Source organism: Peromyscus californicus, unplaced genomic scaffold, assembly GCF_007827085.1.
Source record: "Peromyscus californicus insignis strain IS unplaced genomic scaffold, ASM782708v3 Scaffold_8__1_contigs__length_139910024, whole genome shotgun sequence".
NCBI classification, from domain to species: Eukaryota; Metazoa; Chordata; class Mammalia; order Rodentia; family Cricetidae; genus Peromyscus; species Peromyscus californicus.
The window spans coordinates 40,988,714-41,049,661 of NW_026294606.1; the positions used below are offsets into that span (position 1 = coordinate 40,988,714).

General features: G+C 46.5%; 6 protein-coding genes, 6 non-coding genes and 1 pseudogene across 12 annotated transcripts; 8 read left to right on the plus strand and 5 right to left on the minus strand.

The window, feature by feature from the left end:
• Positions 1-718: 718 nt before the first annotated feature.
• On the minus strand, positions 719-1,164 carry LOC128103108 (histone H2B type 1-C/E/F/G/I). Its single transcript, XM_052727191.1, has one exon. It carries the CDS (start codon positions 1,128-1,130, stop codon positions 750-752), a length of 381 nt encoding a protein of 126 aa, XP_052583151.1. The 5' UTR covers positions 1,131-1,164; the 3' UTR covers positions 719-749.
• Positions 1,165-1,431: 267 nt separating this feature from the next.
• LOC128103105 (histone H2A type 1-B) lies at positions 1,432-1,881 on the plus strand. Its single transcript, XM_052727188.1, has one exon. The coding sequence runs from the start codon at positions 1,432-1,434 to the stop codon at positions 1,822-1,824; it is 393 nt and encodes a 130-aa protein (XP_052583148.1). The 3' UTR covers positions 1,825-1,881.
• A 1,304-nt stretch (positions 1,882-3,185) lies between these two features.
• Positions 3,186-4,141, plus strand: LOC128103119 (histone H4). Its single transcript, XM_052727201.1, has one exon. The coding sequence runs from the start codon at positions 3,319-3,321 to the stop codon at positions 3,628-3,630; it is 312 nt and encodes a 103-aa protein (XP_052583161.1). The 5' UTR covers positions 3,186-3,318; the 3' UTR covers positions 3,631-4,141.
• A 1,786-nt stretch (positions 4,142-5,927) lies between these two features.
• On the minus strand, positions 5,928-6,495 carry LOC128104514 (mitochondrial import receptor subunit TOM20 homolog; annotated as a pseudogene).
• A 3,380-nt stretch (positions 6,496-9,875) lies between these two features.
• Positions 9,876-10,273, minus strand: LOC128103544 (histone H2B type 1-H-like). Its single transcript, XM_052728028.1, has one exon. It carries the CDS (start codon positions 10,269-10,271, stop codon positions 9,891-9,893), a length of 381 nt encoding a protein of 126 aa, XP_052583988.1. The 5' UTR covers positions 10,272-10,273; the 3' UTR covers positions 9,876-9,890.
• A 308-nt stretch (positions 10,274-10,581) lies between these two features.
• On the plus strand, positions 10,582-11,090 carry LOC128103551 (histone H2A type 1-H). Its single transcript, XM_052728038.1, has one exon. It carries the CDS (start codon positions 10,582-10,584, stop codon positions 10,966-10,968), a length of 387 nt encoding a protein of 128 aa, XP_052583998.1. The 3' UTR covers positions 10,969-11,090.
• Positions 11,091-16,987: 5,897 nt separating this feature from the next.
• Trnat-agu (transfer RNA threonine (anticodon AGU)) lies at positions 16,988-17,061 on the plus strand. Its single transcript has one exon. It is a non-coding gene; the product is annotated as a tRNA-Thr (tRNA).
• An 843-nt stretch (positions 17,062-17,904) lies between these two features.
• On the minus strand, positions 17,905-17,978 carry Trnai-aau (transfer RNA isoleucine (anticodon AAU)). Its single transcript has one exon. It is a non-coding gene; the product is annotated as a tRNA-Ile (tRNA).
• A 4,299-nt stretch (positions 17,979-22,277) lies between these two features.
• Positions 22,278-22,350, minus strand: Trnav-cac (transfer RNA valine (anticodon CAC)). Its single transcript has one exon. It is a non-coding gene; the product is annotated as a tRNA-Val (tRNA).
• A 5,191-nt stretch (positions 22,351-27,541) lies between these two features.
• Trnas-cga (transfer RNA serine (anticodon CGA)) lies at positions 27,542-27,623 on the plus strand. The gene has a single exon. It is a non-coding gene; the product is annotated as a tRNA-Ser (tRNA).
• A 1,119-nt stretch (positions 27,624-28,742) lies between these two features.
• Trnar-acg (transfer RNA arginine (anticodon ACG)) lies at positions 28,743-28,815 on the plus strand. Its single transcript has one exon. It is a non-coding gene; the product is annotated as a tRNA-Arg (tRNA).
• Positions 28,816-35,043: 6,228 nt separating this feature from the next.
• Trnav-aac (transfer RNA valine (anticodon AAC)) lies at positions 35,044-35,116 on the plus strand. Its single transcript has one exon. It is a non-coding gene; the product is annotated as a tRNA-Val (tRNA).
• Positions 35,117-52,918: 17,802 nt separating this feature from the next.
• Prss16 (serine protease 16) lies at positions 52,919-60,594 on the plus strand. The gene is made up of 12 exons (XM_052729280.1): positions 52,919-52,985; positions 53,057-53,223; positions 53,995-54,094; positions 54,195-54,324; positions 55,460-55,583; positions 55,760-55,837; positions 55,914-55,961; positions 56,420-56,710; positions 57,426-57,567; positions 59,449-59,628; positions 59,706-59,851; positions 59,965-60,594. Exons 1-12 carry the CDS (start codon positions 52,919-52,921, stop codon positions 60,019-60,021), a joined length of 1,530 nt encoding a protein of 509 aa, XP_052585240.1. The 3' UTR covers positions 60,022-60,594.
• The last annotated feature ends 354 nt before the right edge of the window (positions 60,595-60,948 follow it).

The window sequence follows — 60,948 nt, forward strand, 5'->3', positions numbered from 1 at the left end:
GGGTGGGGGGAAAGGCGAATCTCAAGCTGAACTTAGAACTGAGTAACGTGTAAGCCCCACCCCCAACCCCCGCCAACCCATGCCATGCTAGTTTTGAAGGCATAAAGAAGTCCCAAAGAACTGCTAAGGGTTGGCACGGAGAGGCCATTGGCGAAGATTGAAAAGGTCAGAAGTCGAAGTTCGGCCCCTTGTGACGGAGCTAGTGTTCCCGCAGAGGTCATGGGGCCACTGGGAAGCTGCAGCCTTCGTTGCCCCAGAGGCCCCCGCACCTTGATACCTCAACACTTGAGGTGAATACAAGACAGAAGCGGGTGGGGAGTGGAGCTAGACGGAGTTTACAATACAAGCTGTGTGTTCGGGACGGCAGAGCCACAAGTACAGCTTCCGAAGCCGATCAGAACCTAGATCCTGAGTAAACCAGCTATCAGACACTGGGGCTCTACTGCTGGACGCTGAGCAGTCGAACGTGACATGGAACTCCCGACCTGGCCAACTTCACATGCACTCCCTGAAAAACAAACACCCAGCCAAACTCTCAGATGCTGATACTTACTGTCGAATTAAAAACTGAAAACGGCCAACAGTAGCTACTGTAGGGACACATTCTAAAAATCAGAAACATGTACTTACATAAAACTGTGCCATTTTGCTTCTTTGCTTAAGATGAGTTGAATTCAAGTATTACAACCGCTCTATGACAACATGGGTGGCTCTGAAAAGAGCCTTTGGGTTTCGGTGAGGTCCGCCGCTCACTTGGAGCTGGTGTACTTGGTGACGGCCTTGGTGCCCTCGGACACGGCGTGCTTGGCCAGCTCCCCGGGCAGCAGCAGGCGCACGGCCGTCTGGATCTCCCGGGACGTGATGGTCGAGCGCTTGTTGTAATGCGCCAGGCGCGACGCCTCGCCCGCGATGCGCTCGAAGATGTCGTTGACGAACGAGTTCATGATGCCCATGGCCTTGGACGAGATGCCCGTGTCGGGGTGCACCTGCTTCAGCACCTTGTACACGTACACCGAGTAGCTCTCCTTGCGGCTGCGCTTGCGCTTCTTGCCGTCCTTCTTCTGGGCCTTGGTCACGGCCTTCTTGGAGCCCTTCTTCGGGGCGGGGGCGGACTTCGCGGGCTCGGGCATCTTGAGACACCAACTACAGGAACTGTAGCACCGAGTTGGCCCGTAACTTCCCTTTTTATAAGGGCGTTATTCAAATGAGGCTGAGAAAAGAACACTTCTGATTGAGTGCTATTTTGATGATGTCATCCGGAGTACTGCCCAATCAAAGTGTGCAGGTCGGCACAAACGCTTCTCATTGGCCTAAACGAAAGGAAAAAGACAGCCAATCGCACGGGTTCTTTTTCGCGCCCAGAGAAGACTATAAGTCCCAAGCTCTTGCGGTTCTCATCACCCAGTTGGTAACTGCTACTGTGTGTTCACCATGTCTGGACGCGGCAAGCAGGGCGGCAAGGCTCGCGCCAAGGCCAAGACCCGCTCGTCCCGCGCCGGCCTGCAGTTCCCCGTGGGCCGCGTGCACCGGCTCCTCCGCAAGGGCAACTACTCGGAGCGGGTGGGCGCCGGCGCCCCGGTCTACCTGGCGGCCGTGCTGGAGTACCTGACGGCCGAGATCCTGGAGCTGGCTGGCAACGCGGCCCGCGACAACAAGAAGACGCGCATCATCCCGCGCCACCTGCAGCTGGCCATCCGCAACGACGAGGAGCTCAACAAGCTGCTGGGCCGCGTGACCATCGCGCAGGGTGGCGTCCTGCCCAACATCCAGGCGGTGCTGCTGCCCAAGAAGACCGAGAGCCACCACAAGGCCAAGGGAAAATGAGGCATTTGACCAAAGCCACTTAAAAAGCAGACCAAAGGCTCTTTTCAGGGCCACCTACATTTTCTAACAAAAAGACGTAGCATTTACCCTTGTCGGTCGAATGGAACAGACATAACACCAAAGCAAACACCACCCGCCTTTTTAGCACGCCAGGCTCAGTGACATGGTTTCTCACATTTTGAACCTTTTAAAATATCTAGTAGCCTCTTATTTCGTGGCCGAGTAATACTGGACAAATCATAGGACTAAATGTGAAGCCTGCCGCAGTCGGTCGTCCCTAGTTCCCGGGGCAGTGCGCGAAGGTTAACATCGTGGGAAATGTCTCAGGGCGCCGATTTCGCACCGCACGCCCCCGGTCCCCTCGGAATCAAGCCGGCAGGCCACGTCCTTCCACTGGCTTGAGTGGTCTACGTCTACAGACTGGGAAGTCTCGCTACGGCCAGGCCTTGGTTTCCTTACCTATCGGCGTGAGTGGAGTGCATGGCCATGTCCACGTCCGCAAGTGGAGCCGCCTCTCCCCCTAATGGTCTGTGAAGCCACCCCACGTCCCATGTGGGATGTATGCCTGGACAAGGAGACTTACTCCATAAACCCTTGTAATCCCCGCCTGTGGGAGGCAGAGGCAGGTGGACCTGAGTTCGAGGCCAGCCTGCTCTACAGAGTGAGTTCCAGGACAGCCAGAAATAGAGACGCCCTGTCTCGCGGGGGATGTGGGGTGGCGGGGAACAGGTTAAATACACTATAAAATCGAAAATCTGGTTTCTTGGAAACTTCTAGCTGGAATTCCTTCAGCATTTATATAATCTGTTACCGCAAATACAATTTCGTTTCACTCCTGTACTTATATTATTTCAAAATCTGTCTGTATTAAAGCATGTGTTGTGCTGCAAACGTTTAGCCCTAGCATTCGGGAGGCAGTCAGGCAGATCCGGGAGTTCGAGACCAGCCTGGTCTACACAACGATGAATCACGTCAGATATACTAAGAAAACTGTCTCAAAATGAGAGCGAAAAACAGTAATGACAGCAGTTTAAATGGTTCCCATACTAAAACATTTTACAGAATTTTTAGCTACGTGGCACGATTAAATAATTTTCTCATTAGTTTATTGTTTGGTTCATTAAAAGGTATTCCAAGTTAAACAGCATCGTCCTATAAAGTGCTAAAAGGGAAAACGTAAATGGGGAGCGATGACGGAATTTGTTTCCTTCCTTTCCATGTACATCCTATACTGTTAAATTATCTTTCTTGTTTAAGGAAGGTGGGGCAGGAATCACATTAAATGGTGGGACACAGACTTTGCTCTTAAATGAAGTAAAATAGAATTGAAAGCCGCTGAATTCCTGCGCCGCTGAGAGCCCCTCCCACTTCCGCAGGCACTTCCGCCTGGCGCTTCCTGCTTTCACTCCGGTCCGCAAGTTCCCTATAAGACAGAACTGCTTTCCCGGGAAGCCATCAGTTTGCTTTTCGGCAGCTGTACTGTTATCTACCATTATGTCTGGCCGCGGCAAAGGCGGGAAGGGCCTGGGCAAGGGCGGCGCCAAGCGCCACCGCAAGGTCCTGCGCGACAACATCCAGGGCATCACCAAGCCCGCCATCCGCCGCCTGGCCCGGCGTGGCGGCGTCAAGCGCATCTCCGGCCTCATCTACGAGGAGACCCGCGGGGTGCTGAAGGTGTTCCTGGAGAACGTGATCCGCGACGCCGTCACCTACACGGAGCACGCCAAGCGCAAGACCGTCACCGCCATGGACGTGGTCTACGCGCTCAAGCGCCAGGGCCGCACGCTCTACGGCTTCGGTGGTTAAGCCATGGCTGCATTTTCCTCCAGTGTCGTAAAAGGCCCTTTTCAGGGCCACCACACCTTCTACAAAGGAGCTGAACCGGTTTCCAGTGTTACGAGGCTCTTTCCTTGGCCGGTACCTACCTCTTCGAAGTTCTGTAACTTTTGGAACTGCAGCTCTACAGGAACTGGCGGTGATTGTTTGAGGAACCCCGCGGCCTCCCCACAACCACTGGGCTGCGTTTGGAAGTCCGAGGAGTTTCATAATCGGCATTTAAGTGCGCACTCAGCTACAGGCCTCGATTTGAAAACAGGTTATTTCCCCTGAGGCAGACTTCGAAAGTAGCGATCAGAATGACAATGCGTTAAGGCAGACATGACAACCCGGTGTCTCCCCTTAACAAGTAGTGCATAACTGGAATTTGAGTTCCCCAAGTTGCTGCAAGGTAAAAGAATTAAAGGTGATACCTGTGAAATGTGTAATGATTTGTGTTGAATTAAACAGCCCGTGGCATGTGCACAATTTGAAGTGGTAATTACTAGTGTACTGTGTTCTTTAATTCAGCTGGTTTAGTTTGGTTGTGGTTGGGGGGGGGGGCAGGAGAGGGCGCTGTATTTTGCAGTACTGCTTAGACCAGCAGCATTCCACGTTAAGCAAGCATTCCCTTTATGCAGCCGGGCCTAAAAGTTTTGCATCAGCTTCCAGAGTAGCTGGAACTACAAAAAATTCACCAGGCCATGGTGGCACACGCCTTTAATCCCAGCAGGCAGAGGCAGGAGGTCATGAGTTCAAGGTCAACCTGGTTTACAAAGTGAGTTATAGGACAACCGGGGCTACACCGAGAGAAACCCTGAACTCGAAAGAAAAAAATGGTTGAGATTATAGGGGCCTGACCTGAATACTGCACCACCTATGTGTCATATTAATCTCTTAATTAACAACATAAATCATCAAACAGTTGGTAGTGATAGTCCGAGAATGGAGAAAGGAACAACTGGCAATTACTGAGCCAATTGAAAATCGGTTTTGTGTTAAACCTTTCAGGGTTGTGAGTAACCTACAGAAGACATTTTTATTCACTCCTGCTCTTGGAGTGTCAAATAACACTAGGCATGTATGGCTTTTTATTGTTTGATTTTGTTTTGTTTGAGAGAGAGTCTCACTGTGTAGCCCTGGCTGTCCTGGAACTCTGTAGACCAGGCTGGTCTCAAACTTACAAAGATCCACCGGCATCTGTCTCCCAAGTACAGGAATTTTTTTTTTTTTTTTTTTTTTTTTTTGGTTTTTCGAGACAGGGTTTCTCTGTGCAGCTTTGCGCCTTTCCTGGAACTCACTCTGTAGCCCAGGCTGGCCTCGAACTCACAGAGATCCGCCTGGCTCTGCCTCCCGAGTGCTGGGATTAAAGGCGTGCGCCACCACCGCCCGGCCCCAAGTACAGGAATTTAAAGGTATGTGTCACTATGCCTGTCATGACTGGCTTTTTTTTTTTTTTTTTTTTTTTTTCCACTTAGAGGTTTAATTGAGAAATACCAAGTCAGGTAAACATGCAAATTCAGAATATAAACAAGTGCAATACCTGGTTGTTCTGAAATAATCATCAGCCATCAGCTGGAGGTGGACCTAAAGACACTCAACAGAACCAATTAAAACTGTACGCTGAACAGAGCCACCCAAGAGATGAGCAGACTGGTCCTCTCAGTCTAGAAAGAGCAGAGTGAGCAGACAGCAGGCAAGGCTCACCCAGGTCTAATCCTGGTGCTTTCCGAGGCCAGGTGCTTGAAATACTAGGGGTTAGTGCCCAGAGGACTTTAAGCCACTGACACAGACTGAAGCTTTTAGGAAACGCGGGGAGGGAATGGGACTGCCAACAGCACAACAGCACACTTCACATGTCCAAAAGTAAACAGAAAGAAACAGTCTGCAAAATTTTAATGCTCAGTTTTCACAAACACAAGTTTCTATCCAATTTGATGACTTACGGTAAAATGTACTAGCCTTTAAAAATGGGCATTATTCAACTATCCTCCGTAGTCTCTTCCAATGTTTTAAAGTTCATCACTGTGAGTTTTTACCTAAGTAATACTCTACCGTATTTACATTTGAATTGCATGTCTTAAGAATAAATGAAATCCATGATATTTTGGTTAACTCAGTATTTATAAAGTGAAAAGTTCTATCAAAATACTTTTTACTGGAAAAAATAAACAGAACAGACGATGGATCTACTCAAAGTGCACACTCACTTGGTAGACTTCAGTGCAGGACAGCTCATGACAAGCACATGTGCCCTTATTCAAGCACATGTGCCCTTATTCCCAGAGCCGACCAGCTTCCAAGCTAATGGTGAAATCATTTTTAACTGAGATTTTATCGTGTTTTATCTGGCTCATTCCACATCATCTTCAGCCAAGCTCTGAGCACTTACAATTCTCTGACTAATGGTTGGAAGCTTGGTCAGAAGCATCTGGAACACTGGTGGTGGAGGAGTTTGCTGTCACACTCGCAGCAGCTGCTGAGGCTGTCCACACACCGCGATTGCATTTGTCAGGTGGTCCACACCCTTCTCCTATTCACCTTGTGCTAGTAACTCTTCACCAAGCTGTCCTCTTCAAGGAAGAATTTCTGAACGGCTTCAGCATCTTTTAAGTCAGGTAACTTGGAAAGCCCAGCTCTCTTCCCAGCAAGCTTCTGTTTCTTCGTTCTCGAAGCCTGGTTTTGAAGTTGGGGTCACTCCATGCAGTCCCCGATGAAGAGGGCACCGCACACGCCCGCGGCGATGGCACTGTCCTGGCCCATCGTCTTCGCTCGGCTCGTGCGCTGGGCCGCGGAGGCCGCCAAGCATCGGTTAGCTCCGAGCGATCGCCGGCCGCTCGCAGCCTCCAGGGCCATAAGTGGCTTTTTAAACACCAACAACACGGCATGTAACCGAGGAAGTGAATGCTTAATTGTGTTTTGCTTTAGTTATTTTTCACTTAGAGTTGATCGATGGATTCAGTGATCAGATTAATATTAATTATGCTTAGAACCATGTAGGTATGTAATCTAATGTGAATATTCTTGGATAAGAACTCAAAACAAATCAAACAGGCTTTCACTTTCAACCCCTCAGAGGCAAGCAGATCTCAGTAAACTCAAAGGCAAGGCCATCACAAGATACACAGTGAGACCTTGTCTCAAACAATAAAAGTAAGATAATTGAAATACAGATAAAGAAATTTGATGTACTATAAAAGTATAATATAGATACTGGATCTCAAACACTTAAAAACAAGGTCTACTTAAAGTTTTACATACTGAAACCATTTTTATATAGTGTATCATATAGAACATATTAAAATTAATGTCACTTTTTTTACCTTGTTAAAAAGGTACTTAATAACTAAATGAAAACTATGCATCTCTCTTGAGCAGTAAATTTAAAATAGCACACTGGGTTTATGCTTTTAGATGAAAATATAGGAATAATTCACAGAAAATCCTGGGAGAATGAACAAATTTCATTTTTCTCCTATTATATTCCTAAAGACAGAGTAAAAAGTCTCTGTTCAATTACTATCTGAGGTTGAGGCAGGACAGGAAAATGGAAAATTATAGGGATGTGGGAACGGAAAAGAGTTCCTCACTCTGGAGTGAAACCCTTAATCAGAAAGAATTTCAATTTAGCAACTTTCACTGAAGACCTTTCTCCCATCCAAGGTATGAAATTTGCAGTTTTCTAGGAAATCTCACCAGAAACTTCATTTACAATAAAAAAAAAAAAAAAAAAAAAAGTGTGTGTGTGTGTTGGGGGGTGGGGTCCTAACTTTGTGGAACCCTGGAGTCTTCTACTTTCATTTCATTGGGTTGTAATGCCAGCTAATACACCTCCAGACCCACCCTATAACCTCATTATCTAAGAAAAGAACAGAGAGGGAAAGGTCCTTTAGAACTGTGTGCAGCAATAAAATTCCAAATAGCTTCAAACATCCTGTAGTCGGTTACCATTAGAGCATTTGAAATGAAACTTTGCACAGGATGAAGGTTGAAGCGGTGACTGGCCTGTCCAGATGTTACCTGAGGAAGCTGGAGCAGAGCCACAGTTGTCCTAAGGTATAAACTGCTCGTTACAAAATGAATTGATTTCCTCCAGAGACAGGGTTTCTCTGTGCAGCCCTGGCTGTCCTGAAACTCACTCTGTAGACCAGGCTGGCCTGGACCTCAGAGATCCACCGGCCCCTGTCTCCCAAATGCTGGGATTAAAGGCGTGCACCACCACCACCACCCAGTTTACAAAATGAATTCTTTTAGAGGAAGCTGGTGTAGGAAATTCAACTTTTTAATAATTTGATTATAAAATACAATTAAAATCTCATTTTAGCCAAAGTTAAGTGGGACTAATATATATGGCTAAAGAGGAAGGAAATATTATATACATAAAATTATATATAGTATATATATATATATACATATGCAGAATTATTTAAGGTCTGTCTGTGTAGCAGTTTTGCTGTCTATGGAAGAACATGGATCTTAACGATTCATTCCAGCTGTTATTCTGTTCTCTCCAGAGGAACAAAATGGGATCTGAATGAAAGGGAAAAGTGGTGGCCATGAAAGCTAAGACCCCACTCCACCCAGGTTTTCCATCAAGACAGTGTCTTTTCACAGCTCCAGAGAACCAAATAAACTTTGTAAAATCAAATGATATGTTTTCAAAAACTGCCTCACCAACCTAGAGTGAATAAACAGCGGCATCCCATTAAGAATTCAGAAGCTAAACGCTTAATCCAAAACTAATCAAATAAACCTGAAGGTGGAATTCATCATCACTCTAAAAAGAAGTCCTTTGTATCTGATGCTGGATGAGGTGGCACAGGTTTATAATCCAAAATCTCAAATGGCTGAGGCAGGAGCCCAGAGTTTGTTACTAAATGAATCCCAGGTCAGTCAGTGCTACATAGCAAGAATCTGCCGTAAAAAAAAAAAAAAAAAAAAAAAAAAAAAAAAATCCTGTATAGTGGAAAGCTAGAATGCCTATTGCAGAAACACAAAAGTAATTCTCTTAGGTTTCTCACTCCTTTCCATGAAACTGAAATAGGCCGTTGTCCTGAACGGTCCCACCAGCTACTTGAGATCTGCCTAAGGGTTAGAAAGACTTTGCTATCATTAAAAGTGAAGGGGCAGATAAATTTGTACTGCTTGGGAAACACCATCACCCCTTACTTGGGATAGATCTCTTCTCCAACTGCCTCTGCCTTTGCTCTTTTAATTGAAAATGATTTCCTTTATATCCTTCTAGATTGCTTCTGGCATTAAAAAAATATACATAGTAATATCTACCTCACAGATCTGTGTAAAGATTAAATGGGCTCATATACTACAAGCATATATACCTGGCATGTTGATAAGCACTCAGTAAGTGTTAAAAATCATTTGATATGTTTAAAAAACATTAACATAACAGGCAAATCTCTAGTAAAGACTTGGATGAACAGAAAACAAGTTCTGTATGTTGAAATTTTCCAGTCTGACCAGAAATCAGTTCATTCTGTACGCTCAGTAGCTGTACCCTCAAACCTTACAAAACCGAGTGGCAAAAAGTGTACACCTATTTCCATAATTAAATCATTTTTGGTTTTGTTTTCCGGACTCAGGGTTTCGCTGTGTAGTCCAGGCTGGCCTTGAACTCAGATCTACCTGCCTGAGCCTCCCGAATGCTGGGATTAAAGGCGTACACCACCAGTGACCCTTTTAAATTGTTTTCCTTTGGAAACTAGCCTCAATTTTATCACGAGACCCTCCCATGTAGGCCAGCCCGGGCAGAAATTGTAACACAGCATCACGTGACCTTGAAACGCTGATCCCACCTCCACTACCAGGACACTAACATTACAGATGTGTCCCACCCACCAGGCCAGGTTTATGCAGTGATGGGGATTAAGCCCAGGTTTTCCTGCATGTCAAGCACTCTACATCTTCAGCCTTGGCCTCTACTTCGAAATAACTAATTAGGCCAGGAAACAATACAGCTTAAAGCTCTTTAGTACTTCCTTTCGCCCAAAGTTCACATTACTTTTAACTGAGTCTTTGTGGCTTCTCAGGACACAAAACTGGGCTGCCCTAATGAGACAGGAGGTTCTTGGCATCATCCTTATGTACTTATGCACTACACCTGCTATCGGGACCTCCGTGTAGAACAGTTCAAGAGCCTTACTCTAGAACTTATGTTTGCAGCTCTAATACGGACAACTTGGTGGCTCTTAAAAGAGCCTTTGGTGGTAGATGTTAACACTCGCTTGGAAAGTTTACTTGGCGCTAGTGTATTTAGTGACGGCCTTGGTGCCCTCGGACACGGCGTGCTTGGCCAGCTCCCCGGGCAGCAGCAGGCGCACGGCCGTCTGGATCTCCCGGGACGTGATGGTCGAGCGCTTGTTGTAATGCGCCAGGCGCGACGCCTCGCCCGCGATGCGCTCGAAGATGTCGTTGACGAACGAGTTCATGATGCCCATGGCCTTGGACGAGATGCCCGTGTCGGGGTGCACCTGCTTCAGCACCTTGTACACGTACACCGAGTAGCTCTCCTTGCGGCTGCGCTTGCGCTTCTTGCCGTCCTTCTTCTGGGCCTTGGTCACGGCCTTCTTGGAGCCCTTCTTCGGGGCGGGGGCGGACTTCGCGGGATCAGGCATGATGGACAAGACGAACAAAACGCCAACGGAAAATCCGCGGCAAACCAGATGTGCGTACTCCTTATCTAGAGCTTCGTATGCAAATAGAGTGAAGTGCCCTGTGTCTTGTTAGTGGTCACTCAGAAAAGGCTGACTCTGTTGTTATCCAATAAAAATTCAAAAAATCCCCAAGCTGCGTTTCTATTGGTTAAAATGAACTCAGTCTCCTAATCAATGACGCGTCTCCTTTTTCGCGCCGTGGCTTGACTATAAAAGCCAAAGGGGCGGCTTGGTTTTGTCCCGTAACCTTCAGTTGTTTAAGGAATCCATTATGTCTGGACGCGGCAAGCAGGGCGGCAAGGCTCGCGCCAAGGCCAAGACCCGCTCGTCCCGCGCCGGCCTGCAGTTCCCCGTGGGCCGCGTGCACCGGCTCCTCCGCAAGGGCAACTACTCGGAGCGGGTGGGCGCCGGCGCCCCGGTCTACCTGGCGGCCGTGCTGGAGTACCTGACGGCCGAGATCCTGGAGCTGGCTGGCAACGCGGCCCGCGACAACAAGAAGACGCGCATCATCCCGCGCCACCTGCAGCTGGCCATCCGCAACGACGAGGAGCTCAACAAGCTGCTGGGCCGCGTGACCATCGCGCAGGGTGGCGTCCTGCCCAACATCCAGGCGGTGCTGCTGCCCAAGAAGACCGAGAGCCACCACAAGGCCAAATGAGCAGCTTTAGATAACCCTCTCCCCCAAAGGCTCTTTTCAGAGCCACACACACAGTCCGGAAAGAAGCTGGTGCATGCAAACCTAAAAGCTGACTTGAAAATGGCGGACAGCCTTTTGGTTGATCTAACTTAAGGTACAGTAATCAGGGTCTTAAGAGCTGATTCCCATTACATGATCTGCCATCCAGTGTCAACATATTTGTCTGGGTGGGACCCAAGTATTCGTTTAACGGTTTTTTGTTTTTCTAGGAGTCCCTTTGGATTTTGAAACGGTTTCCTTGGTTTTTTTTCTTTAAACAGTGCTTGGTTTTGTTTCAATGAACTCGCACTGTAGATAAGCTGCTCCACCTGCCTCTGCCTCCAGAGTGCTGAGACTAAAGGATTGTGCAACTGCGTCCTAGGCCAAAGATACTTGGGACGTCCACCATCATGCCCAGTTTTTACAACAGCCTCACACTTGACAGGTCTGGTTAACCTTCAATAAATGACAGGGTTCTTAAATTTTTCTCTTCTTCTGGAGCAGAACATAATTAGGTTCTCTTAAATGTCATCTGTTAAAAGTAGACTTTCAAGTCCTACACTGGTAAACTCGGTCCAGTGTTCACAGTACGTTTTTGAGGGTAGGCCTCGGTAATGAAACTTAGGTAATTGTCCCCCATGGAAATTGCTTCCAGGTGGTGAAACGAAAGTGCGGCATGTCAGGTGGTAGATATCCCAGGAAGAAAATGCAGAACAGATAAGTTTTAAAGAGGTTAATGGCGACTAGTATTTTAGACAGAGATATACAAAGACGACTTCATTGAAGGTGTTATTTGATCAAAAACAAATTGAAAAAAGATGGTTTATTACATGAAGTGTGCCAGGTAGATTACAAATGATAGAGAGGTTAGCTGCTTCCCAGTAGCCGTATTCACCAGTGTAAGAAATAAATTATGGTCCATTTTCAGTGTCAGAAGCACTTATCAAAATTATGCAGGAGCTAGCTGGCACAGGCTTTATCTCAGAATTCTGAGAGATGGAAAGTTACAGGCAATCTGCTGCATTACTGAGCACAGAAAAGGGAACAGTCTAAGTCCCAAATTATTCATTGCTTAAAGCTCTATGTCCTAAATCTTTAGGATGGGGAGTTTGGGAAGAGGGCAAGTCCTGAACAGGAGATTCTCCTGATAGAGGCACTTTAAAAACCAGTCTTGGCCTGGTGAGGTGGCTCAGCAGTTAAGAGTAGTGGGCTGCTCTTCCAGAGGACCTAAATTCAATACCCAGCAAATTACATGGTGGCTCACAACGATCTATAATTTTATCTGATGCCCTCTTCTGGCATGCATGTGTACATGCAGACAGAGCACTCACATAAAAAAAATAAATATTTTTTAAAAAGAAAAAGCTGAAATTTAAAAAAAAATAAAAATAAAGTCCTAGTCAGGTGGTTGATGTCAGCGGCCTTGCCTTTAATCCCAGCGCTCGGGAGGCAAAGGAAGACAGATCTCGAGGCAAAGACAGGTGGAGTTTGAGGCCAGTCTTGTCTGGAGTGAGTTCCGGATTAGACAAGGCTACACAGAGAACCGATTTTGCCTTTTCTCTATGCAGAATTGTATATTAAAAACTGCTTCATTTTCATTAGACTCTTGAACTTATTATCTAATTTCCAACAGAGTAGTCATGTTCAACCCCTCCCTTGCTTTCTCTTTTGTGTGTTCTCACTACGTGTGTGTGTGTGTGTGTGTGTGTGTGAGAGAGAGAGAGAGAGAGAGAGAGAGAGAAGTGAATGATGAAATTTAGATTAGTTCAGATTTTTTTTTTTTTTTTTTTTTTTTTTTTTTTGGTTTTTCGAGACAGGGTTTCTCTGTGTAGCTTTGCGCCTTTCCTGGAACTCACTTGGTAGCCCAGGCTGGCCTCGAACTCACAGAGATCCGCCTGGCTCTGCCTCCCGAGTGCTGGGATTAAAGGCGTGCGCCACCACCGCCCGGCAAGTTCAGATTTTTTAATTCCTCCCAATATTTGCAAATCCTACTGCTCCGAGTAGGAACTCAGGAGTAGGGATTCTTGCTCAGGGCCTGTCTGGAAGTGAGGGGGATAAAGTCCTCAGTCTGACACAATTAATAGCTTACAAAGCTAGGTGAGTGATCACCATAAAGAATACATGTGCTCTGAACAGTTTGCTGAAAAGGTAGAGCTTAAATGTTAGTGTGTTTAATAATAAATATTCTGGATTCAGTAGACTTGACCCGAAAGTCCACAAAATTGCGAGTAGTTGGTGTGACCTGGGAGTCACCAGTGGGAAAGATTTCAGGGATATCGGGTCTGGTAATAGCAGCCACTTTCATGGAGAGAAGCTGGAAAAGGAGACCCAACAGCAAGCCGGGAAACAAAGGAGATTCTGCATATTTCTGGCTTGAGAAAAGAGGACTGACTCTGTGTTTAGAGAAGGGCCTTTGAGTTAACAGGTCAGTGAAGGTGTCAGGATATAAGGCAGTAACTTAGTAAACTACATCCCACCCTTCGGTGGGGCTGTAACAAATTAGTTGATCAGCTTTAGAAAGGTGTGCTAGACAGGACAAAAGGTGTGGCTGATCCTCCACAAGGGATCTGGCATTCCGTGCGCACCATAAGACAGGGCAAAGCCTGTGCTTCGATTAGATGGGGCAGGTATGGAAATACATTCTTAGCTGGGGGGGCAGCTGTTATCTGAGAGGCTTGAGAGGCTAAGAACGTGACTGTTGGTGTTACACGCCCCTGTGCGGGTCCTGTTGGTATGTCACCATTTTCTATTGTTCGTCTAAAGACTTGCCTAGCAGGAATCAACACTGGTGCCCTCTGGGTGTTGAAGACAAGAAAACCCTCCTCTGGTGCTCTTTTTCTTTTCTTTAATATAAAAAGAACCTAAGGTACTTATCTATATGACTCAATATCCTAAAATTTAAAATCTAGACATTCTGTTTTTGAAGATAACATTTTTTTTTTAACCTCACAACAGGAAAAGATCCTTTCACATAATGTTATGGGGTAAAAACCCAAAAAACGAAAAAAATGTAAGTGAGTGCTGCAACTGGGGAGGGGTGGGAGGAGGTATCCTGACTGCTCGGGGAGTCAGGCTATACCTTGAGCGCGTCTGTATTGAGCTGGCCTGCCACTTGCCCGGAGAGAAACATGTCTCACACAGTAGCCCTGAGTGCGAATTACAGGGAATTTTTCAAGACAAAAACCAGAAAAACTACATCCTGGTTGGCAGTTGCTGAGGAAAACAAGCAGTTTAACTAGAGCCAAGACCACGTTAGCCGGGGCGTTGAGACCCTGAGTTTCTAGAACAGTGCTTTTCCACTGGACTTTTCACATTTAATGTGACAGAACCAAAGATGCCGTCAGCTCAGACAAGATGGAGAACCCTTGACCCTGTTAGAGTAACTTCAAAGGTTCAATCGTGAGAGAGAAACAGTAAATGGATCATCACAGAGCCAAGGATCTGATGTTAAGTAGATAGACTAGTAACAAGCAGGCCATATAACCAGATCTGAAATCTGCAATCCGCTCAACTAGAATGTGAAACACAACACACCCCCTGTTCGTCACCATGAAGAATGTGTCAGCCTCACAAAGAACACAGACAAACAATCAGAAAAGTTCCTGTGTAAGATGTAAGCCAGAGAGCTGGGAGTGGGGTTCAGTTGGTAGAGTTCTTGCCTTGCATGCATGGGACCCTGAGTCCAGCCCCCAGCACTACAAAAAAGAAATGCAACTCAAGCGTCTAACAAACATATAAACTGACAACCAAAATCCTTTAAATATATGTATACAGGAAGCTTTTATTGATGAGATTTATCACTCTGCATTATTTGTTTGTCACTATGTACATTATACCTCACTCTGAGCATAGATTTCAAAGCATTATACCTCACTCTGAGCATAGATTTCAAAGCAGATGTCGGGATTTAAGAGTTGACAGTAATGAACAGTACAAAGTCCTGGAGCAAATGTAAGCTGATTATCATTTCAGTGGTCAAAGCCACCACTGTCTTGTACCATCAACACCACACTGTGCTTATCAATCTTTTCTTTTTCTTCTGGATATTTTTTTAAATTAAAAAAATAAAAATGTGTTCTCTCTCTCTCTCTCTCAAAAAAAATAAAAAATAAATCTCCTAGTTATCACAGCAAAATACCCACCTAGGAGCGTAGAGGGAGCCGAGAGAGGGGAAACACCCTGTGACTTCACCGGAGACAGGTGGGAAGTAGGCACCTTCCTACTTCCCACAGACAAGTGCCCACAGGAGGGGTCTATGAAGCCATTAGCCTTTACGAACGATCTATGTGTAATGTGTAACAGGGCAACTTTGGTGGTGGGGGCAGGGGAAAACACATATTCAGGGCAGTGGTGTGTACGCCTTTAATCCCAGCACTGGAGAAGCAGAGGCAAGCAGATCTCTGTGAGTTCAAGGTCAGCCTACTCTACAACTCGAGTTCCAGGACAGCCAGGGCTGTTACACAGAGAAACCCTGTCTCAAAGAAAAAAAAAGAAAAGAAAAGTTGCTTAAGTGAGGAGAGGAACGGCAGGGTGTGTGTTCAAAGAGGATGCCATCTGGCCCATTGTAGGGCATGCTGACTGGGGCTAGACTGGAAGGAAAGAGTTGGAAAGTAACCACAGGAAAGCCGCTCTCCAGGACTCTGCATTGTGAACTCCTCGGTGGCCTCTGTCTCTCAGGGGCTGCCTTTGGGAGTGCTCTGTGAGTGCAGTTGCCCTCAGTCTCTCCAGAAGGAACAGTTCAGGTAGCATCAGGTGTAGCAAGTACTTATAATGCCAGCACTTGGGAGACTGAGACAGGATGACTGTTGCAAGTTTGAAGCCAGCCAGGGTGCCAAGCAAATCTGGGCTATCTAGAGACCCTGTCTCAAAGTGACAGAGAAAGAGGAGGGGAGAAGGGACAGAGGGAGGGAAGGAGGGAAGGAAAATGATCCCATTCTAATACCTTGCTAAGCTGCCTTCCTCTAAGTTTGCCTTTCCACACACATCAAATCGACATGGAACCCCCACTGAGGGGTCTTTTGTCTGCTCTGAGGCCCATCACCATGTCCAGGTTATAGACCCTGGCAGCATTCTGAAGAAGTTGTCACATTGCACCTCACGTCTTTATGCATGTCTCCATATCCTCCGTTTAGTTTATAATCTGGAGGACAGGGAATTAGTCTGTTTCAACCTCACGGGGCAAAGGGCCAAACAAGACTGTGAGAGCTTCCAGCAGCAGCCCCTTGAGGAGGCCAGGGTAGCTTTGAAAGACAGGGGTAGGGGCGGGGTGTCTCAGAGCAGAGTACGTGGGAGCTGGCTGCCTGGATCTCTGCCAAAGTCTTCATCGGGGCCGGCTTTCTTCCGCCTGAATAAGTAGGAAGAGCAGTCACAGTGGCCCACACCTTTAGTTCTAGGACTTGGGCAGACAGACCCCTGAGTTTGAGGTCAGCCTGATCTACGTAAGTTCCAGGCTAGTCAAGGCTACCCGTTGAGACTGTATCTCAAAAAAAGAAAGAAAGGAAAAGGAGAGAATGGGGCACGATGAGTTTTCTCGGGTACAGTAAATTGGCAGGCTAGCACATCCCATGTTTGTTTAATGGGTTTTGCTTTATTTGCTTCTGTCTACCTGGGCTTTTTAAAACTTGCCTTTTAATCTCCTTGTAAAATGCAGACTTTAGAGTGAAATAAATTTGTGTTGTTTTGTCCATTGTTTCATCTCCAATACCTGGAAAAGTAAGGACTGAAGCCCAGTGGAGAAAATGAGGCAATTGCTAAAATGTACCGAAATACCCAATATTCTCTCTAGGGGGCGCAAGTCACCATGAAATAAAATTTTCAAACATTTCGATTTGAAATCAATTTTAAACCTTACATTTTACTAAAATGCTTCTTAAATGCTGGAATTTCTCTTTTTGTCTGAAGTTTGAAACATACATATGTTTTCTTTGGTGCAAAGTGAAGTAAACACGGGTATTTCACATAAGCCTTATGTATACCTATAATTGAGGAGGGGCTCAAAGGAGGCCCTGTGGCTTAGCTGGTCAAAGCACCTGTCTAGTAAACAGGAGATCCTGGGTTCGAATCCCAGCGGGGCCTTCGTCGTGTTTTTGTACTTTCCGTAACGCACCACCTCTAACTATGTTGAAAATGCTTCATGACATTTATGGACGGTCACACTCTAGAGGGTGCATGCCTCCTGACACACAGTGGGAGGAGGGGAAGGCTTCGCTGATGTTAAAAGGGATGTGTATACACGTTCTTATGTTGCGTAGAGATTTCAAGTTCTGCTGTGGGAATTCACGTGGGCTCTCTCAGCCTGTGCCAGCCAACGTTTGCAGTCAAATGACGTGCTGTGGTTACCAGTACCAAACAAGGAATAAGTCATGCCATTTGGTTTGGAGTAGGACTCATTTTCACTTTTGAAAACAAGGAAAATAGTTATGCTGAAATTTATACCCTGACCATTCTGTTTTTTTAAGAACCTTAAGAATTTGGGGTTGGCTTTATTATTTGGTATGCCACAGGAAAACTTCCTTAACGTCATCATTCTTCCTGGTTCCTGATTCTCCTGACTTAAATTCCCCAGAGCTGGGATAACAGCTTGCCCCACCATCCACACCGAGTTTATTGTCTTCATTCTTATGAAATCACATCAGATCTTTCCTGTTTGAAATATAAATAAATACAACCATATTGTTTTTCATCTACACCGTTTTGTTTTTGGTGCTTCCTCAGAGCCTTGGCCAGTGACTTAAGGCAGTGACTACCTCAAAGTCTCACCAAAAAACACATACACGCGGTATTCTGGGCTGGCGTTTGGGTCGGGAATCACTACCAGTTTCAAGATGAAGCTATTGTGATGTATCAGGATTTACCACAGTTCGTGAGAGTTTGGATTTGGCTGAAGGCAGTGATCAATTTAAGAAAATGCTTGGTAGCTGGCCCGTACGGGGATCGAACCCGCGACCTTGGCGTTATTAGCACCACGCTCTAACCAACTGAGCTAACCGGCCGCCGCCTGAGCAGCGCTCTTTCTTAGGTATACTTAATGATACGTAATTACCGTCCTGGGTCTTTTCAGAGAATGGGCGTTTCGTGTTGCTGTTCCTTAAAAAGAAAGAGAAGCGGAAACGACAAGCCGCCACCCTTGGTGCCTGCACAAACACAGCTCTGCTTCTCCGAGGGAAACAGACTCTCTCCAACTGCGGGTTCTGACCTGGAAAACCTCCGAGAGTCTGGCTCCTCGGAGCCTGGGGGTCGCGCGCTTCCCAGCCCGTCTCGGGGTCTCGAGGCCCGGCGCTGCACCTCCGCCACCGTCCCCGGGACCTGCGACCCGGCCGGCGGAAATCAGCCTCTAGCTGCAGTACCGCACGACGACGCCCGGTGGCGCCCGCCACTGTTTGCCCAAACAAAGCGTGCCCGTAGCAACGCAAGATCGCCAACAACCCCGGGCACCGGTTACCGACAACGGCGGCGTCTCTGTTTTGACTTTGTCTTCCGTAGGATGAGCTCGGGAAAGAGCACAACACGGAGACATGCCTCAGATCCACGGCAACTTTGGTGACGCATCGACCGGCACTTTTCAGCTAGGTTCTGCGACTTTATTGTCAGCTGGTACGTTTCCGAACTTGTGTAAATATAAACATTTCATTTGTTGCCTTATTCACAGCAAACAAAGGTAGTTTTAACGAATTAACTCGAGATCCTGAGCGACCGGTCTCAAGGAAGTTTTGTTTACTCACCAGTTTAAAATGAAACTTGTGAACTCTGGTTTTATTTGTTTGGTTAGTTTGGAGTTTTTGTTGTTTGGGGTTTTTGTTTGCTTTGTGTTTTTAGTTTCTTTGTTCTGGTTTGTGTTTTGATTTGTTTTGAAAGTCTCCTGTGTCCTAGGCTGGCCTTGAACTTGCTATGTGGCCTGCCTCCTGAGTGCTGGGATCACAAACCTGGTTATCACAAATGAAAGACAGCATGCTGCTGACATGGCCGAGACTCTCTGTGTGTTTTTAAGGAGCCGAATACTTTAAAGTAATAGTGGTTCGATTAGAGTTCTCCAGAGAAACAGAACAATGGGATGTGCACATACACGGAAAGACATTTGTTTTAAGGAACTGGCTCACGTGCTTGTGGAGATTAGCAAAGATTCTTTGGCCACACTGCAATCAAACTCCTGAACCTTCTCCAGGCCCATTTCTGTACTTCCTTGTAAAATTCACTTCCAATAAAAAAGTCTACAAAGTCAGTTCATTGAGAGAGTGCCAGTGTCCTCAAACTGTTACGGTCAGTATCTGCTGGAGTTCCTTATCTTCCTCTCTCCCCTGCAGAACGCTGGCTCTCCCTCTTCTCTCACCAGCAAGAAGCATATGAAGTCCGTTTAGCGAGAAAAATCTTTACTATGGTGTTTGTCCACTAACTCCACACTATCCACTAGCCCCATTAACCTCATACTGCTCCTCACCACATTCCCACTGACCTATGCTATATACAGAGTTGAACACACTCTCCCACACAGCAAGACCCTCTTTCAATGGTCCATGTACATGTCCTGCTCATCGTAGTGCCGTGCCTGCACAGCAATTGGGCCCAAAACCTGGCGAGGGAAGTCGGGATGAACACAGCACACACCAGTCAAGTTGCAAGCATCAGGACTCGCTTTATTCTTTCTTCCCCATCTTATACACCCTCTCAGGAGGAACAAACAAAATTGTTTATCAAGCACCCAGGGTCAAGGAATGGTCAGCATGCCCCAGGCTTCAAGCCACAGCTGCCAAACCACGAGATAAACCAAACAGCAAAACATCCGCAGAACAGCCTGACCTCAGCGCACTCAGAACAGGGGAGGAGGGGGCGATCTTAGGGGGGTCAGAGCCATTCTGATCCCAACATCGTAGTTTTAAAACTGTCATTCAGTGATATTTTAAACAAGATTTGGCAAATCCAAATTCTGATGAAGGATGCTGGCAGGCTACAGACTCAGCTAACAGTTGCATTTAGTCCAAAGAAAATTGCTGGAAGGATGCGATTGCCCAGAATCCAGCCACCCTGATGCTCATCCCTGCCATTGATTTTGTGATGCCCACACACATATTCTTTACTAAAAGTCCACCAATTTAAATGTGCCCCATCCAAAACTCACCCCAGCAGAAACATCTAGAATGATTCTTTACTAAGTATCTGAACACCACAACCCCGTTAAGGTGATACATAAAATTAACAAGCACAGCTGGCACATGATTTTGTTCTACAGACAGTTTCTAGGCAAGGTCAAGGACACTTAGGACCTCCCATAGTTTCATCACACTAAATGGTTATCATGAGTCGGGATGATACAGGCTTGTGTACTGACTGGCTAGTTTTGTGTGTCAACTTGACACAGCTAGAGTCATTAGAGAGAAGGAGCCTCAGTTGAGGAAATGCCTCCTTGAGATCCAGCTCAAAGGCATTTTCTCAATTAGTGATCAGTGGGGGAGGGCCCAGCCCATGGTGGGTGGTGCCATCCCTAGGCTGGTGGTCCTGGGTTCTATAAGAAAGCAGGCTGAGCAAGCCATGGGATGTAAGCCAATAAGCAGCACCCCTCCAGGGCCTCTGCATCAGCTTCTGCTTCCAGGTTCCAGCCCTGCTTGAGTTCCTGTTCTGACTTCCTGCAATGGTGGACTGTGATCTGGAAGTCTAAGCCAAATAAACCCTCTCCTCCCAGCTTGCTCTTTGGTCACGGTGTTCTGTTGCAGCAATGGAAACCCTAAGACGGCATGGTAAGGGCAGAGCTGATTGTGTTTGCCACGACATTTAGGAGGCTGAGGATATGTCTCCCAAGAAGGCTGTTTCCCTAATATGAGGGAGGCTGTGGTTTTGATTCCCCTGAACCATAAAAGGAGGGAACATTGTCTTAATTCCTGTGTGCAATTTGAGGGAAATTATTATGGGAAAAGAAACAGCTAGTTCAAAATAAATGTTTTTACTGCATCATGAGACAAATGTCAGTGTTATTTTTATTAAATGCAGTAGTCAGGTTATTGTTCTGTTGTATTTGTTAGCATTTTTTAAAAAATTGTGCATTGTGTATCTTAAGAATAATATAATCTACAAAATTTAATAAAATTAAAATAATTTCTTGGCGGGGCATAGTGATCACACCTTGAATCCCAGTAATCAGAAGGCTGAAGCAGGAGGATCCTTTTGTATTTGGGGATAGACGGAACTACTTAGGAAGTTCCATGTCATCCTGAGCTACAGTGTGAAATTTGTCTGAAAAACAAAAACGATGATGGTGTGCCAGAGGCCTTGAACCAGACCAATGACTCATTGCAGCGAACACTTTGTGAGTGGTCTAATTGGACAAGTGTTTATACTGCATGACACACCACAGCACCCAATGTCACTAGGGTGAACGAAGAGGTGTTGGAATCGGAGGAACAAGGTGGGATTTTTGTTTGTTTGTTTGGTTGGTTTGGTTTGGTTTGGTTTTTTCCGGGGGGGGCGGGGGGGGGGGGGGGGGGATACTGCAGGGGTGAGGGGTAGATATGAGGAATTAGGAGGTGGGAGGGATTGGGGTGCTTGATGTGAAATTCCCAAAGAATCAATAAAGAATAATGTTATTAAAAAAGAAAGAGAAAAGAAAAGAAAAGCAAAAAACCTGGGCATGATGGTACACGCCTTTAATCCCAATACTCCAGAGGCAGATGGGTGCCTGGTCTGCACAGTGAGTTCCAGGACATCCAAGGCCACATAGTGAGCCCCTGTTTCAAAACAAACAAACAAACAAAAAACCTTAGAGGAAGACAGAAAAATTGAAAATTTTCTGTATTCTCCTATGTTCAATTAGTTTTACATTAATTACTATGTCATTTTTATACGAGTAGTCCTGTTTGTGTTGAACAATAGCATTTATGTAACTGGACAGCAAATAGAATAATTTCAAACACCTTTTTTTCTTCCTTTCATGTTGAAAAACTAGTGCCTGTTAAGATTCTGTGTTCTGTATTTGGTGCTGTGTGATCACGTTTGTTAGTTTGGGCCTGGTATCCCGTCCCACCATCACTGCAGGACCTCCTGTCCAGCTCCCACTCACAGACTCGGCCCACAGTGCTCCTCCCTGTGAGGAGCAAAACCCGGGGCCCAGAGAATCCTATGTGGAAGTGTGGCCTTCCACCTTAGTCCGCCGCCCAGCTGCAGAGGGCACCCCCGAGCCGGCTGGAGAGCATCTCTCGGAGAGCTGAGCACTCAGCACAGCAGACCCAACTCCTTGGAGGATCTATTTTCAAACAAATGGTTGGGGCAGAGGGGGGGAGGGGGAGAGAGACAAAACCAAAAACAACTGTTTCCGCCCGGTTTCGAACCGGGGACCTTTCGCGTGTGAGGCGAACGTGATAACCACTACACTACGGAAACAACACGTTACCACTTCTTTCTTGTGCCACACCCATGTGTAACGGACACAGTTTCTATCCCAGGCTTGGGCATTCGCTATGGACACTATCAGAAATGATCACTTTTAAGAGGCCGTCGGATTCTTTCCCTCTCTCATATTTATAAATTATAAATAATAACGCATAAAACTCTTCCAACTTTTCAGACTTCGAGCGAAAGAGCAAAGCTAAGGACACATTCTGCAAAAGAGAATGTCCAGACTATGAACGCTGTCTACACAGCTTAATTCCCTACGTTCAACGCATCTGGACACTCATTCTTGGAGACAGAAAATGACTTGGGGAATCTGAAGTTCGCACTCTGATCCCAGGAGAGGGGCAGAGGCCATCAGCCCTGCGTGCAACTCTAAGTGATATTTCCTTTGCAGGTAATCCACTTGACGTACCCACTTGTACCAGTTTTCTGGAAAATTCGGAGAAACAAGCGAAACCCTGAAAGAACGACACCATCTACAACAGAATGCAGGCACGGAAAGGCATGATTTTTGCCCTCAAGGAAACAAGTGTCTTCTTATGGTGCCTTCGTAAAATCACGATGTCAACGTGTCAGGTTTATATTGTTTTATCGTCCAAATCAAAGAATGCAAGAACACAGAAAATAATCTGTACAGACCTTGATAAGTGCCCACCCCAGTTTATCATCATCAGATCATACATTTTTATCTAATCATAGTTCTTATGGTCATTCCTCTAATTACCCTGTCTTCATTAAGCCTAAAGTGATAGGTTTGCCTGTTTCTTTGGGACTGTCAGTCCTTAAAATGTTGTTTATTTATTTACTTCCTTACTTATTTTAGTGATGGTATTACAAATGTGTACCCCTAATCCAGTCCATTAAATCTTGGTGGGGTTTTTTTTAGTTGGTTGGGTTTTGGTTTCTCTGTGTAGCCCTGACTACCCTGGAACTCTCTCTGGAGATCAGGCAGGCCTGGAAATCAGAGACCTATCTGCCAGACTTTGCCTCCCAAGTGCTGGGATTAAAGGTGTGCACCACCACTGCCTGCTTTAAATCTTGTTTTAATACTAATAATATTTCTATTGTCTATCTCCCTTTTACAGGCCTGAGTCATGAGTTTAGTGGTAAGTGAGTAAAGATATTTCTTCTCCCCTACAAGGCATGGATAGGAGTAAGACATGAAAACCAGGGAATTTCAGTAGATAAGGGATGCTTGTCTGGGTTGAAGTTTTGAAGAGATTTAGGAATTTTTTATTTGTATTAAAGTAAGGCTGAAAGGTGGGAACTATGACCTTCCTGAACCAAGTTCACTGAAATTATTCTCTAGTTCCAGCTTTGAGTTCAGTGATAGCTGATAGAAGCTGTTCTGCCCAGCCTAAGAATGTTAGTGTCTCTTACAGAGAGACAGGGCAATGTCCCGTCTGTGAGAGCTGTCCTTTGAGACTCTCCTGGTACTCCTCAGGATGTGTCACTGACCCTTGAGGGCAAAACCAAAGTGTGACCTTTGAGGAGGTGTGATACATACCAGAAGAATGGTGTGATTTTCTTCATCATTCATTCATTCATTCATTCACTGGAGACAAGGCCTCACATTGCAGCCCAGGCTGGTCTCCAACTTGTGCCAATCCTCTTCCCCTTCCCTCAGCCTCCTGGCTACTGAGATTACAGGTCACCATGCCAGGTTAAATTTGACGATGTGTACTGATGGAACTCTGACAAACGTGAAAGAGAATGAATTTTAAAGGTGTGGGACCAAGGGAAAAGGGTTGTAAATGTTGCATCTGATCAAACTCATTCACTTGCTAGGCAGAGACTCCCAATCCAGTGCTTCAGATCAAGGGCATGGGGATGGTTCTAAGTCAGAACAAATCAACAAAATGAAACTGAAATATCAGCTCTTCCTTGATACACTGCAGAGCAAAATGCTGCATGCTGGGGAGATTAAATGCTAAAATGAGATTTATATAAGATATAGGCCCTCCTTGAGAATGGTCGGCTTCACCAGAGGACCATTCACCAGGGCTGTGAGAAACATGCTTGAATACAGCTCTGGTGCCCTCATGCTCTGTGGTGACATCATAGTGAGCCCTACAACCATTGAGACAAGTAGAAATCAGAGTGATAGGACCAGATGTGGGCACTAGGCCACTAAAGGCAAGCTGGACCTCGCTGTGGGCTGACTGCATCTTCCTGGAGATTCGTTCCTTTGAAGCCCGAATTCATTCCAGTGTGATAGCATTGAGAGATGGAAATTTTAGAGGATAATTGAAGTCACATGAGGTCGCAACACGGGGCTGTAATCCAGTGCAACCTGTGTCCTTATGGGACCAAGGAAAAGACATCGGAGATCTCCCTCTCTGTATGCACAGAGGAAAGATCTCACTAGAACATGGAAAGAAAGCGGGAAGAGATGTCTTACCAGAAACTGACCCTAGCAACTCTTTGATCTTGAACTTCTAGGCTCCCAAATTCTAGGAATACACATTTTTGCTATGTGCCTGTGCCCATGTCAGAGGAGCAGCAGGTGGCAATTGACTTCAGGAGATTGGCCCATCAGCATGCAAGGGTGATGTGTGAATCTCCGATAGGCAAGGTCCTGAGGGCTCTGGCTCCAGAATGTCTCTTGCTACTGCTGTGCCTTTACATGTCTGCTGCTGCCATTTTGCTCTGGTATCTGGCATGGTGTGAATGGGTGTGGGGGCATCCCACTGCCTTTAATGTAGTGTGATTATCTCATGGAAATATCTCGTTCTACTGGACATTTTTATCTGTGATTATTATAAAGATGATTTCCTCTTAATCTGTACTGTTTAAAGTGTTGCCCCACCCCTGATAAAGCAGAGGCTGCAGAGGATAGAAAATAAGATCAAGGAAGTGTCACACAGCTAGGACCTAGGAGTTTCTCTTGAGGAGATGTATAGACTATGGCTTAGCTTAATGATTACGAAAAACAATTGAGTCCCAGGAGTTAGCTCAAGTACTTTCTGATGTTGGGAAATGTGTTCATGGGTTTGGGTGTGCATCATAGCTAAAACAAAGTTTTTTTGTTTTGTTTTTGTTTTCATGTAACTAGAAAACAAAGAACTAGATGGTAAGTTAAGATAATAGGACAGGAGTTTAGAATATGAAAAGTGAAACTAGTAACCTGTTTTTCTGGAGATTATAAAAACTACTGCCTATGTAAATGGTTATGACTAAAAGGCTCCTGATCTGTGAGAAGTCTAAAAGATAACTGTTTAACTGTATGTGGGTTCTTGGTGATAATTCGTTTTTCACCCAATATACATTAAATGTTTAATCATGTAAGGGATATGGAAAACATGTTGTTTTTTTACTTGTATTCATTGTAATCATTCACTTAAAAGATAGAATGTAACCACATTGTAATTTCCATATGCTTAAAAGATTCTGCTGGGTTATATATGATATAAGGGAAAAAAATGAAGACATGGGCGGAGGAAATATCAGGAAAGATGTGGAAGGAAGACATCAGGAAGTAGCTAGAAGGAAGGAAGACATCAGGAGAGACAGAAGGGAAACATTAGGGCAGAAGAACAGAACAGAAAAGGAATAGAGCAGAACAAGCAACAGAAACAAGAATAAAACAGAAGAGAAACTTTTGTCCCTCAGGAAAAAGAGATCTGTGTATTTTTTTCTCGTCACCTCTGCATCTCATGCCCAGTGTCTCTGATGGGCAGAAGGCTGCACCCCTGCAGCCATGCAAGCCTCCCAACTTGTGACATCCTGCTAGACATCTCAAGCTGATTATACCGAAATAACTGAACAACTCCTCCCAGTGAGGATTCACCTCGAGCTCTCAGAGCTTAAGAAAGGAGAGACTTTTTAATAACAATAACATGCAGCCTGTCCTAACTAATGCTCAGGGGGGACTGACCTCGAGTAGAAAGTTGTATAGGGTAAGCTTTACCATTTTAATCTTACACATGCTTCTGTCTGCAGATGGATCTTTAGGTTCCCACCCCAAGTTACACTTTGAGCAAGTAAGCAGGTGAAACAGAATCTGAAACTGTCAGTTCAATCTAAAAAAATCTTCAAAGGCATTGAAGGCCATCTAATGTCTGCTGTTTGTTAATTAAATATTCTTGTAGAGATTTTTTTTCCAGACAGAATTTCTCTGTATACCCCTGGCTGTTCTGGAACTCACTCTGTAGACCAGACTTTCCTAAAACTCAGAGATCCACTTGCCTCAGCCCCCCAAGTACTGGGATTAAAGGGGTGAGCCACCATGCCCAGCTCTTGGAGTAATAGTTTGTAAAAATACATGTATAATCTAACACTAATGTGCCTCCCATGGTAGTACTCTATACACTTTGATCCCAACTTGGATTATACATTAAAGGCCTCAAACTTACTACATAGTAGAGGACTGCCTGAATTTTATGCTCCTCCTGCCTCCGTCTATCAAGAACTAGAATTACAAGTGTGTAACCACAGCCAGCTCTTAAATATACAGAATACTTCACTATGCTTTTGTGTGGGAGAGTGTTGTCATAAAGTACCGGCTTAAATTATTCTGAATTGTTTAACATTAACAAGATAATTATTTTAGAAGACTCATATTGCTAATGTTTTTCCCAATCCTGTAGTTCTAGATAATACAGAAGAGAATGAGCTTGACTGCAGCAAAGCCTGTGGAGTGTGCAAATATATCTTGTACACTTTTAGATTCAGGAGGCACATGAATTTTGAGTATGGCTAGATCTTGCCCAACTGTTCCCCTAGGGAACAGTGCTTCCCAAATTGTATAGGGAGAGCATGACTGAATAAGATTGTAAGCATATATACAACTAACTCAAACTTTATTCCCTACAACATCTATGAAGAAAAAGTCGATAATCTGTGAAAACTGGGAGTGGGGAAGGAGAAGGGTGAGACTATGGTATGCTACAATATTGCTCTCCTTTAAAACCTATAATTTAGGACCTAAAAGCCTGTAGGGATCGGGTCAAATTGAGTACGGCCAGGGGAAAAGATCTGATTAGGGTTTGACCAAGTGACTCCCTTCTGAGTATTATTGCTGAAAGGAAACTGCCCAAAAAACGGGAATGTGTGGCTTTGATAGAATTACAGTGCTCAATGCCCCCAGAGTATGTGTTTTGCCTTCAGAATCTTTTTTTTTTTTTTTAATTATTTATGTAGTATGTAAGTGAAATTACCAGGAAGCTGTAACTAATGAGCTGTGATGGCCGAGTGGTTAAGGCGTTGGACTCGAAATCCAATGGGTTCTTCCCGCGCAGGTTCAAATCCTGCTCACAGCGTATGAGGGCTTTACGGTGTAGCTTTTCATCCAATATAGTCGGGGCAACCCAGTTTACGCCTGGGACAAACTCTAAAATGTGGGCTTAAAGGTAGGTTGTTTTCTTGTTGCTTTTAAATTGGGATACAACTGCCTGCGCACACATTAGAAATGCTAGGATCTACAGAGAGAGTTCCAAGAGCAAGAAAAGAAATGCCAATGGTTATTTTAACAGTTCTCTGGTATTAAAAAAAATAAAAAGAAAAAGAAAAAAAAAACAAAAAAAAAAAAACGCTGTTGGGAACCTAAATGGACTAGAATTAAGGAACACATTTCATCTGCCAGGCAAATGAGTTAAAGGGACGACGCACTAAGAGGCTTGGATGCTACACAGCAAGCAACAATGCCCAGAACTCAACGTACAGGCTGACCCCTAGCTGCACCAGGAAACGTTCATCCACCCCTTCTTACAAATGCATTAAGTGTTTTCGCTCACATTGAATACTTAAAGAATATTCAGCCAAACTCTGTTTTGTATTTTTAAGATAACTCCTTAGCTAAATCTGAAATGCTGGGATTTAAAGGTCTGTGTCACCATGTCTGGCTCAGCTTAATTTTCAATTGAACTCTGAGCTTCTAAATTGCTGAGTGAATTGAGATTGTAAAATTTAAGATACTTAATTTTGTGATGTACACCTGTAACCCCAGAACTCCAGGAGGCTGAGATAGGAGAATTGCCAGTTTGAGGCCAGAATGATACTGCTTCAAAACATCTGAAAGTAAGAGGAGAAGAGGAGGAAGGGGAGAAAAGAGAGGGTTTCCTTTCACTTTTTCATTCAATCAAACAGGCTGGAGGGGAGGGGTTGTTTAATATCAGGGGAACCAATTGACTAAGTTAATGGAAACCAGGAGGCGCGCAAGAATGGAAAAACGAACCGGAATAACGCAAGGGGTGTCCAGGGCAGGAAATTCCTTTAAAAATGTAAAGCATTTTAAGGGTTATAAATTATGCAAATCAAACATTTGTTGAATTTACACGACTTGACACTGGGTATCATTAATTTAATGCTACAGCTAATAATAAATGGTGGAAGTTAATGCTACAGCTAATAATAAATGGTGGAAGTCCCCAGGTCACGACGGGCCAGTGGCGCAATGGATAACGCGTCTGACTACGGATCAGAAGATTCTAGGTTCGACTCCTGGCTGGCTCGTCCGATACTTTTTAACGAGAAGTTCTTGTTTTTAATTCAAACGAGAAATTCCCTGTTCAATTGTTCAAATCCATAACAGAAACAGATTAAATCTTGTAATGCCCTGATCTGGCTTTTACTAGATTTTCGTCTTGCCCTACACTACCCGACAATATGATGTTTATAAAAAACAGAAGGGACTGTAGTTCTGAAACATCACCAAATGGGTGAAACAGGAAAGCACCGTGTTGAGAAAAAGAAGCCAGCACAGACGTCACATACTACATGTTGCTATTGAAATGAAATGTCCAGACCGCCAGATCTAGAGTTAAGACGTATCACACCGGTTGCCAGGGGCTGGAGAATGAAAGAATTTGAAGTCAGGTAGCAATGACTGTTACAATTCAGTACACGAATTATCACTGAATTGAACACTTTAAAAGGTTGAGCTTTATTGCGCATGAATTACATCTTAATTTTTGAAAATCACAGGAGCAGGGGAAAAAAAACTAAAAATTGACCAATGTTTTATTGGTTCATCACACCACCCCACCACTCCCGCCCTGCCCTGGGCGGGCTCCGTCGCTGGCTAAACTTGTTCGGTCCCTGAGCACCTCGGAGACGCGAGAGAAGGGGCAGATACTGAATCAAGAAAGCGGTCTGAGAAACTGTTCACATTTGAAAGCGATCCCAGACAAAATTAAGAGCCAGGGGGTGTAGGAAGACTCAGAAGTGCAGCTTTAGGGCAGTGTCTGGACAGGTGGATCTGCCTTCTAAAGTTTTCCTGGACGTGAGGCTTGGGACATGCAACAGGGAGGGGGTGCTTGTAAAGGACCTCAAGGCGAAACCCTGAAAGAACACAGACTAGTTAAATTAAATTTAAATTGAGGTATGCACCATATTCTCCTCCCGAAAGCTTATCCATATCGCATAGTTTGAATTTCAGCCTGTGCTAGAATTAAAAGAATGAAGTTACATGACGCCCAGACTGTGCTTAATCCATGCTCAATTAAGATGGACGACTTGAGAGCGCCTCTGATTTTCTCTTGTTGGAGAACCGCCGCTCACCCACAGATTCCACAGGGAGGGTACTTTGTGTGTAGCGTCGCTTCGTGTAGTCACTCTGGTCTCCCTCAAGACACTTTGGATATTTCATGGTAATTCTCTAATCGCCTCCTCCTGTGTGTCCATTTTCTTCAGGCTAAACTGCCTGTAAATCCAGCAAAATTACCAGACTGACTGACCATGAAGCCAGTCACACAGTTTTCACTATCCAGCGCAGGGCTGTGTTGAAACCTGGAGCGTGCCCCTCCTGGGTTAAAGAGTGCAGATAACTGAGAGATACATAATTTTCACTTCTTGAACCATATATGAGCTGAGGTCTCCTGGTAATCAAAACAGTCTGAAATCCAAGGAAAAGCATCCGGGCAGAAATGGGACCCAGCTTTCACCCATACTCATAAAATAAAGATGAGCTCCCCAGGCGAGGGGAGGGGCAGCTTCCCAAGGAGACACAACTCTATTTTATAATGAGTTGCTGAATCTAAGTGAGGAGAAGAAAGAAATTATAGAGTTCACAGTATTACCTACTCAGAGAAGTTTTCACATTCTTGCTGAAAATAGAAGAAAAACCTCTGACATGGATTAGCACGACTCTCAAAAAACATGACGAATTAGGCCCTCTATGAAAAACAAACAGGTATGGTCTACAGTTAGAAGAGGAGTTTGCAAAGCACGTGTCTGATCAATGAGATGCTTGGAGAATATATACAGATCTCTCCAAGCTCAGTAATAAGAATACCACCCTTAGCAGCCGGGCGGTGGTGGCGCACGCCTTTAATCCCAGCACTCGGGAGGCAGAGGCAGGCGGATCTCTGTGAGTTCGAGGCCAGCCTGGACTACCAAGTGAGTCCCAGGAAAGGCGCAAAGCTACACAGAGAAACCCTGTCTCGAATAAACCAAAAAAAAAAAAAAAAAAAAAAAAAAAAAAAAAATATCACCCTTGCTGGGCACGGTGATACTAGCCTGTAATTCCAGCCAATGAGAGCCTAGGAAAGAGGATCTGGAGTTCAAGACCATCCCAGGCCCTGTCTCAAAAAAGAAAAAGAAAAATGAGCAAATATTTTAGCACACACAAAAGTATACATACAAGTACTAAATAAGCACAAGAAAAGATACTTAAATCTTTAGGGAGATGCACATTAAAGCCACTAAGATGCCTGAATATTCAAGATAGCCAAAAAAACGGCAGCTGTTGGTAAGGATGTAGAGGAATGCAAACACTCACTCACTGTCTGTGTGTGGCTTTCCGAAACAACTGAGCAGTTTGTCCTTAAACTTGTAATGTAAAGGTGACAACAGGACATTAAGAACCCACACATTGTGGAGAAGGACAGGAACAGATCCTAAAAACAACAGGAGTCAAACAGTGACTGCTACAGCCACCAGGCCCAGGACAGTACCATCACACACAGCGATGCTCGCTCCCATTACATCTTTTCCTTCTGAAACCATAACCAGCCCAAGGACATTTGCCGACCCACCCTCACCCCCCATTTTTTTCTTTTTCTTAATTCTCTTTGATAATTGGATGGCCTCCTACTCATTTAAGCAAACTGAAAACTCCATGTTGATTGATGCTTTCCTAAACGTGCTGGATGAACTCTTCTGTGAAGACTGTTCTCCTGGCAGTCTGCTCTGGGGAGGAGTTCCTCTGTCAGCAGTCCTACAGGATCACTGAGAAGCTTAACCCTGATGGAGCTGCCTCAGCACTGAACATGGTTTCTATAATGCAGTAAACTGTCTGCAGAGCCAAGCTTCTTTAGCTTTCAGCTAAAGCAGACTTAGAGTGCCCATCCCCCATCGCCGAAACCTAAAAGCACATTTCACGTTTATTCAAATACCTGCTTGATACTGCTTGTCTGAGAGGTGAGAGAAAACACTCAAAAACTGGAGTTTTACATAAAAAAAAATCTTTTCCTCAGGATGGAAGATAAGCTCAAGGTTTTAGTAAGGCTATGCCAGAAGTAGGGCTCAAACCCATAGACATATCTATTGGTTATTAAACCCAACACCTTAAACACTCGGTCACCTCAATGATAGAAAAACTGCTGTCTATTAAACCATACCAGATTATAATATCTAGCCTGAATGGTTATGATGTTTCATCTATGAAATCTAGAGTTAGATTTAAGAGCATGTGCAAAAGAAACAAAGCCTTGTAGTGCTGCTTAAAAAGTAAAAAAGAAAAACCTCATATCCGACTAATACGATTTAGTCACTAAATTGTGCCACATGTTACCCTAGTGTTAGAGGCAAACCATCCCTGATTGTGTGACATCGCAGTAACTGAAGATTATGATTTTTAAAATTAAAAAGAGATAAACACAGAATGTAAGAAAAGATTCTGTGTCTAGAAAAGTAAGTGGAGTCATGATGAGGTGGAGGTGGAGGGTCGCACACAGGCTCATGAGTTAGTTGCTTGTCACTACCCAAGCCCACTGACTGCTTCCTGTCTGCAATGAAGGGCGAGTACTCTCTAGGCACACTCTGCAAGGACTAAGTTTGAAGAATGCCAGGGTACACCTGTGGAGCTGGACTCCGTGGCAACGCTATTAACAGGGATGTGTTTCAAAGAAAAGCTGTAACTGCTTTCAAATGAAGCATCTTCCTGAGTACCAACCATGTACTGGTCACAAGCCACATGCACGTAACCCACCACATCAGCAGGACACTGGCCAACAAAAACTGAGGTGATGGATAAAGAGCTCATTACAGCAAGTCTCAGGCTGGGTGTCTGAAGGATTGTGTCAAAAGCCTGTAAAGATTTCTAGGATGAGAGATTAAAAAAATCATAAGGTAAAGTTCATAATAAAAGTTATATACTTCAGAAAATATTGAGGGCCACAAAAATAAATGCCTCTCTGTTGTTTTGGTTATCAGAGGAAAGAGCTAGGATGTGGGAGGGGGGAGACAGGGAATTAGTGGTAGAGCTTTTGTCTACCATGCACGAGGCCCAGTGTTTGACCCCCAGTACAATAAACAAAAAGGGTTATGTCAGCTGCCCCACACAGAATCGAAGAGACAAACAGAATTCTCCCTACTTAACATCATTAATGTAGAAAATTCAGCTTTTGCAGGGGAATTCCTAGAGCTTGCTGGGTTCACAAATATACCTTCTTCAGTAAGTAATGAATGTATCAGTCAGCTCATTGGTACATTCATTTCAGGGTTCTGCCTCTGAACTCCCAGGTGTTCAGTGCCCACAAGCAAAGAGAAGGCCTGAGAGACTCTGGCCTCTGTGCATTGAGTGAAATCCAAGCCGGTCAGGGCTGGGATCTGAGCTGATCAGGACTGCTGTATAGAGAAGCACAACATCAAAGATGAGTCCCACCCACCTTGATACACAGAAGAGGGCTTTACAAGAGATTGTTCTTCTATTGTGGTTCTTGCACTATACAGTACAGTTATTTGTGGATTTTAACTTTTTTAAATGCTTACCTAAAGAGTTTAAGTACATATTGGGCTTGAGAGACGCGTCAGTGATTTAAGAGTGCTTGCTGCTCTTGCAAAGGATCCGGGTTTGATTTCCAGCACCCATGTTGGGTGACTCACAAGCACCAGTAACTCCAGGTCCAGAGTGTACAGTGCCCTCTTCTGGCCTCCCATGGGTACTGCACTCACATATACACATATAACTCATACACTCATATAACCAAAAATAAAGTTTTTAGAATTTAAATACCCATACATATCAAAATTAATAAAAATATATATACATACATGTACATGAACAGTTTTGGAATTAGAAACTTGAATATGTGAGTAATAATAGGCATGAAGCTGTAACAACTCTCATATCTGCTGGTGGGAGCTACACTGATACAATCACTCAGGAAAGCACTCCAAAACTTTATAATCAAGTTTAGAATACCCATACCCAGTGGTGGTGCCCACCTGCAATCCAAGCAATGAAATAGAAGGATCAAGAGTTCAAGGCCAGCGTTGACTACATGATACCCTGTCTCAAAAAGAAAGTTCCTTCTGTCCAGTTATCTAGAGATTCTTCTCGTAGTTTGGAATGACTTTCACACCCAATATTCAAAGATACAGTGTCACATATAGGTAGATATTAATAGCAGTATTAATATTGATCCTTCAAAGTTTGGATTCAGCCTTAGTGCCATGGCTGGATAGTAAATAGCTAAAGAGTGAGAAATATTATGCAACCGTGAAAAGTAATACAGTACACATAACAGCACATGTAAACCTTAGAAAGTTCAAAAACAACTTCTTGTGGTAAGATTTCACCTTATTACCATTCTCTGAGCTCCACAATTTTACTGCTTTTACCGTCTCATCTTTTGGTCTTTGTGTGTTTACGCTTTTCAACACTTGTGTTCTATGGACTGCAATGTGACGTGCAGACAAAGCCAAGGCTCTGCTCAGTTTGCCATCATTATAGTTAGGTTTAGCTCTGCTTTACTGTGTGATTGTTCATCACTGGGGAACAAATAGGTGACAAAAATTGTGTGTGTGTGTGTGTGTGTGTGTGTGTACACACATTTATTATCAGAGCACAAATATTTGTTCATTGATAATTACTTATACTGAATAAAGCTTTCCTGTCCTGACTTGAAGCTACTCAGACACACCCGAATCATTTATCTTACATCCTCTTGCGAACAATAAATAACTTGGTCTTTCTGTCCATCCTCAAGAAAGTGTCTCACTGACCAATTTCTGAAAGTGATAGGATGAAAATTCAGCATGGCGTTTTAGCCTAAGGACAGGAAGATAAGAGAGGCTCACTCAAACCGAGAAAGGAGCATTGCAAAACATAAGGAAATTCCTTTAAATAAAATTTCCCAAGAGTCCACCTGAGATTTCTCTGCCCGGAGCTTGCGTGGAAGGAGTTGCAGTTGTACAGGGCCCTCACCTGTACCGCGGTTAGTCTTTGGGCTTTGCCACTATTGAATTTAAGAATCAAAAGTATGAAGACAGTAGGATCTTTGTTGCTTGGTTGGTTATTTGGGGTTTGTTTGTTTGTTGTTATTGGTTTTTTGAGACAGGGTTTCTCTGTATCCCTGGCTGTCCTGGAACTCACTGTGTAGACAAGGCTGGCCTCCAACTCAGAGATCCATTTACCTCTGTCTGCCAAATTCTGGGATTAAAGGTGTGTGCCACCATGGCCCAGATAGTAGGATCCGTTTTTATCTAATTGAGAAAAGTAACAAGTCAGCACAGGGCGTTTCCGTAGTGTAGTGGTTATCACATTCGCCTAACACGCGAAAGGTCCCCGGTTCGAAACCGGGCGGAAACAGTTATTTTGCCTTTTCGACAGAATTGTCAAAGCAGCCGCATTTTAGCTACTGGCCCGAAGAAGGATAGTCATTCACAGAAACGGAAGCAGAGATGTAACAGTGCAGACTCAAGCCAATTGTTTCGGACTTTCTTCTTCAGGGCCATTTCTGCTTTGGCTCTTTTGTTGTTGTTTTGGTTTGGTTGGTTTTTTTATTTTTAGGGATACTGTTTTTGAGACAGTTTCTGTAGCGATACTGTATCAACATCACTAACTTTAAAAAGTGTTTTTCCTTTAAAAATAATTAGTGATGGAGAGATGGCTCAGCAGTTAAGAGCATTTGTTGAGAGTTTAATTCTCAGAACCCAGGTCACATAGCTCCTGCACTCACACGCAGACACACACACGATTTTTAAAAATCAATGTTAAAGAAATTTTTTAAAATAAAGAAAATCACGTTATTGTAATGAACAGTTAGGTTTTTATTTATGAGTTCATACTTTTCACTAAGCTGGTTGGGTGTTTTGCTTGTTTGTTTGGGTTTTTGTTTATTTGGTTTTGGTTTTGGTTTTTTGAGATAGGGTCTCACTGTGTAACTCTGGCTGGCCTGAAACTTACAGATCTGTGTTTACCTCTCAACTAAGGGAAGTACAGGCACAGGCCAGGATGCCCCACTGTGGGGAATATTTTGCTCAGAGAAAATAATGAAAACAAGATGTGTTAAATACCTTTAGTTAGGGATGATTAAACAGTGACAAATGCCCTTTGTCAAATATGAGAAGTCTAAGTTTTGTTTTATTCAGGCATTATCTTTGTCATTTGTTGCCCTTACCTGCAATTCTGTGTGTTCTATGATGTGGTATATCCTCAATGTTATGCAGTAAATGGTAACCTTTAAAGTGTTGGTTCCTTTACATATGTGTTTTACTAGATGTAACAACAGCAGCAGAAAAATTTCTGATGTTTAAAAATGCATTCAAGGGGCTGGAGAGATGCTTCAGCAGTTAGGAGTAGTTCCAGAGGCCAACAGGTTGATTCCCAGTACCTACATGAAAGCTTACAAATGGCTGGAGCTCCAGTTCCAAAGGAGCTGATACCCTTTTCTGGCCTGGGCAGGCACCTGGCTAGTAGTGCACAGATACACAGGCAAGCAAAACATAAATACATTTCAAATCAAAACAAGAATGTTTTAAAAATAAATACCCAAAGGGCCAGCGAAATGTCAACAGGTAAAGGCACCTGCTGCCAAGCCTGAAGACCTAAATCAAGCCCCAGGTCCTGCATGGGGGAAGGAGAGGGAGGGCAGGTTCTGGACAGCTTTCCTCTGACCTCCACCAATGTGTCCAAACAGGATTTTTAAAAACACACCCATGGTCAATCTTTTCACAAATGTTTACTGAATGTTTTACTCTGTCTTCAGAACTGTTCAGTGTCCTGGGGATGGGGCAGGGGCATCATCATGAACAGAAATTATCGTGGAAGTCAATTGGTAGTGGAAAAGGGAAACAGGACAGAGGAAGAGGAAAGAAAGGGGAGAAGGTGCAAAAGGGGGGAGGGAGGGAAGGGGAGGGGGAAGGGAAAGAAAAGGGAAGGGAAGGGGGTCAATGATAAAATGAGTAGGTGTTCAGGCAGAGAATTAAGAAAAGACACACCATTTCATTGCAGCTTTAGACCTTTATTTGCACTGTGCGCCTGGGTGTGGAATAGCTCCACGGAGATTTTTATAGGACAGAAAAGGTATGTAGACACTACCTCTGGCCTGTGCAGGGGATGGAGCTGCAACCTTAACGTTCTTAGCGCCACATTCTAGCCAACCACATGAAGACTCAACTTTTTAAAAAAATTCTATAAGAACAAATAAATATTCATGTTCGTGCTTTTAAAGAAAACGCTTCTTCCTTTGCCAAAAGATTTTCATTCAGATAGTCTCTTGACTGCCGCCAGGAAGCATTGCTTTTACGAGTCTTCCTGTGTCTCCTCTCTCCACAGAACAGGGCTAAGTTTAGAGAGATAAGAGCGGTTTCAGCAAAAAGGAACTTCTCCTATCCTGGAGGAAATGCCTCTTAAACTCGCCTGTTCCAACATCCACCAGAGACGCTTCCCCTTCCCATCCCAGAATCCGGAGGTCTAGAGAAGGATCAGGAAGAAGCAGGTTGCAGGCGCTTAAGGCATAAAGCGAGTTGTGGGAGGAGAGAACCCAGCGGTTCCTCGGCATCGGGAGGCCACCAGGGCTTGTGTGTCTGCTGCTCCATTTCACAGTGGTTTTTAAAAAAACACTTTATTTTATTTTATTTTGAGACCCAGTCGTATACTCTCTGTAGCCCACACTGGCAGTGAACTCGTAGCTATTCTCCTGCCTCAGCCTCCAGAATGAACCACCACACGAGGCTTCACTTCACGATTTTATTATACTTCACTATCTGGCTCCTTTCTCTTGCCTGAAGTATAAGCCTGTGCGGTCCTGATCATTGTCTCTGGATTCCAGAGTGCCCACACTTTCATGGTAGGTGGCTCAGTCCTTTAATTCAATAAATGAGGGTAAAGCAAAAGATGTGCAGCCTGATTTCTGCGGATTCTCTGGTCTTCTGGTCTTCCTGAAGGGGATCACGAAGATCCTCTGGGTGTCTTGTAAACAGGATTTCTGATGTTTTCTTCTTTCCAGAAGATTATTCTGAACAGGAATCAGCTGGCTTTGTCTGGGGTGCAGTGTAGAGGAGCGGGAATATGGAGAGAGCAGGCGTGGGGTAACAGCTCTGAGACCTGCTTCTCAGACTTCCTGAGATGCTTCCCCATCCCGCCTGCTTCCTGCCGCGCGAGGGCTCTTCCCCTCCGGCTCCAGAAGAGCGGTTCTGCTTCAGGACAGTAGCGGCTTTGGAGGACAGAACTGTCAGAGCCGTGTCCTGAGCCCTCATTCTGTGCACACAGGCTGATGCGCTCCAAAGGACGCGAGCTGCAGAGGAGCTGCCGGAGTCGGCAGTCTCCCGACTCCACCAGCTGTTCTGCTTCTAAGACAGACGCCTCCCCGTCCCCCCTCGCCCCCCGCCAGCCTTTTGTTGCTGCGGTCGTTGTTGCTTTTTGTTTTGTTTTGTTTTGGTGGCTGTTATTTGGGAAGGAGCGTGGGTGGCGAGCTCGGCCTGAGCACTGAGGATGCCTTACTTTGCTTTGGTTTCGAAGGCTGTTTTCAGTAGAAAGAAAATTCAAGCAAACGATGCAGAACTGAGCTTAGTCATTTTACCCTTAACTGAGTTGAGCCCTTAAGCTTCAAATATCGTTCTCCCTAATTTTGAAAAAAAATTGTAGTCTTCATACACACTTTTCATAACTATTTTTATTCTAAGCTCGAACAATAATTGCTCTTCCTTGAACTATAATTGCTGATACTTTTAAAAGGGTGAAAAATGGTTCTGGCATGCTTGTGGGGTGTGTGTGTGTGTGTGTGCATATGTGAGCGGTAGGAAATAAATGATGACACCAACCGAAGTGGAGGGCTATCAAGAGCAACCAAGGGTCCAGTGAGCCGCAGACAAACCTTTTATCAAAGTACAATGGACCGAAGGTGTGAGAACCACACCAGGAGACCTTTCACTTTTTGCTCTTTACAATCGCACCAAGGAGAGAAGGCATCTTGGACCCGAGTCCTAGACAAAGAAATATATCCAGTAGCATACATAAAGAAAAAAACAATAGTAAGACATCGTGCCCTGGAGCCGCAGCGGAGAGGGGGTGATTCTCATGACTCTGGTGGGGAATCTTGCTAAGCTAGCACCGTCTACCAAACCCAGTCGGTTCCCTGGGGAAAGCGAGAAGAGTGTACAATAGCAGACCAACTTCCCCTACCTGTGCCGTCTCTGCTCCAGGCCCCAGCAGTGTGCCCTCCGCCTTCTCCCGGGATTGTGTGGGGTCCCGGACCACTGCTCCGCAACCTGAAGAGCACCAGTCGGGAAGAATCCCTTGGTGCGGGCCAGCTAAGGCCCCACCCCGCTCCCCGGCAGGACAGCAGGATAAACTGTCCCAGGGCTCTCATTTTCGTAATTCATCGCTACAACCTTCAGAAATGTTGAAAACTCTGTCCCTCTCCCTCTCTCCTTCCTCATTTCCACTGCTTTTTTTTGTTCTTTGGTTGTTGTTTTAATGTACTCCTTTCAGGAATTTCCTGTTTCCCATCAGGAATTTTAAAACGAAAACACTCCAACTTGGCAGCTTTTTCCGTGTGTGGAGAGTCAGCTCATTCAGTGCCTGGAGAACCTCTGGCCCAGTAGCCTCTTATCCTGTCCCCACCACCACCTGTTCCTTAGCCTTTGTGGATCAAAAATGCTCCACTTTGTGAAGATGACCGGGTTGAAGTAATCAGGACTCTCCAGATGTCTGGTGTCCACCCCACCCTCAACCCAGCCTCTAGGATTGTTTCTGGAAGCTGTATATTGTTCCTGGTTAAAAGAACAAAACAGGTCTTTGAAGACTGACATGAAAAGAAAGTGGGGACAGACTTGCAGAGTTTGCCGTGTGTTTCATTCCGATGTCATTGAAGGAGTTTAAGACAGTCTCATTTGCAGCCATTGGAGTCTGAAAAGGGGACCCTACTGTGAGGGAAGAGAGGGACAGTAGTGGTAACTTACATTCTGCTACTGAATGTAATCTGATTCTGAGAGAGCTTCTAGTTCTGATGTCAGTCTTGCAGACAGATTCATAAAGTAATGATCAAATCTTCTTTTTGTGTACATTTCTAAGAAACAGAAACTATTTGGTTTGTGTGTAAATATTACCAGGGATCTACCTAGTGTTGACCTCACATGTGGTCCCTTCCCAGCTCCACTTTCTTTGTCTTGTCCTGGAACTGTGTGATGCAGTACTGGTTCTGACTCCAGCCAACGGGTCCCAGTGAAAAGTTTTTCGTGTTGACTCCTCATTCCGTTGTCTTTTCCAGACTCTGCTCCCAGCATTTGTGGATTTATAGTGTATACAGCTCCGGTCTTAGTCCTTGATTCCATTCCATAATGGAAATAACAAGTATGCTGTACATTCTCCTGATTGTCTTGTAAGTTAGGCTTTCTCTTACATAAATGTATAATATAAACTTATTTTATCTATATAAAAATAAACTATTACATCATCTTGAATTTATTGAGCAGATTGTAAATTCTGAAAAATTTGATACAATCATTGTGAAAAATTAAATGCAGGACAAAAACATTTTATTTGTTTTACTTTTTAAAGAATTTATTTTATTTTAAAGAATTTATTTTATTTATGATTTATTTTGATATATTTTAATTATGTATATATGTGTGTGTGTGCATGTGCACATGAGTTAGGTGCCTGTGGAGGCCAAAGTCATTCGAACACCCTGAATCTCCTTTTAAATGTCTTTAATTTATATATTTGTGTATGTGTATATGTATATAATTAAGAACACTCATACAAAGCTGGGTGTTGTAGTGCATGCCCTTAATCCTGGCACTCGAGAGGCAGAGGGAGGCAGATCTCCATGAGTTCAAGGCTACCTTGGTCTACAAAGCAAGTTCCAAGACAGCCAGGGCTGTTATACAAAGAAACCCTGTCTCACAAAACCCAAAAAGAGAAAAAGAAAAAGAGGAGCAGGAGAAAAAAGAGGAGCAGGATGATGACTCATACAGTAGCCGACTTTCTTCGTATGTCATTCTCTAAGGGTAGTTGTACATCCACATTCTCCTTCCTCTACCTTGCCCCTAGCCCCCACTTCATTTAGTCCTTTCTGTTCTTTATTTCTAGAACTGCCAGGGCCCGGACCATTCTGTCCCCTCAGTTGTCCACAAGGAACTTGACCTTGCGACCATGGTTGCCTCAGAGAACCAGCGTTTCGTAAGAACTGTCAGTTCTTCAGTAAATATCTAGTTAGGACATCTCGTGATGAGGTAGCTTAGCAACCAAACAAGGGACCCTGACCACTAACCTTCTCGTCCTGCCAACATCCTGCACAGACATCCTGCAGCTGCACAAGCCTGACGTAGTTAGAATAACGATTTCCTGCCTTCCCCCACCCTTCAAGAACTATATAAGCCCTCGTGAAAAAATAAAATTTTGCAGCTCGATCAGAACCCTGTCTTGCTGTCTGTCTTGCTTTGTGTCTCCTGTCCTTTTCATTCCATCCTTCAGGTGGTCGTGCTTCCGTTGAAGCCCTGCTGGTCGGGCTCAACCCCCACAAGAAGGACCCGGAACGTCTTCTCCAGGAGGAAAGACCAACCGGTTGGTGAGGTAGTTGGATCTCCTTGATTGGCGCCCACTTCAGAGAAGAGAAAAGTGGCAACAATGCAGGTAAGAAGTGACAAGCCATAGGACAGGCAACTTCTCACAAGATTTATTCATTTCTGGCCTAAAAGAGGCCCTCAAGACACGGGGAGCTAGGGTTAAGAGAAAGGACTTAAAAGCCTTTTTTGATTACATAATGGACACATGTCCTTGGTTCCCCCAGGAGGGAACTATAGATGAAAAAAGATGGTTACGAGTTGGGGACTGTCTAAATGACTATTTTAAAGTTTTGGGGCCGGAAAAGGTCCCTGTCACCACCTTCTCCTATTGGAACCTTATTAATGATATACTCAAGGTCCATAGACATTCTCCTGACATACAAGAAGTCATTGACACGGGTGAAAAAGTCCTGAGAGAGGTCTCCCGTCCCCTTCAGCCTGCCCTTCCGACCACGACCTTCGTTCGGTCTATGGAGGAGGGGGCTCTAACCTCGCCCGAAAATAAGAGCCCTAAGGAGCCTACCTCTCTCCGGCTTTATCCCTTTCTCAAAAACCTTAACTCCGACCTTCCTCTGGACCCTGCCGAGGAGGCTTCCCTGGAGGAGGAGGCGGCCTGCTATCACAATCCCGATTGGGCCCCTCTCAAAACTCCCCTCTAAACTAAAAATCTCTGGGCCCATTTCAACCACCCCAAAAGGCCCCGACGGCCCCTCCTAATATAATGTCTGCTCCCTATGTCTCCCCACCTTCCCGCTTTGGCGGACCCATCCTTCAAACCCGCCGAGAGCATCTTGAACTTTTAAAGGAATTGAGAGATCTAGATAAAGAACTTAAGAATCTTGCCCTCGAGGCAGGTTCTCCCACTCATAATAAAACCCCCCATACTCGTGGTCCTCAAAAACCTGTTAAGCCTAAACCGAAATCACAACCCGCCCTGGCCTTCCCCGTTACCCGGAGCCAGGCCTAGGGACACTCATCTGAGGCAACCGCCCAGGTTAGCTCTTCTGAGGACCTCGACGTCCTGGAACAGGACGAGGAGGAGGAGGACAGGGACCCACCATCAGAGGACCCCCAGCCAGGACAGACTTACCCAAAACTAAATTTTCGGCTTGTAGAAAAAATAAAGTCCGCCTGTGCTCAATACGGCCCCACGGCTCCTTTCACTTTGGCCCTAGTAGAAAATCAAAGTGAATACTGGCTGACACCTAACAACTGGTACTTTCTTGCCAGTGCCGCGTTCTCAGGGGGTGACTTTGTCCTCTGGAAGACAGAATTTGCAGAAAATTGTCGAGAGGTTGCTCTAAAAAACACTGAACAGTCCTCCTCAAAATCCTGGATGCTTGAAAAGCCCCTTGGCAGCCCCCTCCCTCCCCTATGACAAAAACGAAGTACAGGCAGGATCCCCACCCCCACTCCCACCCCCATCGCTGGCCTCCTGGCCCAGATTCAAAATGCGGGAGTCTGAGCCTGGAAGCGCCTCTCCCAAAAGGGGTCAGCCACCACTTCCTTCGCAAAAGTTCGCCAGGGACCCGATGAGCCTTTTAGCGATTTTGTCTCTCGCTTAAATGATGCCGCTGAGAGACTGCTTGGACCGGGCAAAAAACGAAAGTACCTTTGTAAAACATTTGGCTTTTGAAAATGCAAACCCTGCCTGCCAGGATGTTCTCCGCCCTCACAGGAGCAGGGCAGACTTGTCAGAGTATGTCAGTCTCTGCTCAGGCGTGGGTGCTGCCCACGCCATGGGACTGGCCATCCGTGCAGCCCTGAGAGCCTCACAACAGTCTGGATCATGTAAACAACCGGGACATTTTGCTAGGGAATGCCCTCTTAAAAACAACGGCCCTACACCTCCAGTCCAACCTGCCCAAGACACAGTCACTGCGCCGCCCCCACCTTCCACCCCATGTTCCCCCGATGCAATAGGGGCCTTCACTGGGCCAGGGAATGCAGATCTAAAATTAATTATCTTGGTCAGCCCCTCCCACCACAGATGCCCCGAGGGGCCAGCCCCTGCCCCCATGTCTGCTCCAGCGAACCTTGGGGCCTTGAGGTCTGCTCACGCCCCTGCATCCCACCCGCTTCGCTTCCGGTCCCTTCTCCTCCCTCCAGCAAGCGACCCCAGGCAGTGCTGGACTGGACCTCTGTGCCGCCTCCGACGACGCCGTGTTAGATTCTCTCATGGGGCCTCAGGTCATCTCCACTGGGGTCCCAGGCCCCTTGCCCCCGATGCTTGTTTTCAGCCGCACCTCTACAGCCCTTAAAGGAGTCCAGGTATACCCAGGCATAATAGATAACGACTTTACCAGAGAAATTTAAATTTTGGCTACTGCCATACATGGCAGAGTAACAATCCCTCAAGGCACACTGGCGCAACTTATTCCCCTGCCTCTAGATACCTGTGGTAACCCCTCAGTCAAAGATACCCCTCCAGGGTCAGCTAATTTGGGGTCCTCGGATGTATGGTGATATTTTATTTGTACTGAAATGTTATTTTATTTGTATGTTAATAAATAAAGTTGCCTGGGGGTCAGAGCTAATAGCAAGCCATAGCAGAAGCCGGGTGGTGGTGGTGGTGGTGGTGGTGCACACCTTTAATCCAGATCACATGACAGACAGATCTCTGTGCATTCAAGGATACAGCCAGCATGGAGACACATGCCTTTAATCTCAATATCAACCATAGAAGACCTGGAGGTCTGTATAGGCAGGAAGTGACCAGGAGGTCATGTGGTTGGGTTTACAACCAATGAGAAGGCAGAACAGAAAGTCAATAAAAAGACAGACACACAGGAAGTAGGTCTCTTTTTGAGGGGGAAGGACAGCAGCAGCAGCGAAGGGTAAGAAGGCGATTTTAAGTCTCAGCTCTCAGCTACTGCTCTGACCTCTTGGGCTTTTAACTCTGCATTTGGCTCTGTGTTTCTTATTTAATAATAAGACTGTTACATCTACACAGACGCCTACTGGGTCCAGCCCGTCACCCAAGACCGCCCTACCCTCACACTTACCATAGAAGGAAAAAGGTTCCAGGGAATTGTGGATATGGGGGTGGATGCCATGGTCATTTCCCAGTCCCATTGGCCATCTACCTGGCCGCTGGTCCCATCCCTTACGGACTTAAAGGGAATAGGCCAATCCAACAATCCCTTGATATGTACAAAAATGCTCTCTTGGAGGGATGAGGAGGGCAACCAGGGAATGTCACACCTTTCGTGGTCCCAGGCCTGCCCCTTAATCAATGGGGACAAGATATACTCTCACAAATGCAGGTGATCTTATGCAGCCCAAATCCCACGGTTACACAAGCGATGCTATGTATGGATTATGTCCCTGGCACAGGCCTAGGGAAGGCAGCACAGGGGAGAACCCAACCAATCCAGCCCACTCCCAAAAATGACAGACATGGACTGGGATACTCGGGTTTTTAGTAGCGGCCACTGACCCTCCTGTATCCCATGCAGACAAGATTACCTGGACAACTGAAACCCCTGGCCCCTTACTCAAGAAAAATTGCAGGCCACCACCTTGCTTTCACAGGAGCAGCTCACGGCTGGCCATATTGAACCCTCCAACTCCCCTTGGAACACGCCCATTTTTGTCATTAAAAAAGAAATTGGGAAAATGGAGGCTCCTTCAGGACCTAAGGGCGGTAAACAAGGTTATGAGACCCATGGGGGCCCTGCAGCCCAAATTGCCCTCAGCGGTTGCCATTCCCTCTGGCTATTATAAGATGGTCATTGACCTTAAGGATTGCTTCTTCACCATCCCGTTACACCCCCGAAGACAGGGCCTGTTTTGCATTTAGCCTTCCCCGCCCTAATTTTCAGGGACCCATGCTTCGCTATCAATGGAGGGTATTACCCCAGGGCATGGCCAACAGCCCTACTCTTTGCCAAAAGTTCGTGGCTCAGGCTGTGGACCCTGTCAGAATAAGTGGGCCCCAGGTATATATCTTACATTATATGGATGATCTTCTCCTTGCCGCACCTGACCCTGCTTCCCTTGAACTCAGTGGGGCCCTCGACAGGTTGGGACTCCAGATCGCCCCAGATGAAATCCAAACCCAAGACCCCTTCAGCTCCCTGGGGCTGGCACTCCATTCAGGTCCTTGTTCCCCACGTTCAGTTATGTGCTGACCACCTACAGACCTTAAATGATTTCCAAAAATGGCTTGGTGATGTTCAGTGGCTTAGACCTTACCTTAAACTTCCCACAGACTCCCTTCTCCCCCTTTACGAAATACTTCGGGGCGACCCTGACCCTACATCACCCCGTATACTACCCCCCCCCCCAGGCTCATAAGGCCTTGACCCAGATTGCCACCGCTATTAATCAACAGTCTAATTCCCAGATCTCCTATACTATGGCCCTATTTTTTATAGTTTTAGCCACACCACATACCCCCACGGGGGTCTTCTGGCAACATTCCACAGAACCAAAGGTCAAGGGTAGGTTACTTCTTTGGGTCCACATGCCTGCTGCCCTTCCAAGGGTCATTTCTGTCTATCCAACACAGGTGGCCTCACTCATTATGAAAGGGCGACAGACTTCTCGCCAATATTTTGGCAGAGACCCTGATACTATCTTTACCCCTTACACCAAGGATCAAACCCCGTTTCTATTTCAACCTTGGACAATTGGGGAATCGCCCTGGCAGGATTTATAAGAACCCTGGATAAACAACTCCCAGATGATCCCATACTTCATTTTGCCCGATTACATTCTTTCACTTTTCCAAAAGCTACAAAAACCAGTCCTATTCCTCGAGCGCTCACTGTCTCTACAGAGACGTCGAGGCCTTTGAGGCCGCCCTGCCTCCTTCCTCACACCCTTCCGTTCTGCACAACTGGTTGAGCTCTCAGCTGTTTCAAAGGTTTTTCAGACCTATCCCGATCAACCAATTAACATTTATACAGATAGTGCTTAATATTGCCTTTTCTGTTCCCCTGTTAGAAACCTCCCCAGCCATAAAACCCACCTCCAATGCCACCCCACTCTTTTCTCAGATCCAGCAGCTTGTCTTAACTCACCAATACCCCTTTTTTATAGGTCATATCAGAGCTCATAGCGACCTTCCTGGGCCATTAACTGGCGGCAATGCACAGACTGACGCTGCCCACCAGGCTGACCTTCCCTGTTCTACTTGGCTCCGTCCAACAGGCCCAAAATGTTCATAAGATCCACCATCTTAACTCACAGATGCTTCACCTTCTCTTCAAGATTTCCAGACAACAGGCCCTAGAAATTGTCAAGCAATGCCCCTCCTGTGTCATTTCCCACCCAGTCCCACACCTGGGGGTCAACCCTCGAGGCCTCCTTCCTAACCAGATTTGGCAGATGGATGTCACTCATTGTCCAGATTTTGGCAAACAAAAATTTATTCATGTCTCTATAGATACTTTTCGTGGCTTTATTTTCGCCTCTCCCCACACCAGAGAGGCTACAAAGGATGTTCTCTCCCATCTTATTCTAGCCTTTTCTACCTTAGGAAAACCTGCTAAGTTAAAGACTGATAATGGCCCCTGCTTACATCAGCGCAGGTTTTAATTGATTCTGTGATAGCCTACAAATTACACATACCACGGGGATCCCTTACAACCCCCCGGGACAGGGTATGATAGAGCGAACTCACCAAACCCTCAAGACTTGGCTGGCCCACCTCAAGTCTTCCCGTCTTCATTTTACCTCCCCTAGCAATCGATTGGGCCACGCCCTGTTCGTCCTTAACTTTCTTACTCTGGATACTGTGGTCCACTCTGCCGCAGACAGGCACTGGCACCCATCACCATACTCCGCCCGTCCATTGGCGATGTGGCGTGACCCCCTCACTGGAAAATGGAAGGGACCCGACCCGGTCCTCATATGGGGATGAGGCTCGACCTGCATTCTTTTTTTTTTTTTTTTTTTTTTTTTGGTTTTTCGAGACAGGGTTTCTCTGTGTAGCTTTGCGCCTGTCCTGGAACTCATTTGGTAGCCCAGGCTGGCCTCGAACTCACAGAGATCCGCCTGGCTCTGCCTCCCGAGTGCTGGGATTAAAGGCGTGCGCCACCACCGCCCGGCTCGACCTGCATTCTTGATCAGGCACATTCTGCCCCTAGATGGCTGCCAGAATGCCTGGTCAGAGCTGTAAATGCATCTAATTTGCCCTGGAGAGATAACCACTCTCCTGAGGATACCCTTCCTTCTGTTTCAGATGCTGCTCTTCCACCCGACCGCGATGATGGTGATGATCCTGACTCTTGGGTTCCTGATCCTCTCCCTCCTGGACCCAGCCCTCCCGGCTGCCGCTCCAGCTCCCAACCCCCACCAACCCCTTAATAGTACATGGCAGGTCCTAACTAACCGAAGGGATGTCATATGGAGTGCCTCAAAAATAACTGGTCAACCCTGGTGGCCAGACTTATATCCTGATCTTTGTAAGTTGGCCACTCTTACCTCTCCTGACTGGCACATGGATGATCAGCCACTCACGGTCAAGGCCCCCAACCTATATGACTCCTATCATGACCCGCGCCCTCGCCCTCCTGGCTGTGCCAATTCTGCACAACGTAAAAAGCTTGCCACCCAGAGGTTTTATGTCTGCCCAGGCAGCCACCGTGACAGTTCCCTCCTTCATAAATGCGGAGGAACAGAGGACTATTTTTGCAGATCTTGGGGGTGCGAAACTACAGGCAATACCTACTGGAGTCCATCCTCTAGTTGGGACTTTATTACCGTGACTCACAACTACTCGCTAGGACACATCAATACCTATGCCGGTGCACCAGAATGTGGTGATTGGTGCCACCCATTAAAGATACAGTTTACAGACCCGGGAAAACGGGCTACGGGATGGGAGACTGGATTCACCTGGGGGCTAAGACTTTATCAGGAGGGGCGAGATACAGGCGTCATATTTACCATTAAGCTCATAAAGCAGCCTGCCAATTACAGCCACCCTTTAGCCGTAGGCCCAGATCCTATCCTCAATAAGCATGCTAGACACCCTGATACCCCTTCTTTTACACCAGACCCCTTTACAGCGTTTACCCCATCCCCTCTGGCCACCAAGGACATGATCTAGTGAATAACTACCCTTATTCAAAAAAACCTATGTGGTTCTTAATGCTTCCCAGCCCAGCTTGGTCGATTCAATGTTGGCTTTGCTATCATTCAGCCCCCCCCCCTTTTTATAAAGACATCGCAGTTGATAGAGAATATACAACAACTGACGATCCAGGCAACTGCCGATGGCAACAACAACCTACTTCCAAACTCACCCTCTCACAAGTCACCAGTAATGGGCGTTACGCGATTACCCACGGCGCCTCCGTTCCCTCAGCCTACGCACCCCTTACCTCGGGATATCTCCTCCCTAATAATGATGCATGGTGGGCCTGTATTGATGGTCTCACCCCCTGCATTTCCCTAGAACACAACTCCCTCCAGTCTCCCCCCTCTTTTACATTCTAGTGCAAGTCATTCCCTGCCTGACTTATTATTCCTCGGACCAATTTGCTGTCCGATGGGAGGAACATTGTCCACCAGCCACCCCCCACCTCCACCCGGGCCAAAAGAGAGGTGATAACCGCTGTCACCCTGGCAGTCTTGCTCAGGCTGGGCGCTGCCGGAGTAGGTACAGGCATTGCTTCCCTCATCCTCTCTAATCAACATTATTCTGAACTCCCGCAGCTCCATCGATGAAGATATAGCTCAGCTTGAATGCAAAATCTCCGCCCTTGAATCCTCCTTAACTTCCCTATCTGAGGTAGCTCTTCAAAATCGCAGAGGCCTAGACCTTCTCTTCCTTCAACAGGGAGGCCTCTGTGCAGCCCTAAAGGAGGAATGTTGCTTCTATACTGACCACACGGGAGTAGCTAGAGATAGTATGGCAAAGGTCAGGGGAGGGTTAGAAAAACGCAAAAAAAAAAAAGGGAACAGGAGCTCTCCTGGTTCCAAAACTGGTTTTTAGCCTCCCCATGACTCACCACCCTTCTTCCTTCCATCCTGGACCCTTTTGTCGGGCTCCTCCTGGTGGTCGCCTTCCGCCCGGGACACTCTCTCGCCTAACCAACTTTATCAGGACGCACGCAGATGGCTACATTACCGTCCAAGCAGATTCAAGTCCATTGCCATCGCCTTGACCTACAGGACCAAGGCTTAGATGAGCCCCTCCCATCACAGACCCTTCTGCTCGGGGGAGGACGCACCTGTGTACGGGACTCACGGGCATGATAAAAAATAAGGGTGCAGGAGAGACTGCAGGGAGAAGGATTTTCAGTTTTCACACCCGAGACCCCTGAAGGGCACACCCAGTAGCATAACAGTTGGCATGATCCTTCATAACCCCTCGCTTCCCGCAAACCTCCGTTCTCTCGAAAAACATGCCGGCTTCAGGGGACTCCCTCCCTCGTGGGGACACCTGCGAGGGGAATTGGGAAGGCTCCCGCGAAGCCTACAGAGAGACTGGGTCTCTGCCCTCCCCTTAAGAGATGATAACATTTGAGCCTTCCAGAACTGGCCCTAGGACTTGGTCACTGCCTATAGAGTTTGAAAGAACGGTGGAGATGCCAGGGGCTGGATCATTCTGCCCCCTCAGTTGTCCACAAGGAACTTGACCTTGCGGCCATGGTTGCCTCAGAGAACCAGCGTTTCATAAGAACTGTCAGTTCTTCAGTAAATATCTAGTTAGGACATCTCGTGATGAGGTAGCTTAGCAACCAAGCAAGGGACCCTACTACTAACCTCCTCATCCTGCACAGACATCCTGCAGTTGCACAAGCCTGAGCTAGTTAGAATAACGATTTCCTGCCTTCCCCCACCCTTCAAGAACTATATAAGCCCTCGTGAAAAAATAAAATTTTGCAGCTTGATCAGAACCCTGTCTTGCTGTCTTCCTTTGTGTCTCCTGTCCTTTCTATTCCATCCTTCAGGTGGTCGGGAGCCCTGCTGGCAGGGGCATATAACCCCCTTCATACCACTTCTGTTTTATCCTCTTTCCCTTGAGGCCCACCTCTAATGTCACCTTGCTAGTTTCCTGGCTTCTCTGGGTATTCTAACTTAAACAAACATCTAAAGATTCGAATCTAACATCCACATGAGACAAAGCATATTTGTCTTTCTGGGTCTGGGTTACCTCATCAGGGATGACTATTTCTAGCTTCAACCACTTACTGGTGAATTTCATAATTGCATTTTTTCTTTACAACTAAGTAATATATTATTGTAAAAATGTACCACTACTTTGTTATCCATTCATCAGCTGATGGGCATCTAGGCTGTTTCTATTTCCTGGCTATTGTGATTAAAGCAACAATGAAGATACATGAACTAGTGTCTCTGTAGCACATGGTAGGGTTCTCTGAGCATATGCCTGACAGTGGTGTATCTGGACCACATGATAGATCTATTTCTAGTCCTTTGAGGAAACTCCACGCTGATTTCCATAGTGGTTGTACCAGTTTACTCTCCCTTCCCCACATGCACGCCAACATTTGTTGCCCTTTTTTTCTTTTTAATCTTAGCCATTCTGGGTGGAGTAAGATGAAATCACAAAGCAGTTTTAATTTACATTTTCCTGATGGCTAAGGATGTCGAACATTTAAAAAATATTTATCTGCCACTTGTACTTCTTCTTTTGAAAACTCTGTTTAGTTCTATGCCCTGATTTTTAATTGTTATTTCTTGGTATTTAGATTTTTAGGTTTTTGATTATTTTCGATACTAATCTTCTTTCAGATGTATAGCCAGTAAACAGGTTTTTTTCCCATGCTGTAGGCTGCATCTTTACACATAGAAAAGATCCACATGGTTGTTGGAAGTGATTGACTTGCCACTGCTTGGGGATAGAGTGTCCTAATGAAAGCTTGGACTCTGAGGGGGGCAGCTGACAAACTTGTGAAATACAAAGCAATTTAGTGTGGCTGGAACAAGCCCAAGAGGAAGGGGGTATGGAATGAAAGTGTGCCGGTAATGGGGGCTAGGTTATGTGGAGTTTCAAAGGCCACTTTAAATGCTCTAGATTTTACTTTGAGTGAGATAGGGAGTTGGGAGTGTGTCCTGAACCATGAAGGGAATAGCTGATCCCATATTTAATGGAATCTCCTGTCTGCCAAGTGGAAATGACCATGTGGCAGAAAGAGGAGACCCTTTAAGAGGCTGCTTAGACAAGTCAGTGGTAGCTCAAGAGTGAGACCACTGAAGCATGAGAAGTCATCAAATCCTTGGTACAGTTTTAAAGAAGTTCTAGCAAAATTAATTGATGAATTATTGTCACAAGTAATTACAATGTATGCTGTTGGTAGAATTTAGTGTTTAGCAAAGAAAGAGAGATGAATCCCAAGCTTACTGGAGCTTACTTTCTAGTTAGAGGGACAGCAAACTGTATGTATGTATGTATGTATGTCTGATACTTCTCATAGTTAGGGCCTGAAGAAATGGATCAGCAGTTTAGAATACTTGTTGCTCTTGGAGAAGACCCAGCTTTGCTTCCTACATGGTAGCTAACTATCATCTGTAACTCTAGTTCCAGGGGACCTCACACCCTCTTCGGACCTCCATGGACATTAGGCACATACACAGTGCATGTACACACAAATAGGCAAAGCATTCACACACATATTTTTTTTAATCTAAATACTTCCCATAGTTCCTTGAAAAGGAATAAAACATCGAGCTGGATAGAGGGATAAAGAAGGGCCAGACCACTGGCAACTAAACATTTTTTTTCTTGTGTCCCAGGCTGCCCTCACACTTGCTTTGTGTAGCTGAAGATGACTGAACTTCTGATCCTCATCTCCACCTCCTGAGTGATGGTGGTGTCCCAGTCTGACATCACCACACCTGGCGGCTAATTTGGTGCTGGAGATTGAGCTCAGCATGCCATGTGCCATAGATAGGCAAAAGTTCTACCACATCCCAGCTCATTTTGCCTTTGTAGAAACTGTTCTTTCTGAACACTGAAGATTAAAGGTTAAGGAACAAACCCTTCGGATTTATGAAGAAACGGCAGCTCGCAGAGAGGACAAGCAAGGGTAGGAATTCTGAGGTAGCAGAGACCTGTTGTGTTCATACACTGTAGGGAGCTTAAAGGAAACAGTAGGACTGTAGGTCAGAGCAGAGCGGTTGGTGGAGTAACATGGGAGGCCTGGAGGCAGAGAAGGTAAAAATTTGTGACCAAAGAACAGAGGGGAGACTGATTGTTGAGACTGAGAAGCAGGGAGGAAAGACAGGGTGAGGGGAAGAGGGTGCAGGAGGCACTGAGGTAGAGAGGGAAGAACTGGAAGATAGGAACGGTGGGGGGTGGAATCCACAGGGAAAAGGCAAGGACTGTGGCAAGGGGAAAACGGGAGAAAACAGGAGCACAGAGAGGAGATGGAGGGGCCGGAGGAGAAAGCTGGGCGGGCAGGGAGGATTGCCAAGTCAGCCAGCCTCTCCAGACTCTGGCGTCCGGCTATGCTTTAGCGGTTACTGAGGACGCCTAACCTGCCAGGAGAGGCGTCCTGAAAGAAACATGAGCTTCTCCTGAAAGCGAAGCCCAGCCCTGGGGACATATTATAGGTTTTCAGGGATGGAAAAATAGTAGGGTGCCTGGAACCCTTCCTTACACAGAGTGCTGGACAGGATGGCAGTCAGGGCTCCCTGGTTCGGATGCTTGCTTCTCGTTTCCCTCTGGGGAATGTCAGCTCCAGGTAAGAGGGGGTCTGGGGTCAAGGGAGACCTTCAGAGCCCAGCCTAACTCCCATGCCTTCCTGTTTCACAGCCTTGCTTCTCAGGCGCCTGAGAGAACACATTCAGAGATTTCAGGAGAGCTCGAGCCTGAATCCGGGCTTTGGTCTAGGCCAGGGTCTTGTGCCTGTCCCCAAACAAGGGTGGTTAGAGCAACCACTGGATCCCTTCAACACCTCTGACAGACGAACCTTCCTGCAGGTAAGGCTAGTAGAGGAGGCCACTGTCCACTGGACTGTCTTGTCAGTCAACTTACTCTATACCTAGTCTGTGTTCCCCCACTTCCCCGTCCTCTGATTTCTGCCTTGCCCTGCACACCTGTAATCCCAGAACTTGGGAGGGGAAGGCTGGAGGATTGGGAGTTCAAGGTTAGCCTGGGCTCCATTGCCAGTTTAAGGCCAGTGTGGGTAGCATAGACTGTCAAAAAAACAAAAAACAAAAACAAAAAAACCCACCCACAGCAGATTTTAACATGTAGCCGAAATTCAAACTAGCCTTGAAACCAATAGTGACAACAGGTGTTAAAAATCACAAGAAGAAATTAAAAAATTTACCCTTTTCCATTGCCTCTTCCCCTGTATATAATCTCCAAAGGTTGCCCCACTATTCCTAAATCTACCTAGTCACTATTACTGCTCACAAAATAGCAGATGCCTACCATGCACCAGCCAGTTCCCTCTGTCCTAAGGATTAAAAAAAAAACACACAAACAAAAACATCTACTTTTTTTTTCTTTTTTTAGAAAAAATACTTTATTGAGCACATTGCAAAAGCACAGCAAGCTGGGAGTAACCAGAGTTCCCACTTCTGCCTCCCAGGGCCCCAAATATCGACTTTTACAGTTATGTGACCTAGACAAGCCCAGTTAAGGCACCACTAAGTAGGAGGCGAGATTCTCAGGGAAAAGGCTGGAGTGAGGGAGAAGGGAGTCAGGACGCTGTATCATTTCTTCTCCCTCATTCCCACTCTTAGCGGTACTGGGTGAATGATCAGCACAGAGCCAGCCAAGATGCACCGGTATTTCTGCACATAGGGGGTGAGGGCAGCCTCGGGCCTGGCTCAGTGATGGCAGGTAAGAAGCAAGCTTTGGGGAGCTGGAGGAGACTAGGAAGGGGAACTGTAGATGGCAGTTCATAACTCACATCCACCTCTCTACCGTGTGCTCTTCACAGGGCATCCTGTAGCACTGGCCCCTGCCTGGGGGGCCCTGGTGATAAGCCTGGAACACAGATTCTATGGTCTGAGTGTGCCTGCTGGGGGCCTGGAAATGGCCCAGCTTCGCTACTTGTCCAGCCGCCATGCGTGAGTGGGGATAAAGAAGGTGTTTAGAATTATAGGACTGGAATGCTGCTGGTGTCTCCACAGCTGTGTCTCTCTGCTACTGTTCACTATCCTCTGAGTCTCCGGCTTCCCCTCTCCCCACTGTGTTTCACAGTCCCTTATTCTTTCGTCTGTCATCTCTAACTCTGCCTCTCTCTATTTCCACCTTTCTCTTGTCCTCCATTCTTGCCACTCTGTCCAAAGGCTAAGCTCTCACGTGGGCTACTATTCCAGACCACCAGAAGCTCTTAGCAACATTATAGCCACATCCTGTTTCTGTCCTTGACTTCCATGTAGAAAATGGAATCCTGTCTGAGTGTAAATTGGGTCATGACGCTCAAGTCCATTCCTTACATCTCCCCTGCTGCTCAGAAGTCTCTGTAGGAGCCACAGGTTCCCCAGTTAACTCTCACACTCACAGTAACTCGGCTACACTCCAATTCTTGCTACACACTGGCAGATAGATTCATGCCGGTCTCAGGCTTTGGAACCTTTTCCCTCTTCAACACGCAGCCTTTCCCCAGACATTTTTATGTCTCTCCTGTGCGGCTCACTTCTGTTACTAATCCCCACCAGTCCTTCCCCCAACCTCTCACCGGCTTCAGTGCCCTCAGCCAGGCTTATCTCTTCTTTCTGACTTTGTACCTCTCTTCTCCTACCGGTCTCCCTGACTCTCCCTGCCTGGTCTCCGTCTCTGTGTCTCTCCTTCTCAATCTTCTCTATAGCTCAATTGGCTTCGAATGGGCAATCACATGGCACTGACTGAGAACCACCTCAGAAAATTTGAGGAAAGAAAGGATACCCCACCATCTTTCTCCTTTCTCTTTGGGTTTCTCCCAGCCCCCAGTTCCTCAGCCCATTCAGAATCCTCCTTCTTCTGAGGCGCCCTCCTTGACTACCCCAGCTTCTCTTTATTTTTGATAAGTTTTTAATCTAACGTGCTAGGAAACTTCTCCGTTCTCACCTAAAATGGGTATTGAAAGAAGGTAGGTGGGCCTTCTCCCTTGGCTTAGGCGCGGAGAGTCATCGGGAAGAGACCGGAGCCCTGTTTAGGTTGTGGTCTGGGTCTGCGCAGTGGCCCCCAGGGGTGGAGGGTCCAACTTGCGCTCTTTTGCAGGCTGGCTGACGTGGCGTCCGCCCGCCAGGCGCTCTCCCGCCTCCTCAACGTGTCCTCCTCCAGCCCCTGGATCTGCTTCGGAGGCTCCTACGCTGGCTCGCTGGCGACTTGGACCCGGTTGAAGGTCCCGGGAATTCCTCGGGTGGGCGGGGGTGGAGAGGTCTTCCTCCTGGGTCCGAACCCGGGGTATTGGGGCGCACTCCCACGCCTCTCCCTACCCACGCGGGTCCCTGGGGCCGGGGAGGGACTCCGGGCACGGGCACCCCTCCTCGTCCCAGGCTGACGCCCCTTCTCTCGTAGTTCCCCCACCTAGTCTTCGCCGCCGTCGCCTCCTCCGCACCGCTGAGCGCGGTGCTGGACTTCTACGCCTACAACGAGGTAAGACGTCAGCGGCGGGGGGACGCGAGGCAACCCCAGAACCGCACTTCCCCGACATCCTTCCCTCCCGCCGCAGGTGGTGGCCAGAAGCTTGACGCAAGTGGCGATAGGCGGTTCGTTGGAGGTAGGCGATGGGGGGGAGGGGGGAGGCTCAAATGTGGAGGAGGGAGAGGGAGTGGGAAGAGCTCGGGAAAGCCCTGCCGGAATGGAGAGCAGCCTGAGCGAAGGCCTTAGCCCAGGGACGCGGGCAGGTTTTGGTACTGCTGGAACCGAAGACCAGACGCAGCATCCAGAGAGGAGGTGCCTGGTGGGGAAGGGGGTACTGAGCAGAGGGGAGGAGCCAGGAAAGGGCGGGGCCGAGGAGGGGCGTGGTGGGTTAGGGGAGGAGTTACCAGGGGGCGGGGCCTCTGGCGAGCCCTAGTCTAGTCTACCTGAGTCAAAGTGGGAACCTAAAGAAGATGCAAGAGAGAGGGAAAATTGAGAGAGGACACGGACCTGGGTTGGGAACCGCCGCAAAAGGATGCGGTTCCAAGGAAGGGAAAATCCAGGCCCCCCGTGAACGTCGCTTCTCGGTTCCTGAAGTGCCTGGCGGCGGCCTCCGCAGCCTTCGCGGAGGTGGAGCGGCTGCTGCGCGCAGGTCCCGCAGCTCGGGCCGTGCTGAAGGAGGAGCTGAGCGCCTGCGGGTCCCTGGACCTGACTGAAGACCAGGGGGAGTTGCTGGGCGCGTTGCAGGCGCTGGTGGGAGGCACCGTGCAGTACGACGGGCAGGCCGGAGCGCCGCTAAGCGTGCGCCAGCTCTGCGGACTCCTCCTCGGGGTCTCCGGCAACCGCAGTCACTCCACGCCCTACCTCGGCCTTCGCCGGGCGGTGCAGGTAAGCTACCCAGACGCGCGCCTGCAAGCCAAGGGTTAGAGGACCAAGGTTGCGCTTCCACCTCGGCTGAGCTCAGACAACCGAAACCCCCCTCTTATCCTTAGATTCCTCATCAGTAAAATAAGGTTTGTATACTTCACCTGGCTGATAATAACATTAGCTTATTAAGCAACCAAGCAGGTGCTATACACCCAGTATACAAATGTTAGAGACCATGATTATTATCCCTTTTATCTTGTTATTTGTTCTTGGCCACAGAAGGCAAACAGCAAGTGCACAATAGTATTTAAGACTGAAGCGGGGCGGGGGGCTCTTGAGATAAGAGTTCTAGGGATACCCCCACTCCTTGTCCTACATTTATATTTCCGCCATCACTTTCCCTGCTCTAATTCTGGACCAAATTCTTGAAGAATACCTCACAAAACGTATACATTTCTCCGGCGACAGGCACTATTATTACCCCACTTACAGAAGAGCAAATAGGTAGAATGATTAACTCTTACCCAGGGTCTTGTAGATGATAAGACCTTGGACATTTAGTTACAGGGACCTCCCTCCCACTGACTTCTGACACTCAAGAAAACTCAGGAACTCACCCTTCTCACTCTTGACGTGTAGCCCTACTATAGGCCTGTGGCGCCCTGGCTTGCTGGGAGAGGAGGAATGTGTCTACGTATGCATGCACGTATATATGCATGTGTGTATTGCCCCCTAGATAGTCTTGCGCAGCATGGGCCAGAGGTGTTTAAGCTTTTCCCGGGCAGAGACAGTGGCACAGCTGAGAACCACCGAACCTCAAGTGTCTGGCGTTGGGGACCGGCAGTGGTTGTACCAGACTTGCACTGAGTTCGGCTTCTGTGAGTGATCCCCCTAACTCTCAAACCAAAGGTGGTCTGAACTCAAGGTCACAACTTAACCGGACTCCTAGGTCCAGTGTAACCTCAGAGGTGTCTGTCTGGAGAAGGTAAACAGCCACCTGGTGTGACCTGCCTTCCAACACTCACACTCAGGTCTCAACCTAAGTGCCCCTTCCCCCTCCTTCCCTCCCTTTCCCCTTCCTCCCTCCCTCCCTCCCTCCCCCCTCCCTCCCTCCCTCCCCCCTCCCTCCCTCCCTGTACTTCCTGTGTCCTATCCCAGAATGTCTCCAGCCTTGTTCAGTCACTGGGCTAGAAACTTTATCTTGATGCTTCCTACGCACTGTGCAGATGGCCTGTCAAGCACCAAGTCTTGCCCGCTCTGCAACCTGTCATTGCCTTCTCTACTTCTTACTCTGTGGGCCTGCCAGAGGCCCTGCACACAGCTGCCTGGATCCCCGGCTGCCTGGATCCCGGCCTCCTCTGGTCTCTAGCTTGCACTTCACCTCTGCAGTCTGACTTCTACACCATAGCCAGAGAAATATTCTTACTTACGGGATTGCATTTCAGTGACCCAAGGTTGGAGTTGCCATACAAAATACAGGATGGCCAGTTACATCTAAACTGCAGCAAGCAGGCGAACAGACATTGCAGATGAAAACTCAGACATCACATGTACAAAAGCAGTGGGTGTTCTGTGTGTCTGAATACAGGTATCCTGTGTCATATGTCAAATCTGGTCATCCTACCCCAGAGTTCAGCCTCTGTTTTCTTTTGGGGGACAGAGTCTTACTATGTAGCCCAGGTTTACTTTAAACTCACAGTATTCCTCCTGCTTCAGCCTCTGAGTGCTGACTTGACAGGCATATGCCACCATACCCAGCCCAGAGTTGAGTTCTAAATCTTTTTGCACTCTGAAGACAAGCGAGTGTAGTAACATGAAGTAAACTGTTCAAATTCTGTTTCCTATCTGTGTGCTCTTGGACAGACTTGGGCAGGTGCCTGTGGCTAACCAGTTTCCACATCTATAAACTGAGAATAACAGCAGTACTTTCCTTCCTGCTGCTGTTACATAGCTTTGTGTATTTTAGGCTGCCCAATACACCAGCCCCCTAGAGCCTAGGAATTCAGCACTTCCTGTTCAGTGTGCTAGGGTGATCCATCCCCCTTCTGTACAGTTTGCTCATCTTCCAGTCTCACACAAGACACCGTACTTCCACAGTATCTTCCATCACTTCTCTAGACTAAATCCTGTGGCCCATTTCTGCTGCTCTGTGTTCTTTAGTGCGTTCTAACCTGCCTGTCCCCCATCTCCCCTTCTAAGTGCTATAACAGCAGAGCATGGAATTATTTTGGCTGCCACTTTCTGCTCAATATTGCCCAACATATGTCTGTGGTCAGCAAATGGTGAAGGAAGGAAGGAAGGAAGGAAGGAAGGAACGAAAGAATTCATGTGAGGCCAAGGAAGTCAGGTTCACCCGGGACAGTGTGAGCTGTGAATTTTAGGCAGGGGAGACAGGATCCAGTTTGAGAACCAGTCATTCCGATTCCCCCTTCCCTCTGAACCTTCACACTTTCTCTTTCCCCTGTTGGTTACTCCTTCTTGTTGGGCTCATCCGTCCACATTCCCTGAGTCCTTGTTCTTGCAGGGTGCTCTCCCTGAGCCCATTGTGCTCTCTCTTGGAGCCCCACCTCCTAGAGATACCTCTGTCATAGCCCTGGTCACTCAGGGATGTCATTGATCCGGGATGTGTGGGCCTGTTTTGGCAGTACTGTGAGCTCATGGAGGTCACTACTGGGGAGTGTTCTATACATTATTATTGAAGGAGAGCAGGGGTCTGGCCATATGTATTCTTCATACTTAAAGGTACTCTCTTTCCACAGATGTCACCTGTGAGGGTCCTCGGTGTCCCTTTTCCCAGCTGCCAGCACTGCCCTTCCAGCTAGATCTATGTGAACAAGTGTTTGGTCTCCCAGCTGCATCTGTTGCCCAGGCTGTGGCCCAGACAAACTCCTATTATGGTGCCCAGACTCCCAGAGCCACCCAAGTGCTGTATGTGAACGGTGAGTGTGCCACCAGAAGCTGGCTCTACAACATCATTGTAGCCCCAGCTCAACCCCATCGTCTCCTTTCTTTCCAGGGGACACGGATCCCTGGCATGTGCTGAGTGTAACACAGGACTTGGGACCCTCTGAGCCAGCCCTTCTAATTCCTAGTGCCTCCCACTGCTTTGATATGGCACCTATGAGGCCTTCAGACTCTCCCAGCCTCCGCCTGGGGCGCCAGGTAAGAGAAAAGGCTCTGAGTATTTTATGTTCTCATTTACATACTTATTTGCGTGAACCTTCTTTATCCAGTGCTGAGTTCTAACTTCCAGGATGTTCTGCACTTTTTCACAGAGAATCTTCCAGCAGTTACAGGTCTGGCTTAAAGATATAAAGAAGAGCCAGAATTGATGTGGATCTAAACCCAGCCCTTCACCAGTCCCATCATGGCAACTACATCCTGGCGTTTTTCTTCACTGTACGAAGGAAAGCGACTGGTTTGGAAGGAGGAAGTCCCTAGACTTGGGATTCAGGGCCTGTTCTGTGTGCTTGTTCCCCAGTCGTTCTCACAGACAATGACAAGTTGTGCTTTGTCACAGATCAGTGTAAATGTAGGCCAGTGCTTACTGTCCCTGTAGACATTGATATTCTGTATGGTAAATGTCAGGGAAATATGGCTCTCCATGCTGGAGCCTTCTTCTCCAAGGTCAAATCTAGCTTGAATTCTGCCCTCTTGCTTCTAGACTGGGTACCTACTGCCCATGACTCTCCACTTCCTTAACCCTGTCTCTCCTGAGTCTTAGTCTGCAGTGGTTAATCATTGTCAACTTAACTGAATTCAAAATCACCGTGGAAACAACTCTGGACTGTCTTTGAGGACCTTTCCAGCGAAGTTATACTGAAAAGAAAATCCACACCTGAAGTGGTGGTAACATCCCACCCCTGAGGTCCCAAATGAATAAAAAGGGAAGCTGAGCCCCAGCATTCATCTCTCTCTCTGCTTTCTGACTGTGGGCATGATGTGACCAGTTGTCTCATGCCCCTGCCACTATACCTTTGCCACTGTGATGGACTGTATCCCCGTGAGCCAAAGCAAATCCCTCCTTCCTTATACGTTTCTTGTTAGTTATTTGGTCACAGCGGCAGGAAGGGGGCTAATACAGTCCGTTTCTGTGTGTTTCTATCTGGAGGAAATGGCTGCACAGCTCTTCTCTTTCTCTGTCTCTCTTTTGGTCTTCCTTTTAGTACCTTTCCTCCCTCCCTCCCCACAATCAAATGTCACTCTCCAGTGCTTCGAGCTTCCTGCCGGAAATGTCTGAGTTCTGGCTCATCCTCCCT

What these genes read in the sequence shown, in the direction of transcription:
- LOC128103108 (XM_052727191.1), bottom strand. Translation starts at nt 1,130, where the DNA reads ATGCCCGAGCCCGCGAAGTCCGCCCCCGCCCCGAAGAAGGGCTCCAAG.
- LOC128103105 (XM_052727188.1), top strand. Translation starts at nt 1,432, where the DNA reads ATGTCTGGACGCGGCAAGCAGGGCGGCAAGGCTCGCGCCAAGGCCAAG.
- LOC128103119 (XM_052727201.1), top strand. Translation starts at nt 3,319, where the DNA reads ATGTCTGGCCGCGGCAAAGGCGGGAAGGGCCTGGGCAAGGGCGGCGCC.
- LOC128103544 (XM_052728028.1), bottom strand. Translation starts at nt 10,271, where the DNA reads ATGCCTGATCCCGCGAAGTCCGCCCCCGCCCCGAAGAAGGGCTCCAAG.
- LOC128103551 (XM_052728038.1), top strand. Translation starts at nt 10,582, where the DNA reads ATGTCTGGACGCGGCAAGCAGGGCGGCAAGGCTCGCGCCAAGGCCAAG.
- Prss16 (XM_052729280.1), top strand. Translation starts at nt 52,919, where the DNA reads ATGGCAGTCAGGGCTCCCTGGTTCGGATGCTTGCTTCTCGTTTCCCTC. An exon ending in CGACTTGGACCCGGTTGAAG is followed by an intron (nt 55,584 to 55,759) that starts GTCCCGGGAATT and finishes CTTCTCTCGTAG; the next exon opens with TTCCCCCACCTAGTCTTCGC. An exon ending in GCCTCCGCCTGGGGCGCCAG is followed by an intron (nt 59,852 to 59,964) that starts GTAAGAGAAAAG and finishes ACTTTTTCACAG; the next exon opens with AGAATCTTCCAGCAGTTACA.